Here is a 62,383-nt window from a genome sequence, read left to right on the forward strand (position 1 = left end):
CAATATCCATTTGCTATGTTATTTTAAAAGCACACCATATATTAAAAGTTATGACAACTTGGATACAATTTACATTTGGTGACTAGGGTTTCATAGGCCTATATATTTGATTTACAGCAGGATGTTTAATGTATAGTGTATTATAGAGTACAGGGTAAATGTAATAACCTTTCATCTTGGTGTGGTAAGGTGGAGTGGTTAAATGTTGGATGTAATGAGGAGATGAAAGCTGAAAAGGGAGACATCTGTCAAATGACTTAACCTAAAGTATGTTCAACACAGAGCTCTCCTCTGTTGGGTTGCTTTGTAAATGATGCTTTGACCCATGATTAATTCTACCTAAATTCAAGGACCTTACATTCCCAGAAACAACAGCTTGTTCTCTGAAAACCACCACTGAAACACCCTATAATTATCAGAAACGTAACATGCACCCGTCAATTTGGCCTTTCCATTCATGTACTGTGAACCAATTAGGGATGCTGGAGATATCATCTGAACGGGCTGCCAAATTTCCTCTATCAGGCAGTGCTCCAACACAGTTATAAACAACCTCAAGCTAAGATCAATTCACAGACTGCATGTTGAAATCTAGAGTCAGCTGCCAGTTACAGGAGATGGATGTTTATTAATGTTAACGCTCTGAAAGCTGTAGTGAATTATTTTGGAAATAAAATAGGAGAACTTGATAAAAACATAAAGTAGTTCAGCAGAATGGCAACTCATATTTTGTGTGCAACAGCACTGCAACGATACTTAAAATACATTTGGAATGTACAGCAGATTCTGTTTTCACAAGACATCTGTCAGGTTTTTGAAAAGAAAATTGTATGCATACCATTTTAATTGCTCCTAAAAGTACTTGCTGAGCTCGTGTTTGGTCTCGGAGAAGATGTAACCAAAGGTTCATTGGAGGACATGATAACAAGACCTGCAAATCACTACGGGAATCAAGAAGAGCAGATAAATAAATTTATATTCCAAAAAATGCTGTAACAGCCCTTTGTTGTTTGTTGGGTTGATGTCAAACTTTTGGACAGTATAATTTAGTCAGGAGTGATGGAAAATGACAGCGCCAGACCTCTGCTGTGGTTGCCATTGGCTAAAGTGCTGGTGGTTGATATCTGAGACGATGCCAGAGGATTTTCAAGCTTTTGGGTACAGGCAGGGGGTGACAGTTTAAAAAAACCCAAAGTATTCAAAATGAGCAGAAAGAAATTAAATGAGAAAACACGGAAACCTAAACCTAAAGGCATTTTGCTGTGCTTGCATCCATTAGAAATCAGTTCAGTAACTTGTCATCGATGCAGTAAAGCCCAGAATGCATTTAATTCAATTCAATTCAGTTTATTTAATTTTTGTTTATATAAATATTTATTTATATATAATATATTAGAATCATCTTTACACACGCGCCAAATCACAACAACAGTCGCCTCAAGGTGCTTCGCTTTATATTGTAAGGTAGACCCTACAATAATACATACAGAGAAAAACCCAACAATCATATGACCCCCTATGAGCAAGCACTTTGGTGAGAGTGGGAAGGAAAAACTGCCTTTTAACAGGAAGAACCCTCCAGCAGAACCAGGCTCAGGGAGGGGCGGGGCCATCTGCTGTGACCGGTTGGGGTGAGAGAAGGAAAACAGGATAAAAGACATGCTGTGGAAGAGAGACAGAGATTAATAACAAGTACAATTCAATGCAGAGAGGTCTATTAACACATAATGAGTGAAAAAAGTGACTGAAAAGGAAAAACTCAACCCATCATGGGAATCCCCCAGCAGGCTATGCCTATTGCAGCATAACTAAGGGAGGATTCAGGGTCACCTGGTCCAGCCCTAACTATATGCTTTAGCAAAAAGGAAAGTTTTAAGCCTAATCTTAAAAGTAGAGATAGTGTCTGTCTCCCGAATCCAAACTGGAAGCTGGTTCCACAGAAGAGGGGCCTGAAAACTGAAGGCTCTGCCTCCCATTCTACTTTTAAATACTCTAGGAACAACAAGTAGGCCTGCAGAGCGAGAGCGAAGTGCTCTAATAGGGTGATATGGTACTACAAGGTCATTAAGATAAGATGGGGCCTGATTATTTAAGACTTTTATGTGAGGAGCAGGATTTTGAATTCTGGATTTAACAGGAAGCCACTGAAGGGAGCCAGTCCAGCCTAGAAGTAATAAATGCATGAACTAGTTTTTCAATGTCAATTAGTTTAATTAGTAAACTATAAAGATACAATACTAGTTGTATTTGCAGCATTTTCATTCTTTGTGCAAAGCCACCCAGCTTCTGTGTCTACCTATTTGTGTGGCTGCCTTCTTTACAGATTGGACTGGAGCTGGGACGTGCAGCAGGCACACTTGCAACGCCTGAGAAGTTTGGTTTAGGTCATAGAACTAAGTTCATTCTTGGAGCTCAGTTACTGAACACTTAGTTTTGCTTGGTTGCTGGACCGCACACATTGCTGCAGTTGTTTTCCAACTAATGCGCTTTTTTCTACATGAATAACTTTAAAGATTACACCAGCCGCTGCTTGTTTGAGTTCTTTTATTATACCTTCATTCTACCACCATATTTAACATAGCGTCGCTGAGGACCCCAAAAACAGTTTATTGTAAAAGGAAAATAGTAAAACCTTTTTTTTCTTGCAGCACCATTAGTTATATAATATCTGTCATGTAAGGACAAAAAATAGATTATTATTATTAATTCGGCAAGTTACAAAAATGCTTTTTTTCTTTAATGCAACTTGTAGTTTTTATCCAAAAAAACAATCCACTTTTACTTAATAGCTAATCGACCATCTTTTAACTCTTAATCCCTTAGTTTTCAGTCATTTCAAGTAAACATGATTTATATTGTGTTTATATGACAAAACTAATTAGTGTAATTTTGACCCCAATATAAAATAACTGAAATAAATAACTAGCCAGCCCAGAAACACAATCTTCTTTCTATCCTTGGTCTGTCCTGAAATCTCGTGAAACACCTCACCTACTGTAGGAGGTGTCCAAGAAGGATCCTGGCCAGATTTCCCTACCGCCATAGCCCCCATGTCTGCATGGGGTCTTTTCCAGGACTCCAGACTCCTCCCACAATTCAAAGACACGCATCTTTGGTTAGTTGCTGATTCTAAATTTGCTTTAATTGTGAATGTAAGTGTGAATGTTTGTCTGTCTCTGTGTTAGTCCTATGATAGAATGACATCTTGCACAGGGTGTATTCTGCCTCTCGCCCTGTGACAGCTGGGATAGGCTCCAGCCGTACTGGGGCACAGAATTTGATACGTGGAAGAAAATGATTGGATGGATGAATATATATGTTTTATGTCTCCAACCAAAACATGATTGATGATGTGAGCAGTAGAACCTGATGGGTTATAGAAACTCTTCACACAATTATTAGGGACATCTGTGAAGAAATGAATTGAGGGATAGTTTATTATGTTCCTGTGCTTATTTGGAGGAATGTGTACGAGGTTTAATCTTTTCATCTATTGAGGCATGCATAGGCAAGGTCAAAACTGCAGTTTATTAGAGGTTAACAGGATTTTTCAAATACGTCTTTGAAATATTTGAGCTGAATGTCTTGTGTTGTAAAGAGCATTCATTTACAGGCAGAAAGAGAATGTCCTTGTGCTTCAACCTTTGGTCTGAGTAATTCCAAAAGCTTCTGCAGAATCATATACTATTATCACCTTTATTGCCATGAATCACTGATGTTGAATTTTCTGTGGACCGCAGAGTGTCTGCAGTTACAGCACAATACTTTCCAAGGTTTTTACTTTTTAAGCTACAGAATATTTAAAAAGTCCTAAATTGGAACACAGAATAAGCGTTTGTTTTACAATTGGTTAACTGCCCAAAAAATATTATGCTATGATGATGAGGTCTAGCCTGACTCAGGCTGCTTTGATTTCATAAAAATATGGCAAAAGGCAGAAAGGCACGTGGGTGAAGGGCGGAAGTGCTAGATTTAAACTGTACACATCCACTCACTCATATAAACACAACAAACCTACTCCTCGTACTATATCAGATCTCGTGCCAGTGCAATGAGGTTTCCTTTGCAAAGAAGCACTGCATCAACAAAGAAAGACAATCTGTTTAATATTATAAAAGCCACACTGGGAGCTGGCGGGTTTGTGCAGTAGCATCTGGCGTCACCGCAGATGCCTGCCAGGGTGCACATTAGATCAGAGTAATTGGCCAGGACAGCAGTGTGAGATGGACAAATGAGAACCTCCTCCTGGGTGACCTGATGGCCAAGGGGAGAATGAACAATACTGCTCATAGTGTGATAAAGAGCTTGTGGAGTGAAAAACACACTTCTTCAGGAAAACATACGTTCATCCTGCCAACTTTGTGTTATTGGATTAAAAAGTATACTCATACACAATCATGATTAGTGAGAAATTTGGCAAATCATGTTCTCTAAATCATTCTCTACAGTGTAATTCCAACCTACTATTTACTCATTTGTATACAATATTTGCACGACTATTGCCAATAGTCACAAGATATTATAGTAAACCACGGTAAAGTGTTTGATTTAGCAATCTAGACTTCCATATAAATTATTATTTAATAAATTCAGGGTTTAAATGCATCAGTTTATATTCCATTATAAGATTTCAACAGGAACTGGTTTTCTAAATAGGCTTTGGGATATTCTTTACACTTATCCATCGATGGGTAAAGGCCAGATTTACTAAATAGGACAAAATAGCATGTGCACACGATCCCCGCATAGGTGTGGTTCGTTTTACATGTAATGTTTTTTAAACACAGGCAATTCAATTCAGTATCTGGCACAAAAAATGAGACATGCTTTTTTTTCCTGGCACAGTTAGCAGTAAATTGCGTGTTACAAGCATTAGTAAATCACACTTAGTGTTAATATTTTCCTCTCTCTATCTTTTTTGACTTGAGAAAAGAACTCCCAGAAACACATATGCACCTGGGCCAATCGCAAACATGTCTGAGTTCCCACCTGTTACGTGCAATACTGTCACTGTGCTCTCATTGTAAATACCAAGAGTACTTCAAACCCAGTTTGAACTGGCACAACATGTATATCTGACCCTAAATTTAGTGGAATGTTAACTGAAATTTGGACGTGAATAAATATAATGCTTCATTTTGGGTTACCAAAACATTTAGTGGATTGCCTGGCATTATTATTCACCTTGATGTGCATCAGAAGTAAACCAAAGTTTGTGCTGAGAAAAATTCACTGAATAATATAATACGTCACACTTTTCTATTTCATAAATGGGACTCGCTGTTTACATTATGTGGCAAAATTGTTCATCCATCCATTCACTTCCGCTTATCCTTTTCAGGGTTGCAGGGGGCGCTGGAGGCTATCCCAGATGTCTTAGGGCCAGAGTCAGGGTACACACTAGACAGGTCGTCAGTCTGTTGCAGGGCTAACACATATATACAGACAACCATTCGCACTCATATTCACACCTATGGGCACTTTAGAGTTTCCAATTAACCCATCCCCACTTTAGTGGGGCAAAATTGTTCATTTTTTATTTTTTGTGAAAACATTTTAGAAACGAAACATTTACTTTCATGGTTACAATAATATCGGTGGATGATGATTTTCATAAGTATGTGTGCCTTTGTTTTTCGGAGTTTTGTACTATATTCATATCAGTGGTTGGATCAAAGTTTCCAATCCCAAGTACTACATATTCTGTTAGAAATGGAAGAATTTATTTTTGCTTTCCAATACTATAAAATACACAAACAGTTGTAGCAAAAGTAGAGATAAATAATATTGGCATACAGAAAAATGAAAAAAAAAAAAAAACATCCACAAGAAAATCAAAATGTAAAAATTACAAACAGAGAGGAGGCTAGTAAACAGGAAATATGTAGCACACAAGTCATCTTGGACCTAAATTCCCTTTCCTTAAACAAATAAATACTTATTGTGAACAATCTCAAATGTTGAAAAAAAAAAATGGTTTGACGCCAGGCATGTCTTGAGCAAGCAGATTTAATATTGCTGAGATGGATCAAATGAAGACTTAAAAAAGGAGTTCTAACTGATTCTGAATGTGCAACTTTGATCTTATCTTTGAAAAACTTTGGCAGAAAATGCACACTAATAAAGAAAAGAAATGTAAACAAAATATTTACACGTAATGCAGTCTCATTAGTGTTACATTTCAACTATACTGTGTTTGTACACTGCCACAGACAAACTGTGGTAAAACAAGAGGGGAGCAAAAGGAAACGGCTAAAAACCACCTTTCTTTGCCTTGATGGTAATAATAGAGGAGCCAAGGGAGCAAGGCAAGGCAGCTGGAGCCAGCTCACTTATAGATATAAAAAAGTACTTGAACAAAGAAGCTCCCATTTTTCATGACAGTATCAGCCCACACTGACTGAACTTTAAAAAAGACCTCAGGAAGAAATGGCGCAAATGCCTCAGTGTTCTTATCTCAGAAGAATGGAAGAAAATAGTCTTCAGAGCTCATAGGTAATGGTCCAGATCTGCTCCAGTGATTTTTTTTTTGGCCTTTCTAAAATGGACTCAGAGCACTCTATTGGTATTCCACAGCAGTCAAATCCATTTGGAAGATTTATTAGATTCCAGTCCGTTCTGCTTCATCCAATTAGTAAAAGGACATCAGGATAAAAGGAGAATCTTGTTAGCTTCCAGTGGTAGTGGATGAGATAGGAACAGCGGCAGAGGTTCATTTCTAACATCCGCATGCTTCCGTTGGCAGCTGTTACACATGTCTGAGGTCAGTCAGAATCATCTTTACACACGCAGGCACACTCTTCATGGTGTTCCAAGGGCACATCTGTCATGGACTTCTGGAGACCTCGTACACCACTTCGATGTTTCAACAGTAGAACCTGTTTACAAAAGAGGCCAGAAGCAGTGTTTTTAAAGCATGTTGAGTGGATAGGTTATTTAGACCTTTAACTGCTGCTTTGCAAAGTGGAACCACGGATGATGGGTGGAAATGTTTGTGTGATTTTGGTATAACAAAAAAAATCTTTGTGAAGTACATTGTAAATATCAAACCAGTCCAACCAATAATATTTTGCTTTGACATGTGTAAGACATGTTGCATGTAATGGTAAAAAAAATAAAAACCCAGATGTGTTAAAATTCTATGTTCATTGTTCATTTTGTTTTGTTTTGTTTTGAAAAATGCATGTTAAAATGTACATAAATCAGGTTTGGGTTTCAAAAAATCCTCCATTTTTGATTGAAATGCAAACACTTTTTAAGTAACATGGTATGCAAGTAGCAAACTTTGGAAGGTTAAAAAAAAAATTAGAATGTTAAAATTCACAAAATAAGAAATGGCAATCTGATTTTAACTGTCTTTGCACTGTTTCACTACAAGATCCATAAACAATGTGGTGGTTTTTCTAAACCACATATAATCATTTGGGAGTAACTGTCAATCTTTTAAATCTGTTGTTTGAATACAAGGACAAGTTTTAAAATGTCATAGATCAGGGGAAAACAAATTACTTTTGTAAAGCTTTGTGAAGAAGTGAAAACCTTTCAAAGCTTTCAAAGTCCGTGTAACCAATTTCTGCTTGTGGCCCAGCATTTGCTGGCCTTAGAGACCACTAAGCCTTCTGTTTGTACAAACAACCTATATTACTTCCACACGCTATTAGGAGAGAAAGTAGAATCCATATTTGTATCAAAATGATAAGTAAAAGGCAAATAACAAAGGATTCTACCAAGATGATGACCAAAATAACTTTAGAAAACAGAATAGCACAAAACCAGGTTTAAAAAAATCAATATAAATCTGAATAAAACTGCAGTAATATTCACGTATTCCATAATTAAAACTATTTTTTTCTACCTCATATTGCAGGTGTTTTTCATATTATTATGTGTTCAGATAAAAACTAACAAAATAAACATCAAATGGATTTCATCATGCCATGATCAAATTGATATTTACCTCATGATATTTCTTTGTGACTCTGGCAGGAATACACTGACAGTCGTAGCAGCGGTGAGAGCAGCAGGAACAGTTTCCACCACAGCGCTTCACCAGGAGGCAGCTGGGCCAGAAAATGACATCTGTCCTTTTCAGCTCTTCACGCAGGGATACCGAGAAATTACGTGGCGTGCAGCTGTAGAGTTGAACTTCTTCCCTCAGAAGATTGAGATCAGCTCCACCTCAAATGCATCAGATGTTATTATTTCAACACAACATTTCACCAAAACATATTCTTTTAATATTAATCATTTCAGTAGTGGCTCTTGGACTAAATTTACATTTAATTCATGAAAACAAACATGTTAATAATGTCCTACCTCGGGCCTTCTTACTGTGGATGAATGATTTCCCCAGCACATGCCATGTAGGTTTGTACAACTCTTCCATATCCATCTGCCATCGTTCTGGTTCCAGGTACTTCATGACCTCCTCTACAGTGCTCAGCTCCGTCACAGCCTCTGACAGCTCCTCAATATCCTGCAGGGATGGAGGGAGAACTGCAGGGGCGTTGGGCTCTGGTACACTCTGTGGGAAAACCAACAAATCAAATGAAGAGAGATGGAACAGATGGGTCATTTGCATACTAACTGAAAAAAAGTGTTTTTTTAAATGTAAAGAGTCCAACTTGCATAGCTTTGGGTTTTGATGGAAAAAGTCTTTAAACAAGCTTTCATAATAAATACACAACTCTCTCAATAAGATGAAATGTGCCATACATAATAAGGTCAAATAATTACCTCATTACATAAACTGCCTCAAGGATACTTAAACCTCAGCCACTTTGTGTGACATTTAAAAGTTGGAAGTGTACTTTAGGTTATAAATATTAAAACAGGATAATTATAGTGAAGGAGGAATTTTGTCATTGGTGACAGGATGTTAAAAATGACCTTACTCTGCTATTGTACATTTTACATCATGATAAAATATAAAGTTTAATTTGAGTTACAGGTCATTAAACGATATGGTGAACTGGACTTGAGTTAAGCTGAAAATCATAACATCGTACTGTAGCAGGGGCTCAAACTAATATTTCGATTAACAGTGACTACAGTCTCTGAGGATCACAGACACATGCAGGGATTTCCACACTGGGCCAAACTGGAAGGCATTCGCTTACATTTGACAGAAACATACTGAAGACTGAAATTTCAGTCTGTAAATAAAAATGAAAATGAGAATTTGTCATACATGACAAACGTGATAACAAATTCAACATTTAAAAAACTGACCATGCATTGAGTAATGCAATAGTATAATTATAATTTAATTATTTAAAAATAATACACATTTTTTTATATTAGTCCCCCTCGCCGATGCAAAAAAACAAACAAATCGGAATTAATGAGAGACATTTTTTAAGCTGCCAAATGAGATCGCATCTTTGCCACCTCCTTTGATCACTTTCCATTCCAACATTTATCTCTGTAGATTTGGTTGGCAACAGTATTATTTGTTTCAAGCTCTGAACTCTCTAGTGAGATACAGCAAGCAGTCACAGAGAAGATTGATACCTGGTGTGTTACTCTTCCCACGAGAGAAGGAGCTAATCTGTTAGACCTTTCAGTCTTGTGATGGTGCAACATGTCAGCTCACTGGTCTCTCTAATCTTACGTGACTGACAGGTAGAAGGAAACATTGTGACACAACAACAGCAACATAAAAAAAGCTTGAAAACACTAAAAATGTTGCCTTTTGGCAGCTGTGTTTTAAGGGAATAAATGAGAGGACTGAATGAAGAGTGGCAGTTTTTCTCATTGGTACTAACATTGTAAAGATAAACATTGTAAAATAAATGTTTTACCTAGCTGATAATATGAATACATGTATGTAGAGTAACTATAATGCGCGTCAGCTGACTGCTGAAGCATACGAAGACAGCAGGATTAAGATGCATACTTCTGTAAATTGGACTAGACACAAAGGTAATTAAAAGTTTAAAAAAATATAGAAAGATCTTCATAGTGAATGAAAAGGTAGAACGCCAACAACACTAATAAGATTTATTGGCATCGTAAGTGTGCTCAAAATCCAAGCCCCCTGGCAATGACTTTAAAATGAGATGCCAGTGGTTTGACATGGCTGCACCACAGGCTGGAAAAATACTGCTGATGCACAGCTGTGTTCACGCCACAGATATGACTCATGCTAATGAGGTTTCCTTTATAACCACTGAGCATATCTTTGGTTTATTTGGCACCAACTGAGATACACAATCACAAATGTGAAAGAATTATTTATAGGAAAAAAAATGGTCATATAGCACCATACGTATGAGTGATGCAGCTGTATTTCCAGACAACAGAGAGAATCTGTGATTCTTATTAGTTGAGCCTTGGCAGTGGCTAACTGTATGGACTGGAAGCCATTAACAGCTTGTGAATGTCGATGGTGCAACACTCCCCCAATTAGCAACACTCTGCAAGCTCAGCGTCAGATAGAGAAGCCAAGCAATCCTTCAGAGACACATCAAGATGGTGTGAATAAAGCTATAAGTAGCAGATGAGGGAGCCAATTTAAGGGAATTCAGGAACAAAGTCCTTACATGGACCACCAAAACTGAATTCAGAGCAGTGTCTGTGTGTCAGGTGTAAGACATAGATGTATGAACAGTTATGATATATTCTGTAACGCTTTTTCAGGGTCAAATAAACTAATTAACTATAGAAACAATGCACACATGTTCCATATTAGATGAAGTTCCTCAAGGGCGTTTTAGTAGTTGTAGCTAATGTATAATTAAGATTTATCATGTAAGAGTTTTAACTTTCTGTGTAAAAAAAATAACCAGTTGCTTCACAAGGTCTTCATTAGTTGTCATTTTGTGATAAATGAACATCTAAAACACAAATGGCTAAAACAAAGTGAGTAAAGCAGTATTCAGCAAAGGCTTTGAGCTCGTTTTTTCCCTCTTTCCAAAACCTTCCTTTTCATAAAGTTTATAGTTAGGGCTCAGTGTGAATCATCTGTTGGTTATGTAGACAGGCTGCTGGGGGACTTCCCACGATGTACTGTGCATTCTTCCCCACTCAACTCTTTTCATACTCCAAGCATTTTTATGCCACTACTGAATGTCTTTAATAGATTGTGTCTTGTCCTTGTCTAGACTCTTGTCTTTGCCCTCACCCTATCAACTGGTCACAGCAGATGGCTGCCCCTCTATGAGCCTTCCTGTTAAGAGGAAGTTCCTCCTTCTCAGTGTCACCAAGCGCTTATTCACAGGGGACAGTCTGAATGTTAGGATTTGCTATTTTTTAAACTTTTGTCCCTGTGTTTACTTTACAATATAAAGGCCCTTGATGGCCTGTTATTATGAATTAGGGCTATATAGACAAAACTGAATTGACTGACTTAGTAATAGAAAGCACAAGACATAAATATTAAACTGTAAGACACTTTGCGGTGACACGACAGAATGACTAAACATTTGGCTAAAATCACAATTTTTAACTTTTATTAAGTGTTTTTAATAGACCAGACTGGTATCTATGATTTTGTTTTGTCTACCTTAGCAACTCTTATTATCTTCCATTTATATCTTTTATGAAATAAATAAATAATAAATGCTGAGCCAGCAGCCCAAGGCACACTAGACAATTCTGCATATTAAGCACAGACATTGTGGAGTCTTCTGTCCTCAAACCAAACTGAAGTACATGCAATTTCGAATCTTATATAAGTTGAAGCACACAGAGACAGCATCCTAAAATGGTATTGCCCAACTTGCAGTCAAGGCCACTTGGGCAGTGAGCTGAGTGCATGTTTCAAAAAATATCACTTGCTTTTGAAAGGCTGAAACTGTTTATTCAGAAGATTTTAAAGTGCTTCTTATCACTACCAAAGCCTCTAAACCCCCTTACCCCGAAGAAGAACTTTGTTCTCAAGCAGTGATTTCCTTGTTTCGGAGTCTCTTTGTTCTCATAAAGCACAACCACACGTTCTTATTTCTGGTATCTAAAATGACAGGTTCAACTAACTATGTTGAGATGACAATTCTGAAATAGCTTTTTGAAATAGCTCTGAAAAACAATATCTTCTCATTCACATGGATTTGAAAACCACTTCCTTGCACAAGAGGACTTTGAGTAAGCAACTTGGTTTGTTGTGCGTGAAAAAAGTGTTTTTTGCTCGCACTATATGCCACACACTGCAATTGAGGTTGCCGTAAAAACAAACCTTAGTTTCATCATGCCAACGGTAAAGCTCCTGTATGACTTTGCCAGTCATTTTCATTCTCTTTAGGAAAGACTTGCATTCTTTACCTGCTCCATTAGCTTCTATTCAAGTCTTCATGTTTACAATTAGACAGTTTTATATGATTAGTGTAGTTTGCTGCTATTCAGACAAGCATAAGGCACATAGATCCTGAGTGTGTAAAACTCTTTTCAATCCATTTAAATAAACAAAGGTGGTAGGATGATGTTTCCTTTCAAAGTAACAGTGCAGTTTAATTGGGGACTGAGACCTCACAGACACAATGATGTATGTTTTGTTTGTCCCTGTAACCCGCAGTGCACACCACTCAACACCGCTTATGCCCTATTCAACAGCCTCCTTCTCCTTCTGTGTTTTAACAACCTCTTTGCCTCAGCCTTTTTGCTTTTTCTAAAATTTCTTCCTGTGAATTACAGGCTGGGTCTTATTTTTTCCCCCTTTCATTCCATGGAAGTGGTGGGGAGGAATTATTGCTTGTTTAAATATATACTAAAGTACTGGCCCCTGCATGGCATGAGGTTCCAGTAGCTGCTGGTTGACCACAGAGGAAACAGAGTGCTGCTGTTCTTGTGTGCTCCTCCTCTGTCAGAGGAAGGTTCAAAGGGAAGGCAGACCGAACGTGCGGAGGCCAAACTTCCTTTTCCCCATCATGGTTTCCGCACCTTCTAGAGTTGGAACATGAAGGAAAAACTTGGTCTCTGTTTCATCAAACAGTTTATGGAAAGGAACTGAACACCGGAGAATAATGTCAATCTGCTATTAAGGGATTAAGTTTAAGTTCAAACTTCTCAAATACCTGCTGTTTCGTGAAGTACTCTTTCTTTTCCAATTAAAATGTTTTATGAAATGTCACATATATTTAGGCGTTGTGTTGCTCTTAACTGTTATTTATGCTTTATTTAGGATGGTTATCTCAACTATGAACTGCTCATTCTTCACTTTTAACTTCTGTGTATAGATGCATAAATGCATGTTAATAATATTAGAGAAAACAAGTAGGTAAATAAATCTAATGCTAAAATAGGTATGGCTTCAACATGGCTGATGAAGGAGATCCAGTTTAGGTGCCACAATGTAAAAATGTGTCTGAAAATAGCAACTTTAACACTGTCGCTGCAAAACTGTGACATTCTGCTATGACTGACCCATAAATCAGAGAGTGCTTTGCTTAAATCGGTGAAAACCTTCCTTAACACTTGAATGAAAGATGTAATGAAAGATGTTGAGCAAGTTTTATGTAAAAACAGAGAGGAAATGATGGATGATAAAGAAAGGCAAAAGTCAACATCTGAACATGATACAATTTTTTACGAGAATTATAGATGAACTCAGATGAATCAAAGCACCAAGCCTTTAAATTCCACTGATGTATGTCCACCATTACTTTTGGCCTTCCACTTGTTGAAAGGTAAACTTGTTTGGAGAGATAAATCTAAATCTCTCTGAGTGGTTACACTGCGAAACAGCAGGTCTTTGGGAATTTCTGTTGTATCCTTGTTAATGTGGAGTACAAGAGGAATGAGAACAAGAGGAAAGGGTCAGGGGTAATCAAGGAAGACCATTGAAACCAGCAGGATACAGTGACTGTGCTTCATAGTAAGTTAAGCTTCTGTGATAATGATAATGACTGCTCTTTTTTGGTTCAGATGTTCAGCCTGCATGGCAAGGATTCTGCTCATGATTATGTTGTTGTTGTAGTAACTAGAGTACACTACAGTACAAAAAAATCCTCTTTTTGATAGATGCCAAATGCAATGTGCTCTAAAGGGTTTATTACAGATGGCAAGGATAACTTCTTAAAGATTCAAATAAAGCATTATTTTAATAATAATTCCCATTAACATTGATACACTTCAATGATTTATTTTCGTCTAAAAGCCAAGGTTATAATATATCGACAGAATTCATGGAGAAATAAAAAAACAGAGGGATTAGATGCTTCATATAACAGCTACACCTCAGCTGCATTGTTTTGAATATTTTTAGACAAGACAATCAGTCATGTAGAGAACCAGTCCACCTGCAACACCAGCTGTAATATCAAAATTTACTGTTTATTAGTTTTATTTAAAAATTAAAAATTTATGATAATATTTTGTTATTTTGTGGAACTTGCCCTACCTCTTTCTAGGTGCATATACTTTGTAAATATGTGTAATTTGTTTATTTAACAGTATAATGTTTGATTATAATACTCTGATTGACTCCATAGTGTAGTATTTAACACATTTGCCTAACACGTGGAGGATCCCCAGCATAAGACTAGGAGGAGACACAAATCCCTGGGAGGTTTGTGTCAAGAAGGGCATCCAGCATAAAAAGCTATGCCAAATCAAACATGTGTCTCCGTTGTGGTAACCCCTTTCAAATAAGGATGCAGGCAAAGGAAGCTTTATTTGCCAGCTTCTCCTGCAAGTTAAATACCTTCCCTGTTTCACTTCTTGGTGGTTTCTACTTTATTGTCAGACACTATTTGAAATATTGTGTGTGCCTGCATAGACCGTGTGTTATACTACAATTTGTAATTATGAGCTCAAACAGACATTAGAGACTCTATTCTTGGACTACATCGCTCAGCATCTAATGACTCAGTTTCCAATATTTTGTGGCTTTTAGCATTTGGCTATCAGGCTAATGGATATCTTTGCAAAGCGTCCTAGCCTGTGTATCAGTCAACTTTTTTGTCTGACTAAAAATAACAAATGCAATTGTAAAAAGACAATAAAGCATTGAATTGACGACATGTGATAGTATTCATGAATGAACTTCACTGGACTTACGCCTTTGCAGCTATTGTGTATACATTGTTTTTGCTTTTGTAAAAGTGTATGTGCTATTCTGTCTTCAGTGTATCTTCATAACTAAAATAAATGACAGTACAGGTGCCAGATGTTCCAGTGTGCCTAAGCATAATTTCTCCCCAGTGATGCTTAAAACCTTGGGTACACATAAGCAGGAATGGATGATTGCAAATTAAGACCCCGTGTTATGTAACAAGCAAATTATTTTAATTGTGCTTACATGGAGAGGCACTGCTCACTGCCATGTAAATTCCCAAGATGAAGATGGCAGGAAAGAAACGCTGACAGCTAAGTGTTTACCTACTCACAATGCACATTTTATTTTAGCAGTTAATCATGCACGTACCACAGGCAGCAGGGAGTAGCGGATGCAGAATCCCGGCTCAGAGGGAAAATACTCATCGGAGATGAAGCGAATAGTGATCTGGCTTCCCTTGGAAATGTGACCACCTGGGAGCGATTGTGACCCACACCAGCGACCCAGGATTGTCTTCTCAGTCGGATCTTCTATTTCCACAAAGTCGTACCTGGCACAGTGAACAGAGAAAGGGCAGGACATGTTTTTGGTGTCTTAGATATGATTTGTTAATAGAACCAATCCAGCTATTGCTGGTGCTGTAGCTGGAAATCTGAACTTAGAGTTGAGCCTGTTATCTTTAATTGTGTTCTTGCCTCATTATTAGTCTGTCAGCTCCTTTAAGACTCCCATTGGCACGGTCGTTCTGAAGGTGAGATTGTTAATAAAGCTGCAAGGGCAATAAAGATTTAACCTCATTTAAAAAAAGAATACAAAAATAAATATCTGTAACAGCAGGGTAGCTGCATGAGATGAGATCTCTATTATTTACAGCCCGAGTTAAATGGATAAAAATAAACTGGAAATCACTAGTGCATTGCGGTCAAATCTCAAGTTGAAGAATCTAAGGATAGTGCAGCATAAGCAGCTGTTACTTTTGGCGATTAATGACCAATGATGCGGTCTTTTGACAGGCCTATTACACCACATGTCATTGAAATATAGTTTTTAATTAAACATTGTTGACTGCACAAGAGACCCAGGCCTCTTTAATTGTACTCCAAAACAAATTTCCAGTAGCAAAGTAAAAACTTTACTTTCACATTGTTTTGTTGTATTGGAGATAGCATCTTGTGGAGAAAACCACAACCTTGCCAAGCAGAGGAAAAAACTGTCAGCCCTAAAAAATACAACCTGGGGTTAAATTCTGATGTAAGGCCCTTAGCTTTATTAAATATTAGATTTCCACTTTGTCAAAGGATTGTTTTACACTCCACACCTGTTAAGTCACTAGAAAGACAATGCTGCTTCTTGCTAGCTATAGTTAGCAAAGGCACCACAGACATATGCTTCTCATAGCTTTCTGAATTATCCACCTATCCTAGTATGTCCGCTGTCTGTCTGTCTGTCTATTACTTCCCTGCTTGCCATTATATTTCTTTCAAATCTAACATTAAACCACTTTTATCACCTCTTGTAATCTGTAACTGTAACATTTTGCTTTATTGACATGCATATCCTACCTGATGTTATCTGTTTTTTTCTCTTTGAATGTATGTGTGACTAAAGAATGTAAATGACGACAAGCACTGTTTCCTTGTCGTCATTTGAGTTTTCTTTGTAGAGAGATCTCACAGAAGTCTTGTGGCATATTGCTTATAGATTTACTTAGTACAACCTAAGAATGACTTTTAGATTTTTGACTTATCAGTTACAAAATGATTGGTAAGCACACAAGTACTGTTTCAGTATCCCAATCACTCCTCAAATGGCACTTCGGGTCTTTAAGCTGAGTGACTCCTGTAGTTGCAAAAAAACCCTGCAAAATGTCCTTCTGCTCCCATGTTGTGTGACTTTACTAAGTTTCTGATCATCATATTAATATGATTAGTTCTTTAGATATTTTAAAATCACCTTTAATGTGTCATGATGTTCATAGAGTTATAAAGGCAGATAAACAGGGATACCAGCTTAAAAATTATGACTTGACAACTGATTAGCAAATGGTTGAACAGTGTCCCTCGGTTTCTTGGTCAGATTTGACACATTCAGCCAATCTCTGATTACAAATATCTTAGAGTGCAACACTGCAAATATCCAACTTGTACCCTCGTGATAGGTCTTAACTGATCTTTGGGTGATGTCATGATGACTACATCCATCTTTTATATGCAGTTTTATACTCTAGTTCTGGGATTGTTGTCTTTAGTGGTGCATTCCATCAGATTGAAGATTTTAAGTATTTTTTAATGAAAAGTACAAATATATATTGGTTTCTTAAAAATCTATATTTTTTATTTTTGACTTCCATTATGGTCAGTAATGAACATTTTCAGTAATATATTAATATAGTATAATATAACATATATTACACTATAATATATTATAATATATATATTACTGGATTTTAAAATGAAAAAAACTACAGTCAACATAAACTATAAATTTTAGTGTGAGAGAAAAAACAAGACTAAAAGCATCATGTCGTTTGTGGACTTGTCAGGCTTGTGAGTCTGTCTGTAATTACACGACTGTCTGTCTCCTCTGACCGCCCTGCCAATCCATAATACCAGTAAACATTATGAAGTGCAGAGACATATGGCCATGCTCCAAACTCCTTTGGTGTGCCAGTGAAAATATTGACCAATGTCAGCACTTAAGACATGTAGTTCAGGAGTTCAGCCTTTATTATTTATACCTGTGTTTAACTAGTGGCTGCACTGCATTGAATAAAGCCTTGTTTCACTGACTCTTCACAGTCTGGGATTAATCACTTTGCCATTTGCGTCAACAGGCACGCTAACCTCTCATTCAGTGCTGCCAATTCGGATATTTGGATTTCAAGGACATTGTTTACATTTGCACAGGCTTGACAGATTCAGTTCAAGCTGGTTTCAATAAAACAACATGGAGTGACATGAGCAATGCTAAAAATGGATTTTCTGTGATGTTAAATAAACTAAAGGGGTGGGAGTGTCAATACATTTACCAACTCTGTTACCTTTGATGTGGAAATGTATACAGGAAGTTTGTTATCTGCAAAAATGAACTTATTGAGAAGGGCAAAACTGTATATTTCCAGTTTAAATGCATTAATGTTTGATAATTTGTAACAGCAAAAAATCATTTTGGAAAAGGACAAAACATCACTTTAGCTCATCCCTGTTGTCCTCGTTGGAGGTCAGTGAATCGAGAAGCTTTCTTCTCTAAAAGTCATCTTTTAGACTGCTGCAGGGCTTTGACAGATGGCTCATCAATAATGCAGAATACCCTGATCATTACACGTCGACATGTGTTCAGAATCACCATGTTCAACAGTGGTTTCTCAGATTTACAAATAAGGCGACATACTCACAGTGAGCAGGATGAAAATAAAAAAGCGACCTTTTACATGTTGCAGTGGAGAAAGGAGAACCTTTCAGTACCCAGCAAAGAAACTGTGTTTAATATTCACAAAGCTTTCTTGCTACATAGTTTTCCTTCTTGTACATTATTAATAGATACAATATCTGCCACAGAGATGACGCAGATTAGCAACACAAACACTGTCTTTTTAGTCCGCTCTTTTCAGACTGGAGACAGAGAGCATAAATGCCTTTCTCAGAACACTCCTGTCTGGGAGTCGTCAAGCACGAATCTGCTGCCATGCCAACCAGCAGCAAGACCAATCCCTCTCCAATATGCCTCTCCTCCAGTGGATTTGGTAAGAATGCTTTTCATCGTGCCACAGAAAAAACAGAATAACAGATGAGCATCCCGGCTATTCCCTCTCATCATAGCAAAGAGTTCTCACTCCAGGGTTGTTACCAGAGCCAAACACATCTCCCACTGTTGTTTGTTTTAGCCACATTGATGTAAATTAGTGGACAGGAGATTAGACTCTTGTTAATCTGCGTCACATTACACAGTGACATAACAGAGTATCGGCAGCATTGCATGTGATTTTCTTTGTTATAACAACCAGAGAAATGGAGGTCTAAGAGGAAATTTTGGGGAATTAATTTTTAAACACACATAAAAGATAAAGTAGCAGACTAGGCCAGAGGCTTGTGTGTGTGAGTGTGTATGTGTGTGGGGGGAACAAAGTGTTTGTGTTTGATAGAGGGGAAAAAAGAGAGTGAGTGTAAGAGAAAAGCAGGCAGGTTTGGGATTCTGCGTGTGATTGCATGCACCACTCATCTGTCTGCCAACCCTGGCAAAAGTATGTATCTTGGGATCTGAGCAAAACCTGTTGGGCTTTGTTGGGGGCTTGAGAAGGGTTGGACAAAGATACAAAAATGCTAGAGCTGGAGCAGTGGATGTGAAAATGACTTGCATGACCCTGGAAAAGGATGTTTTTATCGTCTTTGCCCCTTTCTTTGAGGGTGCTGACTAGTGCAGTCTTGTAAGGGCAGTACAGCACAAAAGTTGTCAGTCGGCACCCTGCCCTACTGTGCAACTTTCCCTCGCAGAGTTTTGACAGCAACATTAACCTCATTCGTCAACAGGCACCTGGTCCATGGCAGGTGAGCTAAGGCGCTCAAATTACCTCCAGTCACACACAGAATTTTTAGTTTTTCAATCAGCTGCCCATAAAGACAGATTTTTTTATTTGCACCAGAAGCATAAATGCTGGCTGGCAAAACTATACAGCACTTAAGACAATTAAATTAGCTAGAAACAACATATATAAACACTAGACCAACATCAGAGCCAACATCACAAACACCTCATTAATTGATGGAGTTGAATTTCAAGGAACTGTTCATGGAACAGGGTTTACTCATTCATGTCCACAGCCTGCTTTTTCAGCTACGCAATGCTATCTACACCTTGTCAGCTCTGTAGAGAAGTACAGCGGTCATTCACATTTTTATCCATTAGGGGGCTCTCCAGGAATGACTAGTGAAGTTACCCTCCCCCAGAATCTTCCCCAGATTGAGCTCCATCATGCTAACCAGCCAGTTGTGATATATTGGCAGAAAGGTACTGAGCATAAAGTGCAATGCGTAAATGGGTAAATCGATCGGTGGGGCTTAGGATCCTATTTTAAAATGAATGGCAACACGGGAAAATCAAAGTAGTAATTGAAAGCCGAATGCTCAATAAATTATAGAATGTACTGCATGTGTTTTTGTGTGTGTGCTGCTATGCAGAGGGTGTGGCATGTATCTTTCAAGCTGTTCTATGAGCTGATCCACGCATCAAATATATATGTACTAAAAAGCAATGCTAATCCATGCCTTTCCTGGGTGTAACAAATAACTGGGTTTTCAATATTCACACTCTGGCAGACTAAAGGCAGTTTTACAAATGGCCACACTCTGACTGATTTTCAAATATGGATTAAAACACAGATGGGACATGTCTTTACTTCAGACCAACATGTATCTAGCATGTCAACTGGGAAAGCTCCTATATGATCTCATTAAGACAAGCAAGCAGAGAAAGTGCTCTATAGAGGACAATGTATATTACTTCTGATGCAGAGGCTTCAGAAGTGCTGATGATGGTTATATTTTTCTATAAGACTAATATAATACAATATCTTATTTGAAAAAAAAATTGTTATGTAATTAAATTTCATTGAAGTAATATTAAAATACTTTCTGTGAGGATGGCCCCTTTGTTAAATAAAGTGAGGTCAGAAAACACAACGAAACAAAATAATTTTATGTTGCATTAATTTTTTTAATTAATATGTATATTTTTTTCAAATGCATGGCCTTACTTGCATATTCCATCTTCAGGGTCCTCTAGCCCAGATCTCTCATAATAATAATCTATTTTTTGTCCTTACATGACAGATATTATATAACTAATGGTGCTGCAAGAAAAAAAAAGGTTTTACTATTTTCCTTTTACAATAAACTGTTTTTGGGGTCCTCAGCGACGCTATGTTAAATATGGTGGTAGAATGAAGGTATAATAAAAGAACTCAAACAAGCAGCGGCTGGTGTAATCTTTAAAGTTATTCATGTAGAAAAAAGCGCATTAGTTGGAAAACAACTGCAGCAATGTGTGCGGTCCAGCAACCAAGCAAAACTAAGTGTTCAGTAACTGAGCTCCAAGAATGAACTTAGTTCTATGACCTAAACCAAACTTCTCAGGCGTTGCAAGTGTGCCTGCTGCACGTCCCAGCTCCAGTCCAATCTGTAAAGAAGGCAGCCACACAAATAGGTAGACACAGAAGCTGGGTGGCTTTGCACAAAGAATGAAAATGCTGCAAATACAACTAGTATTGTATCTTTATAGTTTACTAATTAAACTAATTGACATTGAAAAACTAGTTCATGCATTTATTACTTCTAGGCTGGACTGGCTCCCTTCAGTGGCTTCCTGTTAAATCCAGAATTCAAAATCCTGCTCCTCACATAAAAGTCTTAAATAATCAGGCCCCATCTTATCTTAATGACCTTGTAGTACCATATCACCCTATTAGAGCACTTCGCTCTCGCTCTGCAGGCCTACTTGTTGTTCCTAGAGTATTTAAAAGTAGAATGGGAGGCAGAGCCTTCAGTTTTCAGGCCCCTCTTCTGTGGAACCAGCTTCCAGTTTGGATTCGGGAGACAGACACTATCTCTACTTTTAAGATTAGGCTTAAAACTTTCCTTTTTGCTAAAGCATATAGTTAGGGCTGGACCAGGTGACCCTGAATCCTCCCTTAGTTATGCTGCAATAGGCATAGCCTGCTGGGGGATTCCCATGATGGGTTGAGTTTTTCCTTTTCAGTCACTTTTTTCACTCATTATGTGTTAATAGACCTCTCTGCATTGAATTGTACTTGTTATTAATCTCTGTCTCTCTTCCACAGCATGTCTTTTATCCTGTTTTCCTTCTCTCACCCCAACCGGTCACAGCAGATGGCCCCGCCCCTCCCTGAGCCTGGTTCTGCTGGAGGGTTCTTCCTGTTAAAAGGCAGTTTTTCCTTCCCACTCTCACCAAAGTGCTTGCTCATAGGGGGTCATATGATTGTTGGGTTTTTCTCTGTATGTATTATTGTAGGGTCTACCTTACAATATAAAGCGAAGCACCTTGAGGCGACTGTTGTTGTGATTTGGCGCGTGTGTAAAGATGATTCTAATATATTATATATAAATAAATATTTATATAAACAAAAATTAAATAAACTGAATTGAATTGAATTAAATGCATTCTGGGCTTTACTGCATCGATGACAAGTTACTGAACTGATTTCTAATGGATGCAAGCACAGCAAAATGCCTTTAGGTTTAGGTTTCCGTGTTTTCTCATTTAATTTCTTTCTGCTCATTTTGAATACTTTGGTTTTTTTTAAACTGTCACCCCCTGCCTGTACCCAAAAGCTTGAAAATCCTCTGGCATTGTCTCAGATATCAACCACCAGCACTTTAGCCAATGGCAACCACAGCAGAGGTCTGGCGCTGTCATTTTCCATCACTCCTGACTAAATTATACTGTCCAAAAGTTTGACATCAACCCAACAAACAACAAAGGGCTGTTACAGCATTTTTTGGAATATAAATTTATTTATCTGCTCTTCTTGATTCCCGTAGTGATTTGCAGGTCTTGTTATCATGTCCTCCAGATTGAGCTCCATCATGCTAACCAGCCAGTTGTGATATATTGGCAGAAAGGTACTGAGCATAAAGTGCAATGCGTAAATGGGTAAATCGATCGGTGGGGCTTAGGATCCTATTTTAAAATGAATGGCAACACGGGAAAATCAAAGTAGTAATTGAAAGCCGAATGCTCAATAAATTATAGAATGTACTGCATGTGTTTTTGTGTGTGTGCTGCTATGCAGAGGGTGTGGCATGTATCTTTCAAGCTGTTCTATGAGCTGATCCACGCATCAAATATATATGTACTAAAAAGCAATGCTAATCCATGCCTTTCCTGGGTGTAACAAATAACTGGGTTTTCAATATTCACACTCTGGCAGACTAAAGGCAGTTTTACAAATGGCCACACTCTGACTGATTTTCAAATATGGATTAAAACACAGATGGGACATGTCTTTACTTCAGACCAACATGTATCTAGCATGTCAACTGGGAAAGCTCCTATATGATCTCATTAAGACAAGCAAGCAGAGAAAGTGCTCTATAGAGGACAATGTATATTACTTCTGATGCAGAGGCTTCAGAAGTGCTGATGATGGTTATATTTTTCTATAAGACTAATATAATACAATATCTTATTTGAAAAAAAAAATTGTTATGTAATTAAATTTCATTGAAGTAATATTAAAATACTTTCTGTGAGGATGGCCCCTTTGTTAAATAAAGTGAGGTCAGAAAACACAACGAAACAAAATAATTTTATGTTGCATTAATTTTTTTAATATGTATATTTTTTTCAAATGCATGGCCTTACTTGCATATTCCATCTTCAGGGTCCTCTAGCCCAAATCTCTCATCAAAGGTAAGCTGGATCCTCATGTTGCTGCTGGCGACTAGTCTCCAGACTAACACTGTATTCCTCGGATAAGTGTGCGGGAAGTCTGGGCTGTGGATCATTCCCTCTCCAGACACTGTTATAACTTTCTCCTGGTTAGAATCTTGCACTCCTAAAACAGAAAAAAGAATGCACAGACCATGTAATAGCTTAATATGTAAATCAGATTATAATGCCTAACTGGTCCTTGACTACCAATAGGGATACTCATTTTATTGCATTTTAATTGAAAAGAGCTTGGTTTGAAAAAGACTTAAGGTTATAAACTAAAACATGAACATGTCTGCCACAATTAAAGATTATTATGTAGTTTAAAATAGTGAGGTGTTTACCACAAGAAGTGAGACAAAATAAGCGCTCACTGTTTCGTCAGGCAAATCATTATGTGATTGTCCTCCTACGGTTGGTGGGCCCTCAAGCACCCACCCCAGGGTAAACTGGTCTCTTGGTGTTCCTACCCTCACCTGGTAATGAACTTTAGTTAGTGACTGAAACAGTGAGACTGCAAATACAAGCAGTGGAAATGAACATTTCCTCCAAAGAGTGTCTGGGCTCAGCCTTAGAGATAGGCAGAGGAAATTGGTCATTTGGGAGCCACTAGTCCTCCACATTGAAAGGAACCAGTTGAGGTGGTTAGGCATCTAACTGATGCCTCATGAACTCCTGATATTTAAGGTGATTTGGATGTTCCCCTGGAAGGCGCCCCTGTGAAAGACCCAGGACATACTGAAGAGATCACATCTCTCAGCTGGCTTGGGAACAGGCATTCCCAAAGTGTTCCTGTGGAAGAGCTGATTAAGTTGTGTAGAGCCAGCCCTGCCCTCTGCAACCCAGACCAAGTTACCTGGTTGCATGGATTAAATATTGAGTTTGAGATTTTAAAAAAAAAAGTAGGAAATGAGATAACATGAAGGTAACCAATCAAAGAAGTTAAAAATTTAACTGACAGATTTATCTGATACTGGAGTAAACACAAAAGCAGTCTCCAAAGAAAAATTCAATCAATCATACAATCATACTCTTTTATTTTTTATTATCATTTGTGAGTGCATGTAATTGGATTTAATTGTATTGTTATGATTCTTTGTAGAATTCAAGAAACTGTTTTGACCAAACCCAATAATCCAACTGGAACTAGTGGCTACAGGGTTTTAATGACAATGACAACACAATGACTATGCTTGTCACTCAGACCCAGACTGCACAGATCCTGTCACCTTGACATGAAAAATTGCCAAGATGCTTCCACCTGAGCCTCACAATCATTGCAAGACAACACCCTGAAACCATGCTGACTGCAGGGCCATTTTAAAGCCATTTAGTAAAATATAATTAAATATAAATAACATAAATACACGAGAAGCCATCTGCACAATTAAACACATTAAAATTAATATAATATATATATTTTACATTATATATGTCTACTAGTGTAGTATTAATAATTATATCTGTATATAATTTATATGCTTATTTATACTGTTTATTACTCATTACACTTACTAAAATACCTAAGTATTAATTATAACTGAAAAACAACAACTTTAACCAATGTTAAAGTATGTCAAAGGTATTAAAAGAGGATGATTGTTTTGTCTTTGCTGTAAAATCACACATACACAATCTTTTAGTCTGCTTCTCTCTGAGGGAAATGCACTTTTTAAAGAAGCCAGGTTAGCTGTTTTCCCCAGGCGCATTCATTGAATGCAGAGACGCTATTGAAATTGGCACAAAACACTGTAATGCTGTAGCTATATTTAAGTGAACAACATATAATCTGGCTTCAGGAAAAAGGTTCCTTTAAGCAAAGCCCCATTTTCTATGATAAAGGTTTAAGCTTGTGTCAACACTGAAATATTTTGTTTTGCATTACATAAATTGTCAGCAGAACAATTTACTAAAATAAACACTCACTCGGTGTATTCCAATTAGCATTAACGTGCTGTGCTGAAATTTTGATGACTTTCTGTCAAAGTTTACAATGATAAATTGATACCATCCCCAGCATGGTATTTATTTTTGTACCACTGATGAACATTCAGTATTCATAAAACAATCCAATGCATTTAACCATCAGATGAAGCAGCAGGGGCGTAATGTGTTCAGGAGAAGGAGTGTGCTGCTGGATGTTTGGTAGTCCATTAAATGGATGAGTAACCATTTCCCCCGTGCAATACGAACAATTTTATGTCTAAAGCTTGACTACTCTTTATTTTGCCATAAATTTGACTAAGGATGTGATTCATACTCAGTTGCCTGATTCATTGTGAGGTTATTTGCATTACAAAAACATAGACAGGCTAGGTTTATGCCATGTTTTCACCCTGTATAATGTCAAAAAACAGCTCCACAGCAACTGAGTTTCTCTGAATGGTTCCAAGGATAATAAATCTCTTTGAAGGAGTGGTCACTGAAAGTAGGTAAGAGAAACCAAATTCAGCTGTGACTTCTTAACAAGCAGTTTCAATTTTGAAAATTTAAAGTCAGTAACTTTAAGCAAACATAGTGTTCACGCCCTTGTTGCTCTTCATGTCAAGTTTTATACGTGATTTACAATGAGAAGTTTAGAAGCTAGTCTGCTAGCTGAATTGGCTGTTTTAACATACAGTACACATAAAGTTTAGAGACACTCACTGACTCGGACTTGATTTGTATATACTAGATGTGTGCATCTTTGTCATGTATTATAGCTTGCTTGGCTCACGTTTATAAAGCAACATGGGCATTACAAAAGAAAAGGGTTCTGATTGGTGAAGAAAGGCACACAGTCCTGAATGTATTTATCTATTTATTAGGTATAACTTGATTACATTTTGTTCTTCTCCACTTGCATCTGCTCTGATTCCATTTATCAGACAGAATATGCATATTAGAAAAGAAAAAAAAGACACTTTTAGGGAAAAAAAATTACTTCACATTGCAATTACCACTTTGATGTCTTCATTTCGGTTTGATTGTGTGCCAGGTGGGAAAAACTGAATGACTATATGCCAGATGCAAAGAAAAACAAGGCCCAGGCATGAATTCTCAATGAACAGGCTCTTTCATAACTATGTGAAGAGTATACCCTCAAGTACAAATTGTCTCATCCAACCAGGGCCAACTTTCAGGGTAGATCCTACTCCTTGCAAAACTGCACATGCAGTTCTTGCAAAAGCAGGCATTTCAACAAGCATTATTGAAATAAAAGTCTTATCTCCTGCATCAGGACTACACATGTTTATTAACAACAAGCTTCAAAATAAATAATTCAATCTTTAATTTTTAGACTATGGTTTATTTATCACATTGTGTGAGATTGATTCTTTTTCTATCCACTTGCTGAGTCAAGAGGAAATAAGGAGATAGCTTTCATGCTATTAAAGCTTTGTTTGCCATCATAATGACATCTTTTAATTACATCCCCATTACAGTGAGGTTCATTTTGTCCATTTGGTATTTTTAATTATTAATTTTATGTATTATAGACGAAAAACAACCCAACTCTATCTGGCCCTGACTAAAAAAGTAATTGCTTCTCCTTGTGAAATCATAAAATTAACTGTGATTAAGCAGCACATTTGGATAGTTGAGTTCAATTTCACTTGCCACACCCAAATCGGATTATTGCCAGACATGCTGAATCAAGAAAATACTTAAATGGAACCTGTCTTATAAAGTGAAGTAGGCTAAAAGATCTCAAAAAGCAACATAAATGCTATAATCTAAGAAAACAGCTGAGAAACAATCATTGACATTAGTCTGGAAAGCATTACAAGGAAGACTCCAGTGAAGCAGAGTGGAAGCCATTACCCACAAATTGGAATAGTGGTAAATAGCGAGGGGAATGGATAAGCGATTTAGTGATTCTGTTTCTATTATTGATATTATTTATCATTTCAAATCGATCAATATCAATTCTCAGTGGGTATCATTGGCTTCACTTTGAATCACCACCATCGCCAAAGCAGCATACCAAAGACATTACAGTCATGCAAATAAATTGCGTGGTCAAATGTTTATATATTTTGGAGGTGTTTCCCCTCTTTGTTGTGATCAATGTTGTGGTCATGACTCAAAAAAGTAATGTATTACACATTACACAGAAAAGATTTCTTAAATGAAGCACGTTACTTAATTACTCCCAGGAGAAATTAATTTGTTACACTACTCGTTACATTCCTCACATTTCTCTGTAAAAAGACCTGAAACGCATTGTCTCATGATTACCATTTAATGATATGAACCTATAGGCTATCGTCCCACACACCAACACAAATCCCTGTCCTAATGAAGACAAATATGATCTTTATCTAAGTATGCAAGTATAAACACAAACTCGACAATACAAAGAAAAGATGAAAACCAGCACAAAGGGACTTTAAAAGCAATCAGCCCTGTGATTTTACTTTAGAAACATGAACAAGTAGAAACAAAGGCTGCAGCCTGACCGCTCTGTTTGTTACCTGTTGAAGTTTAGGGTCTGGCTGTTGGGCTGGGGCTAGCTTAGTGTTAGCATGCTATCTATGCAACTGTTTGCAAAGAGTTGACATAATGTAATTGCTTCTGTCCAGATCTGTTTCCAATTTACCATTTTGCTCTTCTCCTTTTGTGCAATAAAAACAAAAGTAATGTCCATATCCACGCTGTAGACAGCGTTTATTTTCCTCCTCCAACAAATGAACTGAAATCAGTTGATTGTAGCACAAGTGCAAGTGGAACCAAGCTGACTAACAGTTCCAAGGGACTGAACTACTGAACTATTGAGATTCCCATCCCTATTGTGGTTAGTGTGGCTAAATTAAACCAAGAGCACATCAACAACTTATCCAGGAGGCCACAAAAGAAGCCAAAACAACATCTACACACTAACAGGCCCCACTTGTCTAACGTTAAAATTTGATGATCTGGTAATTTAAGTGCAAAAATGCAAAATATTGAAAAATTGTTAACAGAGAAAAAAATTTTTCTAGGTACTCTTTCCTAAAAATGATGAAATATGTTATCATAGGTATTCCAGACATCTTCATGGATGAAATCATAGTTAATCCAGAACGTCTGCAAACATCCTCTCTCATCCTTACACACCCATCACAAGTAACTGCAGAAGGTGGATGAACAATGTGTTCGCATTCCTCTTTGGTTCAGGTATTTTACCGTGAAGCTGAAGAATGAATTATCAGAGTGATTCTTCTTTGTGGATCTTTTATGCACTTGCATCAAAGCAGAGAGTCCTTAAAAGTGAGAGTACATCACCTGAGAACCAACATCTGATTAAAGTCGAATCCACATGGTAAAAAAACAACCTCCTTCTTTCATATAAACACTGTCTTTTCATGCTTTTTCCTTTTCAGCCTTCTCATTGATAGCCTCCCTCTGTAATTTATCCTCAGTGCACTGTAATATGCACAGACACGCTAACACTCAGGCCATGTTCTGGGTGTAACTTTGACTTGAAAATGACCTCACACTCAGGGTTAACCAATGTCATCTAATGATCAGAGATGTGGTCCCCTAGAGTGAATTACCTCAAACATGACTTTTCCTTGACCTACTTTTTTCTCTGTGAGTAAAGTAGAGTCAACTATTAAGGGAGGAAGTGACTCTGAATAAATAGGAGCCTATACACTGCAGCCATTGTGCTTTGTTCACACATTAGTGGGTGAACCATTCATGCTGCTAAACATTAACCTTTCCCCTGCCAAAGGAAAACTAAAATGCCCATACAGAAAACGATGATTGTGTGAACACTTAGATTAGTAGACACAAGGAAAGAAATATGAAAATAGTGAGATATATACTACTCTTATAACAGGATTTATAACACACATCTTAACAAATAATGGGGCCGTAACAGTTATACAGTAAAAGTGCTCAAAAGCTCCATGCACACACATATGCACCCATATACAAGCACACACTTGCATTTAAACCCAGATGCTTTATTAAATGAAATATAGCTTTAAGCTAAGATTAACTAATGATAATGGCTCCTTTGTCCAAGCTGCTGCATGTTTCTCATAAACAACCAGATGGAAGAATGAAAATCATTCATCCTGGCTTTTGTTAGGTTCACTAAATTCATCTTTCTTCACATTCTAAAATTACTGTATCTCATTAAATTAATCCTTAGCTTAGGAGTTTATCTGGCAGTAGTATTGCTTATAGTACAGTAGCAGACATAATTTTGGCCTAGCAAGCCGCTATTCAAACCTGAGAAAGCAATACATGTGTTTCTCATGTGGGGTTTTACATAAACAGTTTTAAAGGAAATACTGTTTTTTTTTTTTGCTGTTTTAACAGTTGATAAATTAACTGAATAAATTCACAATAAATCAGTATGAATGTATTTTCAGCACCTTAATTAAATGATTTTATAATTTTGACCAAAGCTGGTAAAAGATTGGCCCAATACTTTCTCAGCCTCGCATAGATCACAGATAACCACTCACAACAGCTATTTCCTGCCTGGTAATCGACAGCTGAGTCACTATGATACTAAATCCAAATTTCAGCTCTGTTACTTATTGATCAAAATGAATGAGGAGCCTCTGTGCAACAGAGCTGCAGCATTTTTGATGAAACTGTACCTAACAAAGAATTCCCTTCTTTTACTGCATGTGTTCCAGCTTCAGTGCAATCAGTCCAACATCTGTTGCTTATTAAATTAGTGCAGTGGTTACTACAGGTGCAGTAAATTCCCGACCTGCTTAAGATATTTATTGCATTTGGGTTTACAGTCAGCCAGCCAGAAAAAAGGAGCTGAAACATGCCACGAGAAACTTTCATACCATTAAAAAATAATTTGGCTCTGCGGAACCCTTTAATCTGCCAGACATAGCTTCTGCATGTTGGGCAGAAGAGGAAGCATAGCAGGTTTGAAAAGAATACCGCAAAAGTTGAAGAAACTTGCAGTTGCACCTTTTGTGTAAAAACAAAACATTTTTAAAACCACATTTGTAAATCTAGAATTAACAAAAGCAACAATTTCTAAAACCTGGAAGCTGAAACGTGATCTAAAAAGTTTGAACAGCTTTAAGATTTGTGTCATTATCTAGTGTTCTGCTAAATATGAAGCATGTTTGGATTCCCATTTTTGTTCTTCAGATAAAATAACATTTTAGTTTTGTGAAAAGGGCAGTTTTGCACAGGGTTCAATGCATTACTTTGCAAATCAAAAAGTATCGCTCACAGGTATTTGATGTGAATTAAGAGGGTAAGTAGCATAAATGTGCTGCTGATCAAATGCACGTGATTAACTGATCATCAGTAAGTATGACCACCTCTATAAATTCAGAGTTTTTAGTAGTTTGCTGATTTGGAGCATTCACACAACATTTTTACATAAACACCTGATCCCAACTGTAAAGCAGTGCAGGGGTGATCATTTAGACTTGTTTTTTTTTTCACTAATAGAAACAGAATCGCTTCAAGATTTGGGAACTTAAGGGAACTTTGCTTAGACGAAAACCTCACTGAAGTAAAGCAACATTATAAAGAAGAGTGGGCCCAAATTTCTCCACAAAGATATGAGATAATGTGTCAAGTGAAAGCTTTCTTTTTTTATATGACATTTTGACCCCTGATATACTCGGACAGGTTTCTCCCAAGAAGCTGGCTGTGGCTCAATATAGGGAAATATCTTCCAGGTATGTCATGTTTACAAGAGTAGGATGCATATGAAGCGCCTTGAGGCGACTTTTGTTGTGATGTTATATAAATAAAATTGAATTGAATTGAATTGAATTGAAGTCACAATAACTCTGACCTTTGATCTTTTGGATATGTCATCATATATCATACAAAGTTTTAAATGTGTTATTAAAAGTCACCTCAACAATTTATATAAGTGTAAAACATAAAAGAAACCAAAAAGAAAAACAAACAAAACAAAAACAGATTTCATTAATTAAGGGAAAAAAGCTAATTTAAAGTTTCTGCTCCTGTGTAAAAAAGTATTTGCCCCCTGCCTTTCAAATCATGAATTATCTGTGACTAACCACATTTTTTGCAAATCTGAGTTCAATTTCACAAAAACCCCCCCAAAAAAATCATAATCCCACAATTTAAAGAAACTTGAGAAAAGATGTCAGTCTGGAAAGGTGTACAAAGACATTTTTAAGGCTTTGGGACCACAGTGAGAGTCATCATCTACAAATTGAGAAAACTCAGTGTAATAGTGGCCAAATAGTGGCCAGCCCACCCAAATTACTCGAGGAGTTCATCAACGACTCATCCACGAGGTAACAAAAGAATCAAAACAACATCTCAAGAAATCCAAGAACTTGCTGCCGAGCTTGGTACAACTAGTTATTTGGTTTGGGGGGCAATTACTTTTTCAAATGGGGCCAAGTAGGTTTGGATCACTTTAAAATCATTTTAAAACTGCATTTTGCATTTACTCAGCTTATCATTGTTTGATATATACAATTGTAGATATCATCTATAAATATCATTGATGTTATTTATATTTTTAGCTGACATGGATGTCAAGTTAATGCAAGTTTGACTGACAGCCTAACTAGACTGAATAAGCACATCTATAAGTCCTTAGAATAGATCCCACTGCAGATACTTAATTGATAATTTTTATCATTTTTTAATAATATCTGAGAAAAAAGACAAAACAAAATCCCCTTTGGATCTACCTAGAAACGTACAAAAGACTATGGGTTTGTATGCTGAAAAGGGCAGTCTGTGTGATTCCAGGTGTAATTTACACGCTGATCCCAAAGGACACAAGAGGATAAGACAGTTTATTGGACTTGCAATGATTAATTTGGGAAACTTATAACATGCTACTCAGAAAATCTTTTTCCTTTCAATGTTTTTACACCAACAAAGGGAGGAAAGGATTTGCCAAACATATGCTCGCGTCCGTTTCACTTTTCAAACCTTTTAAGCATCCAGTTCTATCATTAGGGGAAAACTACTACCTGTAAAAACATTTTAAGTGAGGGAGTTATAGGTCAAAAGATATGGAATCAGTCCTTGCACTAAAGGCCTGAACCACATGGTTTTCTTGAGCGTTAATGTATTAATGTGATACTGTTGATCCCCTGCATTGAAACGTTCCTTTTTCATGAAACTACCTACATGGAAGTCAGAAAAGTCATGGTTGATGACCTCAGAGCATTTACCTTCTAGATTTGAATGAATGGTGGTCCTCCTTTAGCCACAAGATCAACTTGACTAAGAGGAGATGAACAACATCTGCTCACACCTGCTGTAGAACATTTAAAGATTATATCAGATGGCCCATTTCATACCAGGTCTGTGTCTACCTAAAACCCTAAATAGAAAGGATATTTAAATTTTCATTTACTACAATTAAAAGTAAAATTTGGTTCATGTTGTTTTCCTTGTATTATTTTAAGTAAATGATACAAAGCATGTGTTGCTATAAATTACTGGTATATGATTTGCTAAAAGCAGTGCACTGCAAAAATGAACAATTAAAATGTAAGCTTTACGCTAGTAAATGGTAAATGGCCTGTATTTGTGTATATATATATAGCGCTTTACTTAGTCCCTGTGGACCCCAAAGCGCTTTACACTACATTCAGTCATCCACACATTCACACACTGGTGATGGCAAGCTACATTGTAGCCACAGAGGCGAGGCTGCCGGACACTGGCGCCACCAGTAGGCAACAGGGGAAGTGTCTTGCCCAAGGACACACGACCGAGACTGTCAGAGCTGGGGGCTAGAACCGGCAACCTTCCGATTACAAGACGAACTGCCAACTCTTGAGCCACGATCGCCTCGATTTTTTTCATTAAGATGAAAAGGAAAATTCACAGTTCTGATTTTCTGGAAAAGTAAAACACATCAACTTTAAGAGTTAAAATTAGCATTACTGTGAGACTATAGTTGGTAGATAACAATTATTATACAAAGTAGTATCTCTCAGAATGCATAAAAATAGCCTATGCTAAAAAACACTAAAGTTATATTATTAAGTCCTCAAGCCACCGATGGCTGTGAAAGATATCCTTAGCGCAATGCACAGTGTTATCTGAGAAATGATTACAAATCGTGATAAGTTTTTCCAAAGCCACAGCTGCAGGCTGTTAATGACAGTGAATGCACAGGAGTGTGCAAGCTCATGTTATGACTGCACACCACTGGCAGACACACCAAACCTAAACTGAAGTCTTTCAACCCCTCAGGCTTTGGTCCCATCTAGCACTAGCCACCACACAACGGCCTCTCCTCAGATTACAATGCTTCCACACCCCTCAATGATTTCTTGGAGCCTCTAATTAGTGCACGCACTTGTGTTTGGCATTTAGAAAAAGAAAGATTGAGTGTCAGTGTTTCTGACCCTCTGGAATTCTGTGTCTGAGCCTGGATTTAGACATGATATCAGCATAAAAATCAGCCATTAAGTGAAGAATAAATTCACTCAACCTCATTATTGTTCTTTATCATTTATGAAGTCTGTAGTTACTCACTGTTGCCTAATTCAAACAGACAATTTCTAAATCATTCTAGTTTTGCACAAGTTACAACAGTGTACAAGCTTCTCTCTGTCTTAAAATTGCTGTCATGTGCTGCATTATACAACGATGCCCCTCATCAACCTGAATTTCCTTGTTAGCTGTCACGCACATAATTAATATCAAAGCTAATTATTGTAAAGAGGATGGACTGATAGTTGAAAAAAGAAAGAAAACAAAGCAGAGCTGTGAAATGTGAAACACTAGGAGACAGAAGTACCGTCCCCTTCTGGCTAAAGAAGAAGAAGAAAAAAAGGCAATGACAGATGAATTAGGTCTTTTTTAAACTTTGTTTCACAGCTGTGGATGGCAGCTTCAGGCTGCTTTGTAGTCACATCTGTGTGCTGGACAGCTGGATATTTGGAGAAAATTACAGTTTGATCTGTGACGAGCCAGATTGGAAGACAGCTTTGCTTTACCAGATCCAGACACTGCTATTAAGACTGATCAAAGATCCAGATTTTGCAATGAACATAGCTGAGAGATTTGAGACCTGACCATAACCCACCTTGGAGCTCCCTGGAGCTCTCCCCTGAGATAGAAACATTCAAATCAACAATGCAGGGCTTACAGGAGGTCAATAATGTTTTCAACTAATGATTTCTAAATTGTTCTGGGACCACACAAGTATGTTCTGGAATGTCAGGAAAGCTTAGGTTGCAACTTGGAGAGCAGCCAAAGTCAGACACTCAATGAGTTTGTCTTCACACATCTTCCTCCCTTGTCCCATTACTTTAATCTTATCTTAAATCAGAAAAATCCAAGTAACAGAGAACTCCCAGTGATCACTGTAATGTAAAAACTAAGAGCATTGCAGCTACTAAGCAATGATTATCTAAACACAACATCTGCCTTGAATTCCCAAAAAATAAACTTACAATTTACTTGGCAAACATAACCTCTAAGCAACCCTTTAAGAAGCTTGCAGCAACGCAAGAAAATCTGGGTAAAACCTCGAATGGTCTGATGGGATTTTTGCTGTAAGAGAAAAGCATTCAGTATAGAAATAGATAAACATACAGCTCAATTCAGTTCAGTATTGGCAATTTAAAGATAAATTCTTTGGTCTATGGCTCTGATTCCAAATACAGATCAGTTTCTTTAAGGAGCTTGTCGTGGATCTCTAATTACTGCCACCCGACCAAGCCTCTGTAACCTTTTGGTCCAGCTGTCGACAGAAGAGAGGCTGTAGCTCTGAACCTAGGGTAATGAAAATATACCCCTTTGAACCTCTATTTACCAAGGGAGGGTTTACTGAGCACAACTGCTCTTTTCCTGTGACATCCTGCTTTTTCTTCCAAACACAAGAACTGCAGAAAAGAAGCCTTGGGTTGTTGTGTACAGAATGTATACAAGATTCAAACTGATGAAACCGTGTTCAAAGCCATAGACGTTGGTTCTTCCTTTGTTGGTAATTCAGTCAACTATGTCCTTATGTCCCTTAATCAAATTCAAACTCACTTATTTTGTTGAACCTAAAAAAGAAAGAAAAGAAAACAGGAGGAAATGTATATCTTTCAGATGTGAGAGAATAGTGTCTGCACCCCAGAATACCAAGTTGCCAAGAGGCTGGATTTGCTAAACTAAACATGTTTGTACCTGGATCTTCAGAGTTGACATGAGTGGCAATTTCAGGATTAGAAAAAGGGGAAACTGATGTTTCTGAAGGGTGATGTTTGAAGGTAATTCAGTGACTTAAAGTATGCAAGTTAATTCTCCTTATGGGTCACTTTAATCAATTATATAAAGAAGTACAATGGAGTGTTGTCTGGTTTTAAGAAAAAACAATTTTCTTCAATTATCTAATTATCTTAAACATTAAATCTTTCTCTCATTATGTCATTAAGCCCTGTTACAAAATTACAAAATTTCACATTTCAGAGCATATTAAATACTACCACAGTTTATGTGAGATTAGAATAGAGACAGGCAGCTACATTCCAGCTCTGTGCAAGTTATTGCAAGAACAGAGATGGACATGTTTGCTGGTTAAGGGGAAATTTGGCACCTTGCACTGATTGATTTCAATGAAAAAGGGGAAGAGGGGGGGGGGGCTTCCTGGTGTAAGACATGGGCGTGTCACACTGCATGAATGAAATTAAATGCCAATTGAGTGTGAAAGTCAGGCTGCTGTCTTCTCCAATAGCTCTGATTAACTCATTAAGCACCAGATGAAGCTGGTGATTCAGTGACCTTTCATGCTTCACCTTAGCTGATTCTGAATGGCTAATTGCATACAAATCATTAAGTCACTTCCAAAAAAAAAAAACAAAAAAAAAAACAAACAAAAAAAAACAAAAAAAAAAACAAAAAAAAAACAAATCATTAAGTCAAACAATATCTCATTTAAAACAAGCTCACTCATTTATAAACACATCCAGTGATTATTTTATGGTGTCTCTCTGCGTAAATCATCACATTTTTTGTTGCGTAAGGTGAACTTTCTTAACTGGACTTCAGCACCTGAACTGCAAGTAAATCTTGCCTGACATTCTATAACATCTGCATCCTGCTACACAAATATAATACTACTCAATGGCTGAAATTTCCTGAGGAGCACTGTGATATCATCAAACTCACTGGACATAATTTTTATGAGCTCGTTTAGGAAACAGCTTTCGATATAACAAATAAATGGGAACTCTCACCACTTAGCTTCCAATTTTCCTCTACACAGGTCACTGAGTCTCAGATTGTCCACTGTTTCAGGACAATTTGAAGGCTGTCTGACTCTCCTGCTGCTCGTAAAAAGGCCTTTTAATCATCCGCATCTGTTTGCTTCCAAACATAACCTCACAGTTTGATGATTATTTTATCTTTAGAAACAATGAATATTCATGATGCTGCATTCAAGCAACAATAGCCACATAATTATCTCTGGAGATAAATGGATACAAAACAGATGTCTGTTCCTCTAACATAAGCGAATATGTGCATCTGAGTAAATACGTCAAGTAATGGAGGGGGTGGGGGCAAGGTATAGCCCAAGGAGGTTGCCAGTGTATTGTGGGGCCAACAGAAAGATATAGACCACTCATGGTCACAGTAACACCTATGGACAATTTACAATTGATGTCTTAGGGACTGTGGGGTTAACTTGGAGAACATGTAGAGAACCTATGGAAGCACAGGGAAAACACAGAAGAGCCCCAGCCAGCCAGGAACAGTCTTACTGTCAGGTAATGGTGCTAACCAATGCTATAGCCAAGGTACAGTAAACACCACATGTAGACCAAAACGTAGACATAACAATGAATCAAATTGTATCCTATATGACATGTATTAAAGCGTTTCTTATTTGTTCGCAGCTTATAAACTTCATTCAATTTTGACTGAAATTCTGGAGTGCTATGTGCAGTCATTGGTACTAAGCAGGAAACCTTATTGGTCAAAACCAAATCGATTCACTTACACCAATCACGCACATTTGCTTTGAATGTGACTGGCGGTCATGGTGGAAGACAAGAATGTTTGTTTTTCTACTGCATCAACAGAGTAAATATTAACTCAGTATACTTTGGAATACTCTTTTTCTGGTCTGACTGCAAATGAGTTTACCTTCATTTGTAGTTGCTAAAAAGTACCTATGAGTAATGAGTTTGCCTTTAATGAGTAACCAATTATTTTCTGCTTTGAAGCAACAAGTCCTGTTCGTTACTTGATCTCTTTTTAGGCTATTTAGGTAGACTAATTGAAGTCACTTTACAATAACAGTAAATGTTTGTGCTTTGACAGTATGATTCAGATGACTGAGAATTCAGATGATAACAAGCTTGTTATGTACCTAAAAACTACTGTACTAAATACTGCTCTAACAAAGCAAAACACACACATGCACCACACACACACACACAACCACTTACACAATAAGAAGTAAAAAAGTCTCCTACTAATTAGTTTGACTTTTGAGTCACCTGATCATCAGTCAGTTTGAACATGTTTTTTCAATAGTAGTTATCTAAATTTAAATGATGTAGGACCATGTGAGTGATCTTTTTTATTTTTAAAATCTTTGTTTTCACAAATTACTTGAGTTTTTGAATTCATACTTACGTTCAAACCTATCTTACAATACAATGACGAATGCAAATAGCATTTGACTGCAAATCCAGCTGCTCTCTGCCTATGTGATAACTGACAATATTTAATATATTTTCAGTTATATTTATAACAGAAACACTGGCAGCAGCAGAGTGGTTAAAACAAACGCTACACTGACACCAAGCATGCAAACACGTCCATAATCTGCCTGTGAAAACTGAACACTGAAAGCATCCAATACTGCAAACGTTGCCAAAAACAAGCCAACTCGGTGACCTGCTTAAATCTCCGCTAAAGCCTGTCAACAGGTGTGAAGGGAAACAAAGTGCTGAACAAACTTTGGCTGTCAAAGCACAAAATGAAAGATAGATTTTGACAAACGGAGTTGTGCATGAAAGATCTGCCTTGTCATTGGTGTCTCATTAGTTGCAGTAGTTCCGGGCCATTTTAATGCTGTCGTCTGTAAAAGTCCTAATTAGAGACAGCTGAAGAGATGAAAAATGTGAAGTAGGAGGAGGAGGAGAAGGAAAAAGGGGCACCTTTTCTTGTGAAAGACAGAGTTCTTACAGAGTCACTCTTTCTCACAGCATTATTCATTCATGAGGTGTCCTTCAAGCTGTTATCAAACAATCTTCCATGTGAAGAAGAAAATGGACTGTGGAAGTCTTGGAGAAATACAACTGGTGAGTAGTAGTGGGCATTCTCTTTCACTCCCAAGATGACCCTAGATACAGATATGTCTATATTTTATTCATTTAGTCTATTATTAGTCTATTATTAATCATTTTTGCACATTTTATTGTCACCTGCATTTTGAAATAAATGTGTGTCCTGGGTCTGCCACGGGGTCTCCAACTGGTTGAAAGTGGCCAAACTACCTCCTAAAGGAGGAATTCCAATCAAATACTTGACCAAAGTCAGCTAACCACCTATTGTTAAGCATTTTAGATGGGGGGGAAATACACCCTAAATTTACAATTATATGTTATGGGCTATATTATGAAGTTCTACCTGAACTTAGTTGACTCCAAGAATAAAAATAGGAGCCATAACAGGTGCCCTTTAACATTTTTTTACAGCACAAATGGGAACTAAATTTACAAGGGACAAAGCTACCAAGCTTGGATACACTGCTGAGGTTTAAGATCAGCCAAGACAAAAGATAAGACATAAAACATGCTAAACCTAGAAACTAAACAAAACTCAAAAAAATAAACAGCGTTTTTTGTCCTATTGAAATGTTCATTACCTGACGTGGCAGAGTGCCCGATTTATGTCATGTCAATGATCACCGGTGTGGAGATAAACTCAATCTTTCCGCTCAGTCTGTGAACACTATCTTTAACTTCATTTAAGGTTGAAGGCCTTTAATACACATAACGCTAGACATTTAAGACCTTTCAGGGGATTTATCGTCATTCTTGTTTCCACTTGTATCCAGATGTAACACAATTCCATGTCAACAACAACATTAAACACCTCTTAGTCACAGTGGATATTTTGACTTTCCAGTCACGGATCTGTCTAATACATTAATAAAGGCTCGTCTGACCCATGTATTGTGCATTCTGGCACAGCTTATTGGCACACATGTGCTTTTCCTGCTAATACAAGCCTGCTGTGAGAAATGCCACACCCAATGGTGTAGTTAAATGGCATAATACCTAGTAGTAAAACACATTATGCCCAGTACTTCCTAAATGACAATATTCTGCTTTAAAGGTGCCATAAATATTATCGCACCATTTCTATATTTCACATTTATAACAGTTCTAAATTTGTTGCCATCTTCTAATCGCACCATGGTCCCTGTGTGTAATTCCACATCATCGAGTTTCTCAAATGTTGTATGCCTCAAGTGATACTGAGCTATGCAACATCTGGGCACTTGAGCCCTTTATATTATGCCCATCTGCACCAAACACAACCACAATCACATTCCCTTTTAATCATTAAGTACAATCTGTTTAAAGCATTTAGCATGAAAACATGCTCAGAGAGCTCATCACAGTACTCATACTGCAACCTATTCAACATTAAACTAGAATTCATGTTCCAAAAAAAAGTGAAAGAAAGAAGTGTCAAGGGATCCCTTACTAACCTACTATAAGATTCCCTGTTGAATGAATAAAGCCCGCTCTTCCAGTAAGTTACTTTGTTTTTCCAGCTTTTTTTTCAGTGTACAAGGACAGCAGCCCTGCAACAAATTGCCACATTAACACAGTGTATCATATTCATCACAATTTTGTTCAGTACATTGTGAATGGAATACAAAAGGCCAAGTCAAGTGTCTGCATATCTCTTTACAATCTTTTGTAGAAAGGCTTTTAGTTAATCTTTGGCGCTTGTTGGTTCTTGCAGGAAATACAACCACATGTATCTTCACTGCATGTATAACAAGAAATAGATGTTAATTTATTGGCCCAACATGAAAACAAACAATATCAAATTTTGAACATTATTATAAGAAAATCCGTGGAAATTCTACTTCAGATGTCATCTTTGTGACGAGTAATATTATGTTCTGTCTTAATTTGTTCTCTGTTCCCAGTTCCAGCTTAATCAGGTGATTGACAAACAAATAATTCATGCTTTAAACTTGATCCTATATGATGATGTTGCGTCCAGTATTACATTCGACATTTGAAGAAGCTCCAAATTCCACAAGTAAAATTGCTTCCCTTTCGTATCCAACAAACTGTAAGTTCCTATGCCAAAGATTTACCTTGAACACAAAACACTTCCCAGCGCCACAGGATAACCCTGTACCCCAACATACTTGAGTAAAAGTAAAAGTCACTCATGTTTTGTTAAAAAGAAACTGCTGAAGGTCCTGTTCTGCATGCAGACATTGATACATGAACATGCTCACACACAGTTGGCAAATCATTCTGGTCAGTCATAAGACCTAATAGCTAATGTGTATTTTCATTCCAGCTGGACTGGAAATGAAACGGATACCCTCTCTTGGGGATCCAAGCGTAAGAACGCCGGGGGTGACTACATCCAGCATGCCCGAAAACCTATTTGTGCTTTGGGAAAAGCCATACATTCTCAAAATAGTACGTGTGATTAGGTTACCGACTCTGTATGGCACTGGCATAGCATCGTATATCACATCTCACCATGTGCTAGATGACATAATCCGACCAGCATGAGACGGCAGTGTACCAGTGATTACTGGGACAGGTGTGCTTTTTATTTTACCCCCTTAAATGCATTAGAGATGGGATATTTCACATCTCCCTTTAATAGCTTCTGGTTCTTTTCTCACTCTCCTCCAGTGGCACATAAACAAGAAATAAAGGCCATTTAATTTCCATTGGAATTTGTTTAGTGACTGAAAACTGAAAGCAAAAAAAATAACTTCATATATACTCAGAATATTGAATCATGTTGTACATATCCAGTTACCTCCATAAGCAACACATGAAAAGATAAAGTTCACTGATATGCTAAATAGTTCAGCTATGCATGCATGAGCTCTGGCAAGCCAAAAACAGCCCAAAGACCTTGACCTGATGCACACCATGCTGCAAGGGATAAAATATTAATCTAAAAAGTATTTACTTTAGTATTGATTCTTGTAGATTGTAATCGATCAGGTAAAAAATGTCCCTGAACGGTAGAGCAGTTCAAGTAGTCCCACGCAGATGTATTTTTTCCTGGTCAGATTGGTGCACAAGTTGATTAAACACAAAGGAAACTGCCAAGTCTCTACTGAACGAAAACAAGAAGATACCCACTATAAGCTGTAGTTTGTATTGCAAGGCATTACACGCACTGTAATGAAAATATTTAATTACAGAAGCCTGGAAATATATGCCAACAATGCACCTGACAAACAGTCCACATTTACACGACACTGCACAGCTTTTTCTATGTTTGGACTTGGGTTGTAGTATACTGCACAGCTTTGTTATAAGTTCATAAAATATACTGCATGCTTTTAAAGTTGTTTTACTGATTAAATGAAACATACAGGCTTGTTTATGCCCAATCCAATGAAAATGTATTCTTTCCAAATGGGTGCTGTAAATACAGATTTCGCTTTTTATATTTAAAATTATGTTTTTAAGTTAGTAAAATGCTACCATTATATACAGATCATTGGCTTATTCTCATAAACTGCCAAAACTACACATTAAGCACTGATCTGTCTAATATATATTCTGAGCTGTATGAGGGTGTTCACACATCGCTAACTCTTGCTGCCTCTTTCTAAAATTAGCATGCTTAATGATGGTGCTTGATAACCATGAAATATCTCTGCTGCATCAGATGAACCTAGTCTCAGTTTCACACATGATGAACCCTTCTCATCATAATGAAGAGGAAGGGGGACAGCTGGGATTATTTGTGCCACAGTGTTGGGTCTTCATGCTACAATCCCTGATTCATGGCTCAACTGTTTACTTTCCTCTAAGATATATGCCCCATTTTGGCATGGATCTTAGACTTAGCAATGTCCTAAAACAGAGCAACTTTTCACAAATAGCTGCAGTTTAAAAAAAAAAGTTTTAGAAGCTCTAGATGTTTAGATTCTTGGCCACCATGAAACTGCACTAAAAAAACATGCGAAGAGTCCCAAATTTCTTCTGAAGCATGACAATCACTCCAAGTAGAGCCAGACTCATAAAGATCTATCATCAGTGAGACGCTCCCATAAATCCCTGATCTCAGTTTCATCAAGTCAGTCCAACAGAAGCAACTCACCCAGCCTAAACCAACAGAAAACCTCCAAGTTCTTCAAATTGCCTGGAGAAATTTACTCATTAAGTGCCATTAAGACCACAGAACCAGATAAAGCCCTTTAAAGGACTACTTTTGAACCCATCCTATCTATGTTATTAAACAGTTATTATGGTATTACATCTGGTTAACATTAGACATTAGAGATAAGTAAGGATGATTGTGTAAGAAAACAGTTCCAGAAGTTCCACCTTATCTACATTAGTTTAGAGCTTTTATTTTCCTTAGTAACTACCAGATAGATAGATAGATAGATAGATAGATAGATAGATAGATAGATAGATAGATAGATAGACAGATGGTGAATCTGAAGAGTCAAAACAGGACAGTGAAATACCTCTGTGATAGAAGGTGATGACATCTGCCACGTTATGCAGACATGCCAGAGACGGTAACCAAGGTCAACTCATCTCACTGCCAAGATATTTAGTCAAGGCTGGAATTCCAGTTACCGTAAGAAAACCAATACTCACAGGACAACTGAGGTCTGTGTTAAAACAGTGCCACATTGGCCAGGTTTCAAACTTCACAGCCTCAAGATGATCTAAATATTTTATCAATGGAACCTCCTGTTTTAGAGGGAATCTGTTTTGTTACAACAAGAACGACACTGATTCTTGTCAGACTTTGATCGAACAATTTTTTAGAGCCCCCCCCCTTTAAACATTTCTATCATAGTTTTTATATTACAAGGCTTCAGAGATAAGTGCAATTTCTTACCTTGACATGTTTTGTTTTCAGAGCTAAATGTACCTAAATTACGACTGTGCAACTCAAATTCTTATGCAGCCCATATTAAAGATTGTCAAAGTGAAATACACTCAACAAAAATATAAACGCAACACCTTTGTTACTGCTCCCATTCCCCATGGGATGGACGTAGAGACCTAAAATTCATTCCAGATACACAATATAACCATCCCTCCCAAACAGTGGTCACAAATCAGTCCAAATGTGTGGTAGTGGGCACATCTGCTATATTGAGATAATCCATCCCACCTCACAGGTGTGCCACATCAGGATGCTGATCTGACATCATGAGTAGTGCACAGGTGTACCTCAGACTGCCCACAACAAAAGGCCACCCTGGAATGTGCAGTTTTGTCTCACAGCAAAATGCCACAGATGCCACAAGCAATGAGGGAGCGTGCAATTGGCATGCCGACAGCAGGAATGTCAACCAGATCTGTCGCCCGTGCATTGAATGTTCATTTCTCAACCATAAGCCGTCTCCACAGGCGTTTCAGAGAATATGGCAGCACATCCAACCGGCCTCACAACCGCAGACCTCGTGTAACCACACCAGCCCAGGACCTCCACATCCAGCAGGTTCACCTCCAAGATCGTCTGAGACCAGCCACCCAGACAGCTGCTGGAACAATTGGTTTGCACAACCAAACAATTTCTGCACAAACTGTCAGAAACCGTCTCAGGGACGCTCAACTGCATGCCCGTCGTCCTCATCGGGGTCTTGACCTGACTCCAGCTCGTCGCCGTAACAGACTTGTGTGGGCAAATGCTCACATTCGATGGCGTCTGGCACGTTGGAGAGGTGTGCGCTTCACGGATGAATCATGGTTCACATTGTTCAGGGCAGATGGCAGCTGAGAATGTCCCAGTTCTTGCATGGCCAGCATACTCACCGGACATGTCACCCATTGAGCATGTTCGGGATGTGCTTGACCGGCGTATACGACAGCGTGTACCAGTTCCCACGAATATCCAACAACCTCGCACAGCCATTGAAGTGGAGTGGACCAACATTCCACAGGCCACAATTGACAATCTGATAGACTCCATGCGACGATGTGTTGCACTGCATGAGGCAAATGGTGGTCACACCAGATACTGACCGGTTCTGGGTCCCCAGACCCCCAATAGCGCAAAAAACTGCACATTCCAGGGTGGCCTTTTGTTGTGGGCAGTCTGAGGTACACCTGTGCACTACTCATGATGTCAGATCAGCATCCTGATGTGGCACACCTGTGAGGTGGGATGGATTATCTCAATATAGCAGATGTGCCCACTACCACACATTTGGACTGATTTGTGACCACTGTTTGGGAGGGATGGTTATATTGTGTATCTGGAATGAATTTTAGGTCTCTACGTCCATCCCATGGGGAATGGGAGCAGTAACAAAGGTGTTGCGTTTATATTTTTGTTGAGTGTATATACAACCATGGAAATGTGATATAAACAATAGAGGGGATAGATTACTTTGATTGGAGTGACAAATTACCTAAATGAAAATGAAATGCAATTTACATTGTGATGGTCATGTGTTAATGCAGGCCTTTGTCTCATCCAATGGTGCAATAAAAATAAGCATATCTTGCTCTATGGATGCATTTTTCTCCAAAAGAAGTAATAATATAAATCAGTAACCATTTTTTCCAGTAAGAAAATGCAAATTCTGTTTTGAACACCATGTTAATTTACAGAGAATAGCTGGTATTTGCTGTGATAAGTAACTTTTACTTTAGCCAGATATACTGAACTAGTCCGACACTTCATCAGACTATGAGAATAAGCACACTCTGGAAAACATGCATTTAAACCAGAATTTCTCCTTTTCTTTTTGCTTTGTTTTATTCATCCTGCTTCATGTGTAACTGCTTTGTTCTGTGCCAGCTAGTCATGCTGTAGCTACTTGAGTTATTGTGCCAAAGCAGCTGATAACATTTACCAAGTCCTTCCATTTAGGGAGCTAAATTGCTTTTCGATTTAAGTAATTTCATTTTGCTGATAAGGAAAAAAAAACATGATAGAAAAGTTATCTGTATTTATTTTGCTTGTGGAGTATAATATAACATTTTTAACAATGTGAGTGAAATGGCAGCTTTCAGAACAACTATTCACCAGGAAACACTGACAAAGCTGAACATTTGAAATGATATTGCTTGCTCTCAATTCTTATCTGGAAGCTGGTAATATTTCAGAAAGTGGATTTCTTATTTGAGGGCAGCAGACAGAGACAGGACAATGAGCCTGCTACAGACATTGAGCTGATAAGAAACTGTGAGCAAAGAAACACAGCAAGAAAATATATTATTTTACAACAATATTTATCCTTTTACAGCATGAAAATGAATGTGTTTCCTCACTAACATCCAGATTTTTCACTTTCAAATGCACCAGAGTACATAAAGTGGACCTACTGAACGTCTAAATCTATTCAAACTTAAGCGACTTACTCCATGCCTACTAAGATGAAGATGTACTGTGTTCACATTTCCAAAAACAGATTTTATGAAAGACTTAACCAACCCTTTAGTTTTCAGGTTCTTTCATGCATTCTGTCTTCATGAAGGAATTTGAAAAAGATCCTCTTTGGGATGAAAACAGTCCATTTGAAAATGTTAAACACATGTTTTAGGAAATGTGGATACGTTTTAGCCAATGTAAAACTGACAACTCTAATACACGTTACAGGCACCTATTCATGTTGACACTTGAAGTTACTTAACTTTAAAAAAAGAGGGCAGTCTTACAATTTTGCAATACAGCGGAAAAGTAAATCTTAACACAAAATTCAGTACTTTCAGCTGCATCCCATGATGACTTGGATCCAATTTTATAGAAGATTACCTTTGTGCTTCCATGTATCTCTCAGTGATACTTAAAATAATGCTGAATAGTAGGAATTGCTGCTGTTGACCAAACTACTGAATGTCTTTTACATGGGGAGTAATGAATGAATAACTGTGGGATGTTTTGAAAAAACTGCTCATTTTTTCCTTTTATTCTATTATCAGTTAGACATTAATTAGTTAGTACTATCGTTGAAATCATTAGATAGAAAGAAAAGGTTGTTTCCATGTACACAGAAAATCAGATTTTGTTAAGAGACCAAGTTGTTCCCTCAAAGATCAACTCGTTGTTACTTCCTACTTGTTACATACTGTTGCTATTTCAAGAATTTGTTCTCATCATATTGTAATGCAGTGGATGATCCCTTACTATTGTGCCTCAAAAGGAAGAAACAAGCAATAATAAAAGCCCAAAAGGTAGGAGGCAAGTTGAAAGGCTCATAGCATAATCACAGTGCTTTAAATCAGAAGACAGGAATTCAAGTCCCAGCTTGGATTGCTATTATTATCTCTTCAGTTTGCTTTTTGTATATGATTTTTTTTCAACTTTGTCTTTTCTGTGAATTTTCTTTTAGATTTAAGCACCCACACTGTGTGTTTAGTTTTATAAAAACACTATTGTTTGTATTAAACCATAACCTTTCACGTTAACCACCAAAACAAAGTTCCGCCATATCCAACAGGTTTGTCCATCATTTCCTTGCAGCACAAGCAGAGCATTTTCTTGCAATCCATTTAATGGAAGTGAATCCATTTAATATGCTGAGGGACGATTGAACTTTATAGCACCACGATGCATGATGAAAAATGCATGAAAAAGACTAGCCAGTGCAATGCAATTTGAAGCCTTTGGGGTGGAGAACAGGTTGCAGTGACTGGTTGAAGTCAAAGCTAAGCTAAAAGGAAAATGACAGTTAACAGGTTGGGAGAAGCAAATCTTCAAATAAAGTCAAATTATGTGTGTAAAACTGACACAAAAACATTATGTGGTTCACTATTTTACTGTTTCTTGATGTGCTGCTGCAAAGAGGCAATGAAAGTGATTAGTATTTTTTGGAGAACGAGGTTTCAGTCCCCTTGTTCTCCAAAGAGGGGATGCACATCCCTTGACGTTTACATCAGGAAGACATCTGGTGCAAAAACCTCCCAAATCAAATTTGTGGAACTACCCACTGTGGTGACCCCTTATGAATAAGGAGCAGTGGAAAGTAGCTTTAAGGTATTAGTCCCCTTCCCCCTCATGCATTTTGTTTGTATAACAAAATGGTCTTCATTATACCACTGGCAGCCAAAGCATTGTGTGCAGTGAAGAAAAATTCACAAACACCGAGCCAAGAAAAGACAGAATAGGTTTCTATAGATACTATTTTTCCTCACTAGAGCTTAAACCTATGACCCAGAGCCCCCGGAAAGCCTCTTGAGGTGGTGGGAGAGACGGTGCACTGGCTGCCTGAAATGACAAACAGCAGGCAGGCGGTGGCATGCTTTGCTTGCCAAATACAGCACTCCATGTTCAAATAGTGCTGACAGGAAAAACATAGACACTTTTATCCAGGGTCCCCCACTCTGGAGTGAGATGTTGAGGGGAAAATTTCCTCTTTCCAGAAGATATAGACCTGCTTGTATCCAGTGGTTTCTACTGCTACTGTTGTGGAAAATTCACATAAGTGCATTTTTCTTTCTCTTACTAACACTAAATGGTTATTCAGAAGCTGGTGTATTTAGTGACTTCCATATTAGACAGGGAAAAGAAGCCAAACTCGTTTTTATAAATGAAAAAAATCCATCACGTTCAGTCAGCAAATAAAAACCCTGATAAACCTCCTTATAATTGTGTTTTTCATCTCACTATAGTGATCTCCTTGGTGTAACGTCTGCCCTCTATGCTTCCCACTGAGTTTATTGAACATTCAAGCCATCCATTTTCTTTGATGGTTTTAATTCAGACAAGCATACCAGCTGCTATTCCACTGCCCAATACAATGATTAACTGCATAGTGCTGCATTCATTCATTCAAGCATATCCATCAAAGCACGGATCCCCCTAAGTGGAAACAAGCTTTCCCAGGGTCAGGAAACATCTAACCTGTATAAAAGAATGAGTTGAAATTCCAAGGCAGGCACATTTTGTTTGACTGGTTTCAGAGTCATAGTTGTAATTTCATATTTGAACCCAGAGCTAAGCACTATGGAAACCACTTAAAATAACATGGTGGATACATGAATGCCAGCTGGTCACATTTAGTAGAAGAGGCTTGACCCATTACAAATGACTATGTTTGGTCTTGACAGGGCAGATTTTGTAACAGTGGGCTGAGAACAAAACAAAAACAAAGACATTATACTTCTTCTTAACTTTAACAATTACACAATACGCATACTGTACAATATGATATGAGATGGCATAATAGTATCATAATTTGTATGAAATGCTTGTTTCACCATAAAGAGTGGGACAGTGATTTTATATTAGGTTTTTATGTTTTTACTATATTTTCATTGTGTCAGCTGTTTAAAATGATTTCAACTTTAGACAGAGAAAGATACAAATTTAAAGCTCTGTCATGAACACCTGCTCCACCGAGTACAATTAAAGTTTTTAGATGCATTAATCCTTGAATAAAAGTTGACCCAAAGTCAAAAAGTGCTTTCACTCAGCCAGATAAACTAAACTTAATTTAGTTTCAGTATAAACGTTTCAGCTCTATGATGAAATATTTCTTACAAAAATGCTTCTTAGGAGTTGCAATTTACTTCTTGCCGTAAGTGATTTTGTACACAGGCTAAGATCTTTGACTCTTTATTAAATTACCAAGTATTTCTCAAGGCAGTTGGTAATCTTTTAAATACTGTGGCTAGGCAAGCCTTAGAAGTACTTTAGCTGTCAATCACTTAAATGAATAGGATTTTGCCGGCAACCAAAAGGACTCCTCCTCCTTTGCTACTCTACAAATATGCTATTAACAGCTGTTCTCAGCTATCGGAGAATAAACAAATATTGTATTCTATGTTACACCTGAAAAAGTCACGATTCATACGAGGCCACCCAGTATGTTCCCGGTGCAAATGTCTTGTTTGTCTACATCGTAATCATAATCCACTGAATGTATAATGCTCCTCTGTCCTCCATCTATGTATAAGTGGTACACTGCATATGTTCCCCATAGGCCGTTGATCCTTATGACCCCAGTCCTCCCTCTAATCTCTTAATCTTTAGCGGAACAGCAGCCTCTGTGATCATTGGCAGGTCTAGTGTGGTGCATACCTTCCTCCAGTGGTGCTCGGGGGGTTATGTGGGAATATCACAGGTAATCCGCATCTCCTACAAATATCTGTTGCTGGATTTTTCTGAAAATATCTGGCTCTCTGCTTATGGGTGGCCTTGGCAAAAAAAAACATGGCCTTCTACGGGAAAGAGAAGGCAAACCACTTATCTCGGAGAAGTGATATAAGAGGTGCCCCTGAGATGACCTGTGTGATCGGGAAGCTGAGATGGAGCTTTAGCTGGGTTTGCAGTGTTGACAACTGGTATCAGGCCATCACTGCATAATGAAACAAGCTTATAGGCTATTAAATAATAAGTCAATCAGTGCTACATCATAGTATACAGACTGTGAATCATGTTGTTTCATCACAAATCAAAATCCTGTCTCATATAAAATGTGTTTTATGATGATATAAACTTTTGATTTCCTCTTGCAAATGCTTGAGAATGAAAGTAATACTCGCTGGATCCGATCCTCTGATGTTATTTGCTTCATTCCACAGAGGTAGGCTGTTTTTGCCTTTCTGGCAAAAACAGGACAACATTGTTGTTTCTAACTTTTTCAGAAACAGCAATGTTGTTTTACCTTTAATAAAACAATATGTTGAAGACCAAAGGCTGGGGTAGCGCTTGAGCTAGATTGATACATGTACTTTCCTTCAGCGCTATTTCATTTTCAAAACCTTACACTACACAGCTTCTTTGTAGTGCCTGGAGAAGTCATTTTTAGCAGTGTTTCCTCTTAATAACCATGAAACCCTATAGTCATGTGGCAAACACATAAAAATGACATGCACAACACTGTAACATTATTCTCACCAGTGGAGCAAAGAAATGTTGACGTTATTTATTACCCCAAAACACAGAGTTTTGATTTTAGAGTTCATTTTGAGAGTTTTTGTCCAAATCATTCATTGTGACAGATGGTTACTCTGCACAGCTCTGGCTCTCAATGGGAGATGGTGCCCTCTGATATCTTATGGAGTCATCAGCAGCCGCTTGCCAAGTTTAATACGACTGGGGACCGTAACTCTCCAGGCAACTACTACTAAACATGCCAGACAGGTCTGGCTTCTCCCCTCCGTCAGATCGATATCAAATTGTCTCACAGAGCATCTGCAATCAAGCACAGCAGAATAGAGCACTCAGACACTCCAGTCAAAGGTTACAGACGGTCTGGCCAGCTTTGCCCTCAGCCAAAGTGTGACCGCCTTTTTAAAGAGTTCCTTGACAGTTTAACATCTCCCCCACCACACTTCCCCTCCACCTCCTTCATCACTCTCCCTGCCCTCCCTCCCTCCTCTCTGTTGTTTTCCTTTCTCAGCCGTCCTGATTAAACCTGGATATCCCACCAGGAGGCTCTGATTTCCCAACCCTGACTGTTACTGTAGTGAAGTCAGAGCTGCATGCCCTCACACAAGTCGAGTCAAACCTACTGGTTACTGAAGATCAAGAAATGTATGAAGATTAACCATATCTACAAGATATAGGTACTTTAAGCTATGTGATACATAGTCTGCTTCTATGTCACGACTTGTTATGTGCTTCACATAAGCAAAATAATAATCAAACATCACATTTTAGGACTCCTGACTAAAAGGCTCACATGCACAGGATCGGTCACACATAAACTATTCTATGGCAAGCTTTTTGGACTTACATTTCTTGTACCAGCATGTCTTGGCTTCTTTTGTAATTCTTATAAACCTTTGTCATTCATATGCAGGACATATAAAGTTTGTTATGAAGAGATAATGTCAGCACTGGGAATATAAGGGATCAAGATATAAAACTTAAAATAAGCCAAAACTAATAATCATAATACACAATCTTAAGTATTAAATTAAGATTTGAAAGATGCTTACAACAACAAAGAACAACAAAGACTGTCAAATTCCCCATGATGGCAAAACAATCACTGGAGGCTAATTATTTACTTACTTAGCTAAACACAGTTATACTCTTGTCATTAGCATGGAAATAAAATTAAACAGGGAAAAATGGGGGGAAGGATTTCAGAATTAGTGAAGTTCATTGGAGTCATTTCACATGAGCCCCAAATTACATCGCCCTGAGTGACTGCTCCTGAATGAATGGAGCCTTTTTTTATGATCACAAGAAAAACTTCTCCCGAGGGGCAAGGAATTTCAGAAGGGTTTCTCCTTTTAAGCATACGGGGTACGCTTTAAAGGTAAAGGGTAATACTGCATTTCCTATCCTGGATAATACTGGTTGAACTAAATAAAATGCTTCTATTCATTCAAAAGATGTACTTTTTGAAAGGAATGTCTTTAAGCCCAGTAAGAATGAGCATCTAGGTTGTGTGAGCAATCATTCAAAAGTTTGAACTTTTAAGAATGAACTAGAATGCATCGAAACTCACCGTTTTGCTCCTTTACGCTTGGTAGGGGAAATTTGCTGACATGACTTGATTCAGCTTCCGAGCCATATTGTTGGAGAAGCGATGCAAGAAGGAATATTAATGGAAGGATCATTTGGATGAGTGGTAGCCGGCGATCACAAAGCGCTGTAGACGGGACGGTTTGTATCACCACACACATGCGTCGTTTACAGGGCACCAGTGCTGTTTCGGACACATTTGGAGAGGATAAGCGCAGAGTAAAATCCACTTAATTTTAAGCATCAGTCCTTCGGAGGAAAGTTCGGGAACAAAATTTTAACTTGAGAAGTTAGAACGACTCCTCTGCGGAGGTTCCGAACCTGCCGCTGCTGCGCAGAGCAAATGCGCACCTGTTGGTTCAATGGGAAGTTGAGCAAAGTTTAGTTTTATGTTGCTATAATCCCGGTATTAGTTATAAAAAACACCCTTATGCACGCATATAATCTACGCGACGAGAACATTAGAAAGACACAGTCGCATTTTGGGGAAAGCGCGCGTCCACGGTGCGTTCTTCACTCCGTCTGATAAATCCCTGCAGATCTTTACGCATTACAGCAAAGGCTCACACACAGAGACAGCGAGAGAGTGAAGCAACTTGATACAGCCTGTACTTTGAAACCATTCGCAACACCGAGACGTTTTCTGTTTTCTGGCGCGGTCTAGAGTCATAACTTGGAGCCTGAGATAAAATATCGCTGCGCGCCCGGGGTTGGCTTTTTGGAGACTGGCAACTGACGCACAACAGGTGTTATACATAAAGTACAACTTCTCAGCGGAGGAAACTCCCAGGATGTTAACTATTCAGTTGCTGCCTGGTTTAACGAGGTGTTTCACTCCCTTACGGGTCCGTTTTATGTTTTGTTTTTGTTTTGTTTGTTTGATGGTTGCGCACTTTTCAAATAATTTCTAGCCAAAAGTTTCAGCCTCCCGAGATCACACAGTCTGTTGTTAAGGATAAGGTTTACATAAGCGGTAATACTTTTGGAAATATATCTTTAAAACTACAGAATAACTTAAAACACTATAACACCAGATTAAACGATATATTGTAAATATAAAGATATAAGAGTAGAGATACAAAAATGTGAAGGAGACATTTTAGGCTATTTCTGGATTTTTTTTTAAGGGACACATTTCACTTTCTGCTGTGTGTACACCAGTTGTACCCACTGTCTTACTAGTCCTTTATCTGTTTCTCTGCTTATTTTACTGGACTACAACACCATGGCCCGATTGCATTTTTATCCCATTAAATCATGATCCATCCAATGTATAATATATACAGTGCAGTTCACAGTATATATTCACATCAGGAGTCCCATGATTCAGACTAAAACCTTCCATATAACATTCCTAAGTAACATTGTTTAACCACTGAGTAATTGTTTAAAACCTTGATTCACTGAATGAAAGATAAATGCGCCCCAAAAGAAAACTTTTTAACATGCAGTTTTGTGCTCCCCTGGAATGTTTCTGTGGAAGGAAATGTTTAAGGTTCTCAATTTGTCATATCAAAGCAGAGACACCGCTTGAAACAATACTCCCTCCTGTTCCCAATTTCCTTTCTCCCCAGCACAATGTTGTACCTCATCAACTGTGTTTTATGTGGTTCCTCCCATCCTATTGTTGGCAAAATGCAACAGTGTATCCCCCGCTGTATGGTAAGTCTGCTGCAGCACAGACACAACAATCAAAGGGGAGCTGGAGACATATTGAACCCATTGAGCCAGACGCATGATGCAATGTTGCAGCAATTTACCCCCAGCCTCACATAGCTTAGAAACTACCAACTTAAAGAGAATATAGAGCAACCATCTCTCCAGCATCAAGGTAAGAAGGGAAGCTTTTGTGGTTTTAATCCAAGTTAATGGCTCAGGAAAGAAGGCGTGGGACATTGATGCAGTCATTTCATACTTGTGTTGCCCCTGTGGAGAGGGGCATATAGAGGTCTTCATGTGCCTGTTGGAAGGGCCAAGGCCCTTTGTGTAAAGGAGGGTATCACATTCCAGCCCTGCGAGCGCCTGCAGCAGATGTCAGCACTTCACATCGTGGAATCCCTCTCTCTTTCACAAAAACACACACACTCATTCACCCCATGAGGTTTTGTCTGTAAAAGCTGGGTATTTTGTCTTGTTGTCCACATTTGATTGCCGCTTCCATGGTGGTCTTGTGAAACGCAAAGTCTTTGATACAAAGAAATATAATAAACAGAGGAAATTAGAAACAAGTTAGGCTATTTGGGTCACGCCAAACATGCAGAGACAAGCCAGCTAGGAGAGCTCTGTGTCCACTGAGCAGAGTGCAAGTGGAAATGTATACAATGGAGAATTCACACTCATCGTATACTGCTTAAATCCCCTTAGACTTGCTTGCTGTTATGAGATGCATTCTGTCAAGCAAACAAATGCCCTCAAACATCAGTCACCATTAGAAAACACATCTGTCATAGGTTTTTTTTTTTTTTTTTTTTTTTTTTTTTTTTAAAAACACCTTTGTGGTGAAGAGAAACACAAGTGAATGAAAATGTTAAATTACTTAATTTATACTGTAAAACCAGTTGTTGCAGCAGCATGAACTTTATCTGTGTAGTCCAGTAAATCATTTTATTTACTCACCCATACATAACAAACATATATCTATCTCTGTACCTGATCAGCTGTTATATCATCATATTCATCCTCTAAAAGGCATACTGACCTTCAGCACGCAGTCAAACTTTTATATCAGAGACATTCTGGTGTTTTATGGACATTAAGGTCTCATGTTGATAAGTGAAAAGTTTCAATAATTGCCCCTGGCTGTACTTGGCTTTGAGACCAGAGCCCCCTGGTGGTGCCCCTCAGAGCTACAGGCAATGTTTGCCCCTTGAAATTCCTAAAGATACTGCAAGGGGTGTGGAATTTGTTTATTTTTATTCCACCAGGGGAAGCATATTTTATCTGATGATTCAAGATATTTCCAGGTTAAAACGAATCAGATGTGCTTATCATGTTCAGGTGTTCAGGGACACAATGCTGCTTCTTCTAAAGCATGCTGTAGTAGAAATAAATATATGCTTAAGTGGTAAACTGATCATCAGTAATATTGTACATACAGTATATTCATTCATTCAAAAAGTATTGAAGTGCATGACTTCAGTTTGGCTTCAGTTGTGCATAAATTACACAAAATCAAATACACTGCTGTCCAATATAATCGCTTAGCTGAGTTCACTCCACAGCAAAACCTGAATATAATTCAGTTTAAATCCAATTATAAGTTTAATAATGCTGTCTGACTACATTTGTTATTGCTGCTTGATGCCCTGAAAATGAGAAAGAATGAATGTCTGCAGTGTGGTAGTGCAGCTGGGATGAACACCTGGCTGGATATCTACGAGATTTTTACTTTGAGAACACATGCATTGAAAACCTAAAAAAAAATAATCTTGCTGTTAATCTTGCTGGAATCAACTAAAACAGAATAGCTAAAAAAATTAAAAATCTTGATTCACTGTAACCGTTTAGTTATGTTAGACATTTCAGTTTGGAAAGAGCTTTTTGTCCTTCAGGATTTCCCCTCTTACACAATCCTTATTCAGGAAAGTGATCCAAACATATTTGAAAGGAACTCTCCTTCTTAACAGATTTCTGGCTCGATGCCTCCATCATAATTTTGGATACTGTAGCACTTCCTAAAAATCTGCTGACAAGGAAGACTCAGTTTCCATGATAGCATTCTGCTTATTTAATGATCCAAGGATCTCATATTACACTGCCAAAGTTCATCAATACATTACTGAACTGGAATCCAGGACAGTGTAATGATGAATTTTCTCTCCTTATCTATTGTTTTACTGACGTATGAGCATGCTGCTTGAATGTAAAATAGATACTGACAAGATCATATATGTGTACAGGCCAGACATGCAGAGAGAAAAGACTTTAATCAATAAACCAGGAACTGGAAGTTGGAAGATACTAATCCTCGTATGTGTCAGTGTACTACCTTTTGAATGTACTAATGAACATGTTGCAGACCTTCATATAGTTTGAAATATATTTTACTTGTACATAGTAAAATAGGAAAATGTCTGTAGCTGTAATTTTGACAGCAGTCACCTTAATAGAAAGATCACATGTTCTTCAGAAACTGATGTATTGTATTTTGCAATAAATATTGTTTTATCTCCATCCTTCATGATTTACATGAAGTTTTTATTCATTTTCACTGCTCTTATCTCAGCTCCTATGACATGTACCCGTTCGTCTTCCAAAAAATTTACATCATCATTGAATTAAAGTGCTGTCAGCAAAGCTACTCTGGGTTTAGTTAAAGAATGATCCATCCTTCTGAGATGAAAACAAACATGTTACTAAGCAGCACACAGTAAATAAATAAACAAATAAAGCTGCTTAGTAGTAACACTTCTTTGTCTCTTGATCTGTCAAAAACTCCTTTTTGATGTGACAACACATATAACTCTTCAGGGCTGCAGTGGTAGCAGAAATGTGGTTTTCATGCCAGGTTGTATTATACCACAGTAGATTGTTTCAATCCAGCCTGACATATTTCTGGAATGGCATAGGATTGTCCATCACACTCGTGGCTCATAGCCAGCTGGCTAGCGAACATTTTTCTAAACAACACAGAAGAATCCTTGTGCTTGAATGGCTGCCTCTTTATTGTAACACCAGAGCTTTGCCCTGTGACATAAATCATTAATCTCTATGCATATGGTACTGATTAATTTGTGTATGCAAATGGAATGCCTTGTCAATCAAGATCATACCACGGGGATCATCTTTGGGGAGACCGCACAAGTTGTTTGACCCAATGATGCATGAGATATGGCTCAAAACTGTGGGGAAAATCAGCTCAGTGGATTTTTCTTTTTTTCTATTTAAAGAACAACAACAACAACAAAAAAAAAAAATCAAACTTACTGTTACCTTCCCTCTTAATGTATGTGGGTTTTTTCTTAGAAAAACATTCAAATCTGTGCAGACATGAAAGGTAAATAGGAAGCGCTCTTTATCATCCACCAGATTATCAGTTATTTTGTGACCTATTCAATTCAGTTCAATTCAATTTTATTTACATAGCGCCAAATCACAACCACCTCAAGGGACTTTATATTGTAAGGTAGGCCCTACAATAATACTTACAAAGAGAACCTAACAATCATTTGACCCCCTATGAGCAAGCACTCTGGCGACAGTGGGAAGAAAAAAACTCCCTTTTAACAGGAAGAAACCTCTGGCAAAAACCTATTTTTAAAGACAGATTTCTTTGCAATAGTCAACAACAACTTTACATGAACCATTTCAATAAATAAAAATTAAACGTGGAAACTATGGCTCAACTATTCATTGTTTTAATCCTTAACATTTAATAACACCCTGCCATTATACTGTCAGTGTTCAGTTTTTTCTGCTTTTCATTAAATTCTTTAAAAAAATAAAATCCTTAAAGTGACTGGCAGGTACAGTAACCCGCCTAAACATACTTTACAGTACTTGTGTTTGGAATGAAAATTCTTAGATTTTAGATGTTGAGGATATTATAGTCACGCTAAGCATTTTTCTTTCACAGACATATACAAAAGGCCGTACCATCAGACATTTTTAGATTAATATTTATTTACAACCAGCGGAAAGCTCAACAAAAAACATGTAAAGTCTTATATATGATCCATAAAATGACTTTACGTACAATAGCTTTTTGACTGAATTTAAAAATTAATGGTGACTCTGTCACAGTCAATGGTTATGATTTAAGATCTGCATTCATTAATATACCCATTCTCCGTTTCATTTATTTTTTCAGGTGTTCAATCTGGATATAAACAGCAATTACTCCACAGCAAAAGGAAAAAGACATTTCATCCTGCCATAAATCTTAAATGTGTTTTAACAAACAAGCTGACAGCACAGATGTAGCAGGCAAATCCAAATTGTTGAATTTAGATATAACAACATTTGAGAACCAGAAGTCCATTAAATAGTTGTTCTGGGGCTTTTAGTAACTTTATAGTGCATCACACTCCCATTAGGAGACACAGTTTAGCCAATATGAACTCACAGATGTTCAAGTTTCCATTTTTCTAAGTTCCCTTCCCCATCTTCCAATGAAAACTGTGTGACAATCTAAGACATGTATAAAAACAAAGCATTTTTGTAGTTCAGTGGTGGATCTAAGTGTAAATACATACAGTACTGTGCAAAAGTCTTGAGCCGTGAAACCATTTTTTTAACACTTTGCTTCCAAAGAGTCAGACTTGCAATTATTAAAGTGGTCTTAAGTAATAGTTCTCCATAGTTTTCAAGGTCTTCCAAAGTTTTTTGTGACATTGACCATCTTATCAGTCATTTTCAGTCTAGTCCTTGTACCCGAGGATTTTCATAAGATTAATGTATCTATGTATTTATTTATTCTGTTCAACCACTTAACACTGACCTATGAAACATTTGTGTAACAAAGAAAATGCACCTCACTTGAAGGATGAACCAGAACCACACTTTATTACTAACAGCCTATCACAAACATATCCATAGATTCCAAACATACTGCTAGTGCGGTAAAAGCATACCTGCATGGAACCCCCTTCCCCAAAAAAGGCAGCCAACATCATAAGTAGTGCTTTTAATGTCCTTCAAGAAGCTTGGAAAACTATTCCCAAAGACAAATGAAAGAAATTACAAGGGAGCCTTCCTAACAGAGTATAGGTTGTGTTGAAGAATAAAAGTGGTCATACCAAATATTTACTTTCGAGCTTGTTAAATTTGCACAAACTCTGTTTTTGCCTTCTGTGCTGTATTTCCATGTGTGATTGCACATGTTTCAATAAATTGCTGCATCAATTTCCCATTTTCCCCAAAAATATAAAGAGATGAGGGGTGGCTCAAGATGTTTCGCAGTACAGTACAGTTGTTGAAGACACACACACAGGCGCACACACGCACAAAAAAGGCCCTTTCATTGCACGGGGACACTGAGACCAAAAGTCATAAGATTTTCTGTCAACACTGAGCCAGAGTTCTGAATTACATTCAACTCTGACGTCTTGACATCACCAGTGGTCTGCTATATCACACCAAAGATGGTTAAGCCAAGAAGCTGTGCCAATGCATTTCATTGTGGTGATACTTTTTGCATCGACAGTGGGCTGCCTTAATGTGGAAATAATGAAAATTTTACTCAAAATATATAAGGCTGTATGGCGTCTGTTGTGTACATTAGCAGCAGCTGAGGATGTGGAAGCAGGGAATGTAAATGTTTATGAAATATGAACATCTTCAGAATGAGTTTGTGATTCTTTACACCAAAATACGTGAGATCAGATTGCTCTGTGTCCTACAAACTAAAATATGTTTGAGACTTCTGCATTATGCAATTAAAGCAGTCATCATTTTTATCTGGATGATAGAAACACAGACTATATTGTTTTATCTTCTTTGTCACTGATTTAATGAGTCACATTTTCACATATACAAAAAATCAGCTTTTTATCTCACATCTAAAATAGTCTAGGTCATACTACGGCACATGATTACCACACAGTCTATTACTACATAATACATAGAAATAGAAGCTTGAGTATCTTATTGGATTCATAATTTCTAATAAAGCGCTCTCTATTTTCATCCATCTGCTGCTAAATACCACTCAGTCCCAGCCATAAGTAGTGATGCGTTTGCGTCTATCCCGTGAAAGAGAGCTTTTATTTCCTGCCGTCACGTCACGTCTCCGTCTAGCAGCGGCTGTGGATGTGGAGGCGGGGAGCGGCTGTCCGTGGTGCTGATGGGAATGATGCTCTCCAGTTCTGTGCAGCCGCTACTGCGCATGTTGCATGACAGGTACACGCAAGCCTCCATCTTGGGCATCCCAAGCTAAGGCGAAAGGGCAGCAGCCATATACACGTTGATTTAAAAATAACAACAAACGGGCTCGGAAACCAAAACAACAACAAAAAAAAAAATTGGCAATTTGCCGAGATGTAACTTTTCCCCTCAAACCAATTGAACTAATCGCTTCAGTGCAGGAAGACGGAAACAGAATGGAAAAGAAAGGGAGCGAATGGTCGTGGAAGCTCTGTTAACCACTGTTTTCACAGTCAGCTTGAGTGGATCGAGATTTCTGAGGAATTGACAGGTGACAAAGCCAAACGGTAAGCAGAACTGCGTACCGTGTTTCGCGAGAGATGACTTTGTGTTATTTATGTTCATAGCGTGCGCTCGCATGTAGTGAAATCGCATGCTCGTGTTCATATGTGTTGGCATCTTCTTTCTGCATCCCCCACCCACCCCCGTCATGGTGGTCGCTGTATCCTCTGCTCTTCTGATGCTCAGGCTTCGGGCGAGTGTCAGCCTCTCTTACTTACTTTTCTGTTGTTAGAAAGAGACCGAATGCGACGTGCAGCCACAGGTTGTGAGAGCACCGGCAGTGTGCGGATTTATTTTTCTTTGGTTCCATTTCAGTATTTTTCTTGAATACATCTGAGGCCTTTCCTCGTGGATTATTGGATTAAGCAGTAATAAATAATCTAGTTTTAAGTGGTGATATTACCAGGAATATGACCTATACTTATATACATATCTCAGTTCCACCAAATGACATGGCCGGACTGTTATATCATCAACATTAATATAATAAATAAGTATTCGTTTATTTACCTAAATGTAAACCCTCTTCCCGGCAGAAATAATTTTAGGTGTTTTGTTTAATGTCCAGAATCTTAAAAAAAAAAAAAAAGACACTGTGCTCTAGTGGCAGATTGGCTTTAATTGTTTATTATCCCATGACCCGTAGGGCAAACCATGTAGCCCGCTTGAGTCACTGTCAGCCGTTGCATGACAAAGCCTCTGCCGTTTTAACTTTGCCCCTAGTAAAACAGAGCTAGGGCAATGTTCTTCAGTGGTGGCACACAGATGAGTCAGACAGTGCCAAGGTCGAGTTATAGTTTCAGCTGAACTCATATTTATGCTTTAATATCAGTTGGGTGGACGCGTGATTGAGGGTTTTGTTTTGTTTTTTAATTTTGATTGTACACAATTATATATCGACTGGCTTCTCTGAGCTCCACTTTGGGACTGGGACCCAAAAGAGATGTCAAAATAGATATATTTTGACAAAAGCAGATCACTAACTTCTCTCTTCAAGTTGTATAGGTGCACGCTTCAAAAGAAGACAAAATAATGCAACTATGATAAGAAGACACATGCATAAGGATTAAGCTTTCACAATCCCAACAAATATTATGAACCAGTGCGATAATGTTCAGCACTATCAAGAATTTCAAATATGTCTTATTTGGTATTCAGACTCTTTTATTCGCTACAGTGCGATGCATACTAGTTGTATACATGCCTCTGCTTCATCCTTCTCCTTATCAGGTAGAATGTGGAAAGAAGCTGAGATTTCACCTACAGAAATGCAAAGGGGAATGTAGTGGCGAATTTCTGTCCCAAGCTTCGAAAAAATAATTCTTCCACTTCTTAATGTGAGCTGTTCAGATTTATTTCTGACTCGTACATACAAACAAAAGATGTCACGGTCAAAAAACTATTTGCTGCTACAGCGCACATTTCCATTGCCGTCCTGGCTCACTCTAACCTGCTACCACACATGCGCTGTAATGTTTTCTTACCCGACACAAATTAAACGTGCAGCATTTATTCTTTAACAACATATTATACAAAATTAAACATGTAACATAATAACTGAAACAGTATCAAAAATATTTCTCTATAGATTGGCTCTAACATTTCCAGCCCCCTAATTGGAGGGCGTGAAGACTGACAATTAGCGAACACTTACAAAAGAGCCAAATAACATTAACACTTCCTGTATCACACATGGTCATTCAAATTATCTTTCACAAAACCTGTAACCGATCAGAACATATACTGTATTTTCTCATTCCAAGTTACATGACATTCTCACAGATCAAGCATAGCTTGTCAATGGGTCTTTCTAAGGTGTTAGTCTTTGTCTTGATGATCACACGCCGCACCAGACCCTTAGCATCTGGAATACACGAAGAACTCTCCCCAACATCCACGAGCTTCTTGGCGCTGACTCGTCGACCACCATTACAATGTCCCCCACAGTTACATTTCTTCTGACCTGAGTCCACTTTTGACGCTCTTGAAGCATAGGCAAATACTCGCGCACCCACCTCTTCCAAAACAAGTCAGCAAGATATTGCACTTGCTTCCAACGGCGGCGGGAGTATGAGTCTTCCTTTCTGAAAAGTCCAGGAGGCAAACCCGGCTTTTAGGCGTCAGTGGTTCCAGGTCTGTTGGATCATCTGTTACTGTAGTCAGCGGTCTATTTCTCTATAGATTGGCTCTAACAGGGAAGATTGCATAGAGAATTTGTAGGTTGCATAAGAAATTATTTCTCAGAAATGTGGTTGA

The 62,383-nt window shown here is 37.9% G+C and overlaps 1 protein-coding gene across 1 annotated transcript; it reads right to left on the bottom strand.

Moving 5' to 3' along the window:
- Nucleotides 1-5,827: 5,827 nt before the first annotated feature.
- pdgfc (platelet derived growth factor c) lies at nucleotides 5,828-52,549 on the bottom strand. Its single transcript, XM_085360245.1, has 6 exons — nucleotides 51,966-52,549; nucleotides 23,369-23,561; nucleotides 15,362-15,542; nucleotides 8,317-8,524; nucleotides 7,958-8,178; nucleotides 5,828-6,878 (listed from the first exon to the last, which is right to left on the bottom strand). The coding sequence occupies exons 1-6, from the start codon at nucleotides 52,141-52,143 to the stop codon at nucleotides 6,765-6,767; spliced, it is 1,095 nt and encodes a 364-aa protein (XP_085216371.1). The 5' UTR covers nucleotides 52,144-52,549; the 3' UTR covers nucleotides 5,828-6,764.
- Nucleotides 52,550-62,383: the final 9,834 nt, after the last annotated feature.

This window comes from Diplotaxodon limnothrissa, linkage group LG2 (genome assembly GCF_057381915.1).
Source record: "Diplotaxodon limnothrissa isolate DT_005_m linkage group LG2, D_limnothrissa_male_GT1.1, whole genome shotgun sequence".
NCBI classification, from domain to species: domain Eukaryota; kingdom Metazoa; phylum Chordata; class Actinopteri; order Cichliformes; family Cichlidae; genus Diplotaxodon; species Diplotaxodon limnothrissa.

What these genes read in the sequence shown, in the direction of transcription:
- pdgfc (XM_085360245.1), bottom strand. Translation starts at nt 52,143, where the DNA reads ATGTGTGTGGTGATACAAACCGTCCCGTCTACAGCGCTTTGTGATCGC. An exon ending in CCACAGTAAGAAGGCCCGAG is followed by an intron (nt 8,179 to 8,316) that starts GTAGGACATTAT and finishes GATGCATTTGAG; the next exon opens with GTGGAGCTGATCTCAATCTT. An exon ending in TCACAAAGAAATATCATGAG is followed by an intron (nt 6,879 to 7,957) that starts GTAAATATCAAT and finishes TTTTGTAAACAG; the next exon opens with GTTCTACTGTTGAAACATCG.